Here is a 72089-nt window from a genome sequence, read left to right as displayed (position 1 = left end):
AGACGCTGTCAGCTTCTCTTGATAATGGATTAATCTAATTTTTAAGTGTATTTCCACTACTAAGATTTTTGTCCTTATCAACGGGTCACCTAAAGGTTTTTTCAAAATATCTAGAGGAATAAGACAAGGGGATCCATTATCCCCATTCTTATATATTATTATGGTTGAAGCTTTTGGGAGAGCTATAATGAAAGCTTAAAAGAATAAAGACATTAAAGGGGTAACTATTACGAGGAATATTCCTAATATCACTCATCAACAATGTGCAGATGATACGATATTGCCAAGAGAAAGGTCACAGAAGGAGGCAACCAATTTAAATTTAATCATTGATGGATATATGAAAGCTTCTAGGCAAAAAGTTAAAGAACCCAAATTGGAAATATTTTTTATCAATATGGATACAAAGATGGAAAATCAAATTTGTCAAATTATGGGGTATAAAAAAGGTCTCTTCCCATGTCAGTATCTTGGTATAGATTTAGATAAGTGTACAAAATTAGGGAAGGTATGGCTTAACACTTTAGAAAAGATGGAAGCTAGGATTGGTAGTTGGAAAGATAAATGGCTCTCAAAAGTAGGTAAGAGCATTAAGATAAGATTGGTTTTATCTACCATCTCGACTTCCCCTCTTTCTTATCTTCCTCTACCTAAACATCTCCTCCCCAAGTTCAAAGCCAAGCTCAGACACTTTCTATGGAATGACTGTGTGGAATCCAAAAAAATGGCTTTAATAAAACGAGATAAGGTTTATAAACCAAAGGAGCTTGGTGGTTTAGGTATTAAGAATTTAATATGACAAAACAAAGCATTAGGGGCCAAATTGATTTGACACCTATACTCGAAAAGAGAGTAGAAATGGGCTAAGATCTTCTTCAATAAGTATCTTAGTGTAGACGACCCATACTCAATTTTTAGAATGAAATCCCTTCCGAAGGGTTCCGAGAGTTGGAATTTCATGGTTAAGTTTTGTCATCTAGTTAGCAAATTTCTACTTTGGGATGTCAGTAAAGGTGATGAAGCTCTTTTTTGTGAAGATTCTTGGGATGGACATCTACCTATTGACAAAAGTCTTGTCCTTGTTAGCCTCAAAGAGAAACTTATTAATTGTTAGGGTAGGAAAATTAGTGATTATAAGATTGAATTCCATACAGATAATCAATCTATTTGGAGCTGAAAATCTTCGGAAAATGTTGATTTGGATCATATGGAGGCTATGGCTTATAAAAAGATCATCTCTACTAGGGATGTCAAACAGATGGTGAGAAATGATAAATTGATTTGGGCAGCATCAAATGATGGCAAATATAGTGTTAAAAATGGCTATAAAGCTTTGATTAATTCCAAAAGATGGGAGGAAGTGGAGATTCCGCTTAACCTGTGTTGGGACTCTATATGTCTACCAAAAGATAGTTTTTTCTTATGGTTAGTGATTCTAAATAGGATTTTGACTATAGATAGGCTCAATAGAATTGGTATGGTAGGTCCATCGAGATGTGTTCTTTGTAAAAATGATTGTGAAAATATTGACCATCTCCTCTATAATTTCCCTTACTCTCATACGTGTTGGGAATGGCTTATACATACATTTGGTTAGTATTCTTTGTTTTCTAAAAGTCTTAAGGATTTTCTTATTGGATGGCCAACTCACATCTGTAAGGGTATCTACGGTAAACTCTAGAATATTAGTCCTTCTATCCTCATATGGGAAATCTAGAAAGAAAGAAATAGGAGGATTTTCTGTGATAAAGAGATGAATACAGAAGAGCTAATGCTTAAAATTGAAGCAAGATTAGTGGAAAATATTAATTCCTATCTTAGGAAATCTAGAATGGAAGAAGGCTCCTTTTCTTTATGGGATGGTTCAATCAAGAAGTTTTGGACCAAGTTGATCAATCCTTCACTTATTTACTCAAAGGAAAATAAGGAGGCTAGGAGAAACTACAAATGGTCCCCCCCCCCCCCCCCCCCCCCTAAAGGGCTATGCTAAGCTTAACTTCAACAGAGCCACTAGAGGCAACCCAAGGGTTGTTGGTACTGGATGTATCATCAATGATGACTCAGGTAAGTGGCTAGCCAAAAAAGCCATGTTCTTCAAACCCACTACTAACAATCTAGCTGAGTTCACAGCCTTGGAAGAAGGTCTGAGTATATGTATTCAGTTAGGTATATCTAAGATTATTATTGAGGGTGACTCTCATATTGTTTTAGATGCAATTAGGAAATCATCAACTCCTAATTTGATCCTAAATTCTAGATTACAAGAAGTTATGCTTTTGCTGGATAAATTTGAGGATATAAGGATTTGCCACATCTACAGAGAAGGTAACTCCAAGGCAAATTCATTAGCAAATGTAGGGGTTGGCAGTGTTAATTTTTTTGATTTTAGGTCTTAGGATACATTTGTGTTGTAATTATAACATTTTTCACCAATTTTAAATTTATATTAGTATTGTATTAGGTTTTGCACTGGCCAATATATCAAATTAATTCTCAGTTTTGGATAGTCTTTGGGGTTATATTATCATAATGTTGAGTGCCTATTAAATTAGAGAGGAATATGTGGGTATTTAGGGTTTCTTATGTGGGACGATACTGCCTTGTTCTGACCTTAAGAGTTTCGAGTACCATCATTAACTAACAAGGTGGATTACTCTGTGAAATAAAGACAGATCATTTACATAGGGTTTAGTGGTCATAATTACCTAAGGAGATGATAGTTTGTCATCTAAATTATGATATGTTGATGGAAAACTCATCTAGCAGTCATGGCTTCTAGGTGCTTCGAGATTTAACATTTTCGGCTCGTTTTCTTTTACTTCTATCTTCGGTCATCATCAGGAAGGGTTTGAAGCAGGTGGATATGGATACTAACATTTGTATATTCCACACGTATGAAGTTTGAACCATGGCATTTATTGGTAGTGTAAAACTAAAAAGGTGGAATAATATTCTCAGGGCAGTGGATGTCATGACAAGGATTGCTATTAGCAGAGTGATCGGAGGAGTGTTCAAATATGATCATTCTTGGAGGACAAATAGTGATGTAATTGGCATTTTTATAGGGTGCATGGCAAGAATTGGTTTCAAGAAGTGGGCCATGATCCATTTATGCCTAAATATCTTCCAATCAACTTGGTGTAAACTTATCGAGAAAGCTATTATGGGTTTAGATGAGGATTTATGCTTACCTCTCTCTAAGATGTACATGGAGCACCCCCCGAGGAGTCTCAACATTGCTAATATACCTAGACATCTAGCCCTAATTATCAGAGATAGGGTGGCCTTTAATTTGTCTTGGCCCCAGATGGAATCCTACTTCCACTTTTTAATGGGTTGGAGGAAGATTGCTCCTGTGATGGGGCACGGGTGGCTGGTTAATTATCTCAAACTGCATAAGGCTTACATTAATCTTGGAGTGACTTTTGATAACCTTGACAAGCTGGACTTTTGTACACCTAACATTGAGAAGACAAGTAGAGAGAAGTCTACTTTCAAGTTTCCTACTTTCTTCAAGGCAAATAATCCAAGCGACATGGCAGAAGTCATTATGATAAATTGGAAGAAGTAAGGGCTAGCTCGGTGAAGTCAATTTTTGTTGTTGTTTTGGTTCTTAGTTCCTACAGTTTATCTTGTAGTATTCTAGGGTGAGATGTATTTTGTTTTTCATCTCAGATGGGGCCGCTATTTTTAAGTTCTAGTTTTTCACTAAATATGTAGTGGTTTGGTTATACTATTCCAAAGTCTATGTGTCATCGATCATGTATATTGTTCATTACAGTATGATTCTACTGTATATTTGGAAATGGATGGTTGCAACATCTTTTTAAACTGTAAATTAAGATAGGATTTAATCTCCCTATAAATAGAGCTAAATCCTATTAAGCTTAATATAAATGGTTTAATATATGATATTTTAGGTATTGGCATGTTGCTGTCATTTCATCTTTTTTGCTTTGTTTCTTGGTTTCCCTGATTTACGCCTTCGAGCTTTATGTTTTAAGTGGGGTGTGGATGGATTTAGCTTATAATTGATATCAAGATGGGATGATTATAGATTTAAAGGCTTTTTCCAATTTTTGATGCTTATGATGGTTACTTTGATTGAATTTGACTTTGTTCTGTGTGCTTATGAGATATTCTGGTTCCAACATGTTAATCTCAATTAGGGTTTTTTTTGCAAATTACCATATCATTCTATCATCCTAAATGCTTTGGTCTAGAGTATGTAAAGGAGCTCTCTATTCCCTGCTAGGGTATGCCTTTTTTATTAACTGATTTTAATATCTTCATTCATTCTCTTTTCTGTATGTAGAATGTGGTTTGTTAGTTTGCATGATTAACTAGAATGATGAATTTATTTGAGGGAGCCCCGAGTCTCCTCTTAGTTTCTATCTTATATCTTTGATCGGATCATTTTGTTAAGATTTTTGAGTGTATAGTGGTATATTGATTATGTATTCTTTTCCTATTCTTTATTGTAGGTCTAATTTTAGTAATATTCTATTATTGGGGATATCTAATCTGTTAGGTGAAGCATTAGGATTTTTATAAAATTGGTAGACATTTATCATTTAATACAGGAAAGTAGAATATCTTGGAGACCTTGGAAGGCTTCCATTATCTTTTTTTGTTTAGAAAATTTGCTAACCATGTTGATTGATAAAGCTTAGAAGGAGGGATGAATGCTCTGTTTGGGAGGTGTGCCAGGACATAGGTGGCACTCGATTCCAGTCCAGGTGGAGCTTGATAAATGTATTGATAAAATGTAAACAAATCTGATGTTAATTGTCAGGGGTATTCCCTTTCTAGGTTGCAATTGGTGACAATGTATTTATTAGACATGATTTGACTGGGGTATGCCCTTTTTAAGATGTAATAATAAAGGACGTTTGTCTCAGGATAGACTGGAGGTTTTCTTCTCCATTCTTTCCTACTAGTGCTCGTTTGAACAGAGTAAAGCTAATGTAATTTATTTATTTGAATTAATAAAATTAATCAAGGCCTTGGTCATTTATCTATAAAAAAAAAACTAGTTAAATTAATAAATATTATATTAAAAACATCACATGATTTAATAAGGGAGAGAAAGCTTTAACTTAATAAAGTTTATTTTAATTAAATTGCATAAAGTGTGTGCATGAAAATTAAAATATAGTAGTTAACGACAAAGGGTTTTTGCATGATTGCATGATCAAAGCCTTGATTTGGGGGAAAAACTTTTTATTTAGGAAATTAGAGCTCATTTTTAGATACACAGGTTTGGAGGAGCCAATTTTTAAAAATAGGGTTTTCAAAGGAAAATGAAGATTCTTGCATGTTTGTGCATTCATTGTTTTAGCATCAAATCCAAGTAGGATCTTGTGAGTTTGTGAGTAGTTGCTCATTCTTTGAATTCTTATCTTCTTCGTGTTTATTATGTTTCTATTTTTAGAAGTTCTCTTAGGGTTGAAACTCTTGTTTGAGAAAATTGATTTCCATTATAGAATTGTCTGTGATTTAATCTAAAAACTTTTAGTAAATATTAAACTTTAGGGTTTTCAAAATCTAATGAATTATGAAATTCACTTTTGTATGTACTTTATGTGACATGTGATTTACTGGTGTTGGGGATTTCGGGGTTGACTTAGCTTTGGGCAATCAGGATGTTTACTAGAGGCTCGGGAGTTCTATTTTGTGATGTCATGATGATGTTTGTATACAATCTTTTGTACTCAACTATGGCAATGTGTCTTGTATGCTCTATGAGGTGTTTTGATCTATTGATTGTTATTGATTTTTAGTGTTCTTGTGTGAAATGAAGGTGAATGGTGTGACCCATCTGATATAACCTTTGAGTCTTCGATTGATTGTATTTGGATTGCTTTCCAGTCCCTTTTTTAGGACTGAGGTGTTTGTGTGATTTGTTCTTGGTGATGTCATGCTATGACATGGATTGGTTTATGTGTACTTGATTTTGGGATCAGTCCTATTAGGATGATCATTTTGGTAGAATCTATTATTATGATTAGTGATTTTCAGTACTCGTTAGTTGCTTGTTTAAGAAATGATGTATGGTGTCTGGTATTTTGTGATCTTTTGATTTTACTGAGCTTAGGGTAGGTTATCTATATGTCATGTCAGGAAGTGGCTTGCAATGGAGGCTCGGGCCCAAAGTGGCTACCAGGGTAACCCATTGTAAGTTGTTTAATAAGTGAAAATATTATACTAAATGGGAATAAAATGAAACTAATAAGAGTCTTTGTATTTCCTTGCCCATGCCTCGAGTGCTAGTATAGACTAGGATGGGAGTAGAGAGAATGCTTGGTTGCAACCATGCATCGTTAGTATGCCTTGTCAATACGAAAGGATACTAGTGCTACATAAAGTCACTAGGGGGTCAGGGCCAAGTTAGACTACCAAGGTAACTCTAGCATTGATTCATGCAATGACACTTGCCCGCTTGCATAGTAGATTTTTTGCGTGTCTGTGTTGCCTTTGGGATTAGTTGATACTTGTGTCTTGGTACCCTTTGAGATAGTTTTCTTTTAGGTGATTCCTTGAACCTAGATGTTGGTTTTTGACTTTTGAGTTTGTTACCCTATTTGGGACTTGAGACTATCTCCTCAACATGGTGGGAGTGGGCCATTTAGGTTCCATGAGGTCAAGTGGTAGTGCTTTTTCTTATACCATTGAGATCCAACAATTAGGTGTCGCTATTGGATGTGTTTGTGCAGATGTTCCTTTCTATTTATTCTTGTATTTCTATGATGGATGGTTATACTATTATATTGTATTTGATTTCATAAGATCTTAAGAGATGATGTAGTTTATTTCATGATGTATATTATTTCAGCTTTTCATACCCTATGACTTATATAGTGGATTATTGTGCATTCTATTCATTGCCAAGTGGCACCATATATAATTGCATATTATTTAAATGGATTCATATTGGTATATTATTATTTGATGTATATTTATTATGTATTAGATTTATTATTAATTAAACTTAAATATGATTCAATATCATGGACCCTTAAGAATTGTAATCTATTTTATGGTATGTGTTTATGTGAATGTTAATTGCTTCCGCTATGTTATAACTGTTGTTGTTAAGCTATTTTCTTTATCTTTGAACAATTTTTTTTTTTTGACAAACTTAGTAAAACTTTAGCTTAACTTCTTTTGGGTCACATGGCGGGGCATTACAGGGGTTTTGTGGAGTCTTTAGGCATTATGATCTAGGTTGGAGAAAAGGATAAAGGATAGATGCGGACTTTGAAGAACTAGTAGTTGTGGCTTGAGAACCAAAGGATTGCTTGTTGGATTTGAGGGTACAAGTATGGATTCTTCTTGGTGTTCTTATCCAGTGGTGGATCTGGACTAGCTGGGATTGGGATTGTAAGTTGGATCTTGTTGGATCTTGTAGAATTGATATTGTAATTGATGTTTGTATTTGGCCCTAACTCGAAAGGCCTTAAAGCTGGGCATGTCCCATGTAATTAGTTATTTGTAGGTGCACTTTCAGTACACCATTTTAAAAACTTTTAAAGTTGCCTCCCATAAAAAATTTCCCAATTAACAAAGTCTCTATGAAAGATTGAATTATTTATGGGTCCAGATATACAAATGTGGAAGCAAATAGAAGTCAAAGTTCATTTTTCCACCATGGAGAAGCACTTTTTGAATTTTCCGCAATCGAGTAGTCAACTTGAGATTTTCCACCAAAGAAAAAATGAAGTGTAGTGGAAAACTCATTTTCCACTGCGACTTTCACAGTCATTTTCAGATTTTCCATTGGAGAAGCAAATGTTTCATTTTCCACCAAAGGAAAAATGTGTAATGGAAAACTCATTTTCTGCTTCGCCTTTCGTAGTCATTTTTTAATTTTCCATTGGAGAAGCAAATATTTCATTTTCCAGCAAAAGGAAAAATGCATAGCGAAAAATTCATTTTTCGCTACGATTTCGCAAGCAAAGTCCAATTTTTCACATGAAAAGAGAAAAGGAAAATCTCAATCCACAATGAAGGTATATGGGGTCTAGCATCAAGATCACTCTAGAAAAATAATTTTTGAATCAATCTACATCAAAATTGTGCCCACTACAAGGAAATGGAAAATTCATTTTTCACTAGACCTTTCGCAGTCAAAGTTCAATTTTCCACAAAAGGGAGAAGACCAAAAATAGATTTCCACTATAAGCATTCTAGAGAATTTCTCCCAAATTTCAGTAGAGAATTAACATTGTAAGCATGCAAGTAGCAGTCATGTAAAGTAGAATTCAAAAATTCATATCTTTTGACTCATTGATTATTTTTTCGATCGCTCTGGTCAAGATAAAGATAACTGAGTTTGGAAGAACATATCCAGAAATGAGCTCGATCCAACGGTGGAATAAATAGATATGCCCCACGAAAAATTATTCATTTTTGCTTGGTAGTAGTATTTATTTTGTTGTTCGCTCAACAAAGGAAAGATTTTGATATTGATTTAACATATTTAAATGTCAATTGTTAAAATATAATTTAAATATGTTAATATATATCATTATTAACTTTAAAAGTTAATAAGCATATCAATTTTCAAAAGGAAAGGATGAGAAGTCAAAGAGACAAGAATTGAAAAGTCACCGAAGGAAACCAAACGGTTGCTGGAGAATGTATTTATTGTAAAACATTTTCATTTGCAAGGGTTCTTCTTTTCTGCAAGAGACAGAGAGCTGGAGTAGGGGGAAGGAACTTAGTTTAATTTTTTGCATTTTCATTATGCATGTTAAGAGTTTGAGTTTTTGTAATAGATTGAGCATAAGTTGTGAGCAAATAAAATCTGAGTATTCTTATTTGTGATGTTCAAAGCAACAGGGGTTTTATTCTATATCAGAGCATTTAGTTATTTTTCCTTTGATTATTATCAATCAGAGTATTGTTATTTTTAGTTTTAGGCATCATTTTCCATCTTGTGTTGAATAATGAATGGGTTGTTGATCAGAGTATTTGCAGACGTTCCTATTCCAAGAATTGAGATTATTTAACACTCTCTTTCATTTTATTTTCCACTGCATTTGCATACATAGAATTCACATTGCATTACCAATGTTGGGGAGTCATAGGAAGTGTGAATTCCTGGGTCTAGCTACGTGTAGATTTGAATTCTCTGCCTGAGTTAGTTCTATCTAGGGCTGGCTTGGTTTTCCTCTTCCGTTCTTGGGTTAAGAACGTACCCAATTAGTTTAGGAACAAACAAATTGATTGAATATCATTGATAAGGGAGTTGTACCTTTCAATTCAGAGGAAATCCATCAATTTCATGATAGATTATCCAACTGTTGGTATCAAATTGTTTCTCATAGGTTCGGGCATGTAAGAGTTACATTGGAAAGAACAATCTATTTACCAACATTATTATGTGATAAAGAGTTGTGATTTGGTATCAAATCTTGCATTATTATTTCTTGTTGTTGTGTTTCCATTGTGCGGTTACTTGCAAGGGGTTTGGACATCTCCTTTGGGGATTCTCTTGCTTTGTACAACATTAGAATTGTATATTTTTGACTTGTTTTCAATCTTTGTTGCATATTTTGCAATGTATTTGAGGGTTGCATCAATTGAAAGGACATGCTAGAAAACTTCATTGGTCATCAAGATGGATAATATTTTTGGGTCAAGTGTAGGTTTAGGTGGTCATCATTATAAAGAGGGTTGTGGATAGGTTGGCCATTCACAGTGGCATAAAGATTTTATTTTTCTAGTGTGCTGCAAAATGCTTTATATAAACATATACATGAAAATGACCTTTCAAAGCTATGTTTGGAGGTACCTTTTTTGTATCATTACATGTAGTTGACTAATTCAATGCGGGTTATATATATATATATATATATATATATATATATATATATATATATTTATATATATTAATCATTATTGTATCCATCAAACATGGGTCATCAAGAAGAGATCAATGTATTTTTTGGTTTCTCAATTGAAGACTTCATGGGTTCTTTGTAGACACATATCTATCAATTAAGTCAAGTGCATGGATTCACTATCATTCTATTATAATTTAGCAAAGTTGGGGGTATGACATAGTCAGATAAAACCATGGATATGTGTAGAGCCTCTATATTGTCATTCATACCTAGGAGTGTTTTTTAAATTTAAATCTTGAAAGTGGGAGGGAAGGAGGGATACCTACACCAATTATCTATTGTATAAAGAAGTTTGTCTTTTAGACCTCCTCACAAAGTTTTGTTCATGTATGGTGCATGCAGAGTGCTGCAAGATGTGGATTTTGAATAATATTTTGTGGCCTTTATCTTATCATTTGGTATTTGCTGCATTAAGAGTAGAAAATAGAGTTGAACAACCAATTATATGACCATGTCATTAAGCTTTCCATACAAAACATATTCAGGGGCCAAGTAGCCATGAGTACTAGTTACTCTTGAAATGAGGTGTGATTTCCCCTATGTAGTTATCTGGGCAAGCCCAAAATCTACAGTACAAGCATTCATTTCATTGTCCAATAGAATATTAGTAGCCTTGATATCTTTGTAATAAATTGTAGGTTGGATCTCGTAATGCAAATAACACAAACCCTTTGTGGTGCTTCTAGAGAAATGTTCTTCCTCTACTCCAAACTCAGAGTTCTACTATTTCCCCCAAAAAATGTGTTCATCTAAACTCTCATTCATCGTGAAATCATAATTCAAGAATCTTTGGAGCCCCTCTTTGTTATGTTGGAAACAAAGAATCCTTTGAGAGCCATCAAATTCTAGTGCCTTATGCTATTGATGATCTCCACCTCATTGATAAATTAAGTTTCCCTTTCTCAATTACAATTTGTGATCTTCTTAACTGTAATTGGGTGATCATTGATGGGGATGCCATTATAAAATATTCTAAAACTACCTTGGTTGACGACATTGGCATCACTGAAATTAGTAGTGTCATTCCTAATTTTTTGAATGTTGAATACTAGAGTTTGTTTTAACGAATTTAAGTTATTTCACACAAAATACATGTGCTTCGCCTTGCCCTTCATTCTGACCCACATGTGGCCACCCTTAAACATAACACACTAAGCAATAAAATAAGCTTGCAAAAATAAGTCAACCTTTGACTATTTAACACTTTTAGCATTGGAATCAAACCTTAGTCTATGATGTTTAAGCCATTTGCCCACATGCACTACCCGAGGTCTAAACCAAAAAGCATGAGGAACCCAATGGTGATGCCTATAAAACCATACAACAGATTTCATTGATTGGAATTCTTCGAAAGAGATCTCAAACATAAGAAGAGCATATTGGTAAATGGAATGTGATTATTTTCTTCATTTAAGAGCATCATTAATTACAAATTATTACTTTTCGATTGAAACCATTCCGACAGAAATATTTTTTTAGCTAAATGTCATTTTAATTGACCTCGTGCATTGACAAATTTATGTTATAAATACTCTATTTTTTAACAGTCAGATAAAGTAAACCCCTCTATCAAACTGGTTGCACAGCTAGAGTTTGAGCCTCTCTCCACCCGCTTCGCTTTAGCTTTACCTCGTTTATTACGACTTTCATCTGGCACCTCTGGAACAACATTCATACAGCCATTGTATTCTGCTCATGAACGTAAGCATATGCATAGCATTAAGCTTCAACTCTCTGAATAAAAACCAAGAGTATGTTCTCAAAACTTTTGTTTCTTTAATGCTCAAATTTTTGTTTCCAAAAACCTGATATTTTAAATCAAAAGAGTACAGGATAGAATCATTTAACTTGTTTCACTACAAATTCAAGTTTTAGAATACGCTTAAGATAACCTCTAGTTCATTGACATTCATTTTTCCTTTGATGTCATGCTGGGAGCAATTTGTCACTTCTTTCATGAGATGGTAAACCAATATTCATCTTGTTATCACATTTTTTTATATAAGATTTTATTGGTGTGGTCTTGCCTTTATTTTAGTTTTTTGATCTATTTTGGTTTAGGTTTTTTTGATTTTTAATTTTAAGTCTGTTTTAGTTTTTTGAATTACCAAACGATCAGAGGAAGAGATAAGCGTGTATCTGTTTTCTGTTTTTGTTTTTTGTTTTTCTTGCTTGTTTTATATTTTAAAACTCTCTTCGCTTTAATTTGTCTATATAAACCCTTCAAACCTATTCAATCTCAATATTATATCTTCTATTCAATTCTCTTTCTGCAAGATGGAGAAAGGAGGACATCAAAATAATGGCAGTCAATCGCTGCATGTGTTAATGTTCCCCTGGTTAGCCCACGGTCACATCTCCGCTTATGCAGAGCTCTCCATCAGGCTCGCACAGCAAGGCGTTCAAGTTTCATTCCTTTCAACTCCGCTAAATATAGCCAAGATCAAGCCCCTCTTTGCAAGCCGCCAGATTCAAAGCATTCAGCTATTGGAGCTACCTCTGCCAAAAGTAGCGGGGCTTCCGCCAGAGATAGAGAGCACCGCAGATCTCCCGATGCATTTGACCCCTCTGTTTATCACAGCGGTAGATGGATTGGAAGCCCCGTTTGAAAAGCTTTTGGCGGAGATTCGTCCGGACTGCGTGATATTCGACTTTGTGCAGTGGTGGGTGGCACGATCTGCCGCCAAATTTGGCGCAGCTTCTGTCGCCTTTTTCACGTTAGTGCCGCTTTTATTAGCTGGGCCATGCATCCCGTTTGGCGGCAGTATGGAAACGGTCTTACGGCGGAGAATATGCTGGAAGAGCCGAGAGACTACCCCTCGCGGGTGGTCATAATGAGGCTTTATGAAGCGGCGGCGGCTTTACTCGTCAATGGGCCCCAACTTTACACCGAGCGCTGCTTGCGTGGAATAGAGGGCTGTGACACCGTGGCTGTCAAAACGTGCGCTGAGCTGGAGGGCAAGTATCTTGACTATTTCGGAAGGTGACTGGGAAACCAATTGTTCCACTTGGCCCTCTCTTGCCACCCCACGTGTCCAAAAAGAGAGCTGATTCAGATATCATGACGTGGCTGGACAAGCACTTGCTAAGGTCGGTAGTCTATGTGTCATTCGGGAGCCAATGCTTTTTAAGCAGCGAAGAGATTGCTGAGGTGGCATTTGGTTTGGAAGCCAGCTGTCAGCCCTTCTTATGGGGCTTACATAGCCCTTCATCTTCGCTCCCAAGGGGATTTGTAGAGAGGGTTGGGAAGAAGGGTATTGTGGTAAGAGGACGGGTCTCACAAAGGGAGGTATTGGCCCACATTGGTGTTGGGAGTTTTATGACTCATTGTGGATGGAACTCTATAATGGAAGGATTGAGCAATGGATTGCCCCTTGTAACTTCACCTATTCAGCTTGATCAGAACCACAATGCACGACTAGTTGTATATGAATTATACGCTGGGATCGAAGTTGGGCGAGGACAGGATGGGGCCTTACAAAGAGAAGAAATTTGCAAAGCTCTTAGGATGGTTACGGGGAAAGAACAGATCGTGATAAGAGCAAATGCAAGTGAGATTGGTCGAATGCTCAAGAACAAAATATTGAAGGATGGAGGATCTCAAGATGAGTATATGACTCAATTTGTTAATCACCTTCACTTTCTCAAAGTTAACGTGAAGTTTCAAAAGGGTAAGGAAATTCAATATTGAGTTTGAAGTGCAATAACTCATAGACAAGCTCAAACTCATTCATATATTAGCAACCCCCTCCTATATCATGTGTATGCCTCATTAGAGCTACAATAAGCACCTCATGTGCTCAAACTGAACTCGTATAAAACACCATGCACATGAGATGGAAATGAATAATAATAGACATGCATTTAAGTCTGTCTTTCCTTGGAAACTTAGCCCATTTATATGTCACTATTATTAGTTCATAGGCACCATCTCTTAGATGCAATTATTATTTTTAAATTGATCAATGTTATATTCAATTATTTTTTCAATGAATAAATTTATTCTATAGTTTGATACTCTTGATAGATTTATTTTTTAACAAGAGCTTTTATTGAGCTAAGTCCTGCTTTTGGAATTGCAGTATCATATTTTAAAATTGAGAAATATGTATATAGAAGTAATCTTATATGTTTGTATATAGTAATTGAAACACCCTATATATGTTTGCATATAGTAATTGAAACATTGAAAACACCTATATATGTTTGTATATAGTAATTGAAACATTGAAACAACCTGTGTAGAAAATGATCTTATCTCTTTAAGTGTTGAATGTTGGAAATTTTTGGTCTATGGTTGTCGATAAGAGATAAAGAGTTGACATAATTATAGACTTTGTTCTTTATAATATGAATATAATTTTTGACACATTTTATTGCAACAACATTTTTCTTTATATTTAATTTATATAGTCTAAGTTTGAATTTTAGTGTTTGTTAATATTTATAAGCATATATAATAAACAAAAGAATTCTATAATTAATATTAATAAAGCTACAAAATTTCTTAAAGTGTAAATAAAATAAATCTTTAATAAATAAGAATAAATATGATTATACAATAAAATGTATTTGTCAAATGAATTAAAAAATCTATAAATAAAATTATTTATTTATTTTCAATCAAAGTAAATAAATATCTTTAGATTAAAAATCATTAATTTATCATTTGTAAAGTTAATTTTTTTTGAAAAAATCTTTAAGTTATTTTTTAGTTATCTCATTTGGTAAGCTTTTTATTTATTTATAGACGAGGACATTAACAAATAATTTAGGATAGTCTATGGGTTAACAAGCCAAGTGCCGAAAAAAATCGCCATTGATGTGATTAGATTTAAAAAAATCTAAAAGTAATTATGTAAGAAAATTTTGACTCAAAGATTATTTAAAAAGTGGTTGTGTAGGAGAGCAATAGACAATTGGCATGTTTAGATTAGTAAAAAAATACAGACAATTCAATAAATTTGTTCTTATCCTTGTAATTTTTTCCCTTATTTTCTAGATTTAGAAAATAAAAATAATTCCTAGCAAAATGCTTTCAGTCAATATATTAGATCAGCCAAACTTTAGACTTATGCATGCTATTTATCATGTCAATTAATTGGAGAGGGTCTAATGAAAACATTAGTTCCCTACCTATAAATAGGCAGAGACTAATACCACTAGATTTAGCATTGTTTTCATTGGCTAAAAGGAATAAAAGCAAGGGGAAAATTAATTTTCCAACAGTTTTAATTTGCTAATATCAACTTTAATAATGATTAAGATAAAATTATTAAATAAAAATAAGATGATCAGATTAAAAAAGTTATAAGCCATATAGAATTCATAAAAAATCTTTGAATCTGGCACATGTGTATTTAATGCAAATATGGAACAATCTATTCACAAGCTTGCCTTATTTTTTGATTTCTAAGTATTCCAATATTATTAACGGTAATCATGCCTTCTGTCAACACATTAAAATAGGTGGGAATCAAGTTTTTTGACTATCAATTTTGTTATTGTATTTGTCGCAGGCTAGTGTAATCAGGTGTATGTAAATAGTTATTAAAATTTTCTATCTCAACCAATTAGATGCAAGTATTTTCATTTTATTTTTTGTAATGTTTATTTATGAGATTTTAAATTTTTAAATTTTTAAAATTTATTTCACTTGAATTTTATTGGCTTATAAATTTGGGTTTATAGGAGCATATTTGAGGAAGCACTACCCAATAATTTAGAATGTAAAAAAAAATTGTTATATAAAACTATTAAATCAATAATATGTTACTATATTGTACAGTTATGTTAATAACATATTTTTCTTTTATAATAACTTGTGATTATATTTTATGAATATTATTTTAGTTTTAATAAAATATTAATACTTTAAGAATCAATATAATTTAATAGTACGATTGCATTTATATTTAATTATAAATTATTTTTAATTATACAATTTTTATTAAAAATATTATTTTTCTAAATTAAAAATTAGATTTTTAACGCAAAAATATAATATAAAAACTTTAAAAATGAATCAAATCTTATAATATTAATTAAATATTAATAAAATTATATCAAATTTTTAACTTTACTACTTTATCTAATTAAGCTATTATCTAATTAAGCTATTATAATTACTACAAATACATGGCACTATGTGCCACTTGTTTAAAAAAATCAGAAAATATATTTAACTTAATTAATTTTTAGTAAAATTAATTATGAGTATATTTAATTTAATTAACTTCTAGTAAATATTTGTATGATCTTTTATAATTTAAAAGGTTTCTGTTATTTTTCATTTTTGTTATGATTTATAATTTAAAAGTTATTTGGATGTTCTTATTTTGTTGTTTAATAATCTTATAATTTAACCTTTTTTACATTAGATTTTTAAATTTAAATTTTATTGTACTAATTTTACTATATTATTTTAATCATGATAATTTATTAAGTGTGAAAGTTGATTCAAAAAATTATAATGCAATAGGACTAGTTTTATACATTCTTTTACATTAACATAGGACCCAAACTCATGAACTTAACAACTCAAACACAAATTGACCTTTACTATGATGCTTTGTGTCTCTTGTTTATATTAACTATATTGTGTGATGAAAGGGAGTATCAGTCAATTTATACTCTTATTTACTTTGAAATTCTTATTGTGTAAAGATCTTTAGTCGATGATAACAAATTGGTACCATCCATTTATAATTTATTTTGTAATTTCTAGAGGTAATATGATCATTTCATAATTTAACAATATATTTAGTTAGTGACATATGGCATTCAATAATCAAATAATAATAACAACTTGAAGCTTTATCATTTATTATTTCTTTGTGATCAAGAATAGAATTTTATTGTAGTGGAACTCTTTCTTGTAAAAGAGTAACTAGGAGTTGCACCTTAGTTTGCAATGGGTATGTTGAAACCGAAGGTGAATGACAAAAACAATTGATTGGTTTTTATAAAAAATAAAATGTGTATATATATTGTGTTGTACATAAGGTCAATTGGTATGTCATGTAAGTACATATGTTATTTGCCAACTATTAGAATTAAACACTACATTCATTATAATATTTTTAATCATTCACTATTTCCTTTTCAAATTAAAATTTTCAAATAGAAGTAAAATTAACAGAATTGATACACATTGAAGTACAATTTATATTTTAAATATTTAATTGATTTAGAAAGAGAAATATAGAAAGCAAGAATGAGAGAAGGATATATATATATATATATATATGGTTGTAATTACTATGTATGTACAACTCTATGTGTACAGTCTAAAAGAGAAAAAATAATCTACTCATGGTTTTTAACTAATAAACCCTAGATGCAAATCAAAGGGAATTCAAGATTCTGGATAAAAAAATTAGGAAAAACCCCACATGAACTGATAACTTTGCTAGCTTTAATTGAGATAAATATGTATAGGTTTTGATGAAATGTTGAACTTAGATTCTGCAATTTCTAAGATAAATTGAAGACCACTGAAATAAAATTATAGCTTACTTACAAGAATTTCACAATGATAAACTATCAGAAAGGCATTTGGGTAAAAGTAAAAAAATTGGTATTAAGTGGTGTGATCGTTCTCTATGTTTCAGCCAATATTTTTCTACTCCTACATTCCTCCAGTGATTTTCTACTTCCAAAACATCTATTCATGTATTCTTTTATCCCTCTTTATTCCCATTTTATTCCTCTTTTCCTAACATATGTCATTCATGGCTTTCATTTAGAATGTAACTCCGAGTTCATTAATGCTACATAATGGTTTTTTCAAAGAGCACTCTTATTCCCTACCGATTTATGGTATCGTGTACTATAGTTTAAGCTTGCCATGAATTTTCAACCCTTGAATTTAAGGTTAAACTTTTTGGGAATTGGGCAAGTAAGGAAGGCAAGATTCCTCTCCATGCAAGGGATAATTTTTGTAAAAGGAAGAGAAAGGGAGAACAATTGAGATATTGGAAAAAGATGAATCATGCTTTAGATGTTAAGTTGGTATGGTGTACTTATTCTTTCCCTAATCAATAATGGGTGAAGATCTTAAGAACAAAATATTTGGATTAAGAAGAAAATCATATAAATTTTTATAATTTGAGATCTTTCTAAGGGCTCTTCAATTTCAAATTCTATTTTAAATCAGAGGTCTACCATTTTTTATCATCTATCTTGACAAAGCGGGAAAGAAAAGCAAGCTAAGTTTTAGGAGGATTCATGGGAAGGACAATCAATCCCAAAGGAGGATATTAACTTGCAATTTTTGAAGGATTATTTTACTCAAAAATGGGGGAAAAACTAAGGGATTATGTAGAGTGTTTCCAAGAACCTTTAGGGATGGAATGGAGTTGGAAATACTTCAATTTTGGAAGATCTTATGAAAGCAGTTCAGGAGAGTGGTGATTACAAGGAATGAAGATAGGGCAGTTTAGTGTAGGGCTATTTCAGGGGAATTTTATTCGATGAAAATTGTTTATCAACTTATAGATGTGAAAATTGATGAATAATCCAAAGCAATGTAATTATGTTGGCATAAGGACTTCTCACCAAAGGTAGGAACCTTTTCTTGGCTAGTTGTGAAAGGGAGAGTTTTAGTAGAGGAGAGAAGAAAAATATTGGGTTTTTCCAGTCCCTCAAGGTGTGTGATGTGTGAAAGGGGTGAGGAGAATGTTGATCATCTTTTAGTGAAGTGCAAAATAGTTTCTCAATGCTGGGGTCATATTTAGAGTAAAGTAGGATGGTTTGGGTCAAGGAAAAACATAGTTTAAAGGAATTTTTGCTAGTTGGTTAAGGATAGGAGGTAAATCTACTTTGTCTAGCATTTGGATAGTGTCCCCTTCAATAGTGATATGTGAGATCTGGATAGAAATAACTAGATGAATCTATATGGATATGATGGAGTCAACATAAGGTTACAATACAAGATTGATTGTATGATTGAAGAAGTTATGGGGGCTTCTACCATAAAAAAATAGAATCTTCTTATTCCTTACACTTTGATTAAAAGTATTATCCAAGTAGAGTGACTGGGAATCAAAATCAAGTCAAGGATGGACTCTTTTCTTGTTAAGAACCAAAAAACTAGGAAGAAGATTGTGGAGTGGCAAAGGCTAGAGCAGGGATGGTTAAAGGTAAATTTTGATAGTGTTGCAAGAGGGGGTATAGGACCCTCTAGGGTTGGAGAAATTATCAAAGATAATGATGGAAATGTTGTGGTAATTGTGGTAAAAAGACTAGAGTAGGGAAAAAATAATTTTGTAGAAGTGGAAGTTGCATTAATGACTATTATTGTTGCTAGAAAGATGGGTACTCAGAGGATTCATGTTGAAGGTGATTCCCTACTAAATTGTTCAAGCTATCTTTAAATTAACAAAAAATGTGCAAAATTTAAAAAATTATGTTTGGGCAATTAATAAGGAGTCGAGGAAGTTTGTGTTAGAAATGCAAGGGTTGTCGTTGCACTAAAAGATTGACCTATTAATGCCTAATGCAACCAATAGTCTTATAGAACCATAGGAGGCAGTTAAGCCATGTTGCAAATCCTTAGAGGGACGCTCCAACACTTTGAAAGTTACAAAAGAACTTGTATTTGTAGGGAAGGAAATGTAGAGGCAAATCAACTTTCTAAATGAACAATTCATTTTAATAATGTGGACGAATACAAGTTGGAGGACTTTAGAAATGATTAGAATAGCAACTTCTATATCGAAAACTATCAATAGTGGGATTAAGTGTTATGATTGTTATTTTTGGACAAATAAATAAATTTGGAACTAAATTAGGGCTATGAATTGTGAAAAATTAATGAGTATAGAGATAGATTTAATTGAAACATGTGTAATGAAAGGTGATCGAGAATAATTAATTCAACAATATAAATAGTATTAGAAGTGGTGGAGTTGCATACTGAAATTGGTTGCCATGAAAAGATGGGTGGAGGCTTATGATTGAGTTGAAGCATTTATGACTTGTGTGGGGGATGGAGTTTGATGGATGGCTTGCACATGTAGATAGACTTTAAGAAGGGCACTAGGAAAAGAATGTAAGTGTAATTTGAAGTTAAATGTGTGGTGAATAAAGATCAATGGTTGTAGAATTTTTTTTGTTTTGGTGAGTGGGGTGGAAAGTGATTGATAGAAGACACTTTCACTTCTCAAAAAAGCTTGCAACAGAAAGGTTTGTTCAACCTGGTGGAGGGCCATAGATTGAAGCTATTCTTGAAATGATTTGTTCAAAAATGCTACTCATAGGTGCAAGTTGAATGTAGAATGTGACCACATGTGATTCTAGAAATGGAAAGGATCTTGTGGTTGTGATATGGGTGATGAACTAGTTGCTTTAAAAAGAATTTATAGTGGTCCATGAACTTTTTATAGTGGATACATCTGGGTTTTGGTTTTGGCTACCAAGAATGTTACGAGGACCAGGAGAATGTTAGAAAATTTGGAGTGGTGTCATTTGTTGGGTGGTCAAAATGGATAAAATAGAAGAATTAGATGACTTGTGTTCAAGATGAATGACATAATTAGAAACAAGTGATTAGAGGCTATCAAGAATTTGGAGGGCATCTATGGCCTTCTGTGTTTGTAATGTTTCCATGAAAGAAGATATCATTTAAGTGAAACGAGTTCATTTACAGTTGTGAAGGAGGTAGTGAAGGAGGTAAAAGGTCTTACAAATTTTATTTTTGGACACAGGTTTTGATGAAATACCTAGGTTTGAAGGAAGGTTTGTTTGTGTGCTAAGTGAGGATGAATCTTTCTTGACATGAAAAATACATCTGACAACAAAGAAGTCTAAACTAGCAAAACTACCAACAATAATGTAATTGTGTAGAAAATAATAAGTCCAATCTCAAGCTAGGTAATAATAACATTTCAAAAATTAACTTCCTTCAAAGTATTTCAAAAAAAAAACATACCATGAGGGTAAGTGCACAAAGTTGTGGTGCCAAAAGGGGGGTATAAGTGGACACCTTTTTCCTGAAATCTGCAAATTTTGAACTTCAACAAGAATTTGAAGATAGTTACGATCAAAATTTTTAGATATGACAAAAAAAAAAGTCGTAGTCCTTTGAATCTAGTTTCTAAACTACTAATTTTTTTCAAAATGGTTTAGTTTTAGGTCCTCAAAAAAGGGGGCCACAAAAAGTGGTACTGTTTATTCCAAAAAAACATAGCATAGTACAAAGTGTGGCCCCCCTAAAGTTTTAACTTTTTTTTTTGAAATTTTTTAATCGCTCTGGTCAAAAGTTACTTAACACTAATGTAGTTTATCCCAAATTTTTTGAGTAATTTTATAATGTCTATTTTTTTTTTTTTACGAATTTTTTAACTAGACACATCCCAAAAACATGAAATATCTGTGTGCTCCCCCTAGAAATAATTGAAAACTAATCTAAAATCAAAACTTTTTTTTTTCCAAAGTGTGTAGAATGGAGTCTAGTTTCTAAAAAACTAAGTTGTTACAAAATTCAATGAACGAGCTAAAATCTATAGCCCAATTAGTACGTGGTGGTTTTTGACAAAAAATGAACATACATTCAAAAGAAATTATAGATGAAAGGCTTGTTCAAATTAAAAATAAATTATTGGTTAGATAGCTAACACAGAGACCTATAATGCTATGTAACCTGATCTTATCGATACCCAACCATGAGAAATCTTGAAGGGGAGCATAGAAGAAAAAAAATCATTTTTAGTATGTTTGCTGGAAAACATGTTTTAGGCCTGTTCATCAAATCAAAACCTTTGGGTTGGATCTCCAAGGCAAAACCAAGCCTTAGGCTTGGGTTTGATTAAGGTTTAAATAGCGCACGTGCCCTATAGCGCGCACGCGCTATTTAAACCTCAGCTCTAAATAGTGCGTGCGCACTATAGGGTGCAAGCACTATTAAGATGTAAGTTGCAAAAGAGAACTAGGTGGGGAGGGATAGGGGAATGGCTATGTGTGTGCATGAAAGAGATAGAGAGAAAGTAGGGGATAGGAGAGGGGAGAGAGTACAGGATGGGAGAGAGAAAGTGAGAAAGAGTAGGGGTGGCAAAGAGAGTATAGGATGAGAGAGAGAGAGTAGGGGTGGCAAAGAGAGGAAGTGTGAGAGAGAGTACGGGTGGAAAAGAGAGAGTGTGGGATGGGGGAAAGATATTTAAAGTAGGGGATGGGAGAGAGAGGAAGTGTGAGAGAGAGTACAGGTTGGGAGAGAGAGATTAAGAGTAGGGGAGGAAGAAATTGAGAGAGAGGAGGATGGAAGTGCATGTGTGTGAAAGAGAGAGAGTATGGAATGGGAGAGGGGGAAGACAAAGTAGCTCAAGAGAGAGTAGGGGATGGAAGAGAGAGTAGGAAATGGGAGAGGGGGGGAATAGAAATGTGTGTGTGTGTGTGTGTGTGTGTGTGTGTGTGTTTGTGTGTGTGTGTGAGTGTGAGAGAGAGAGAGAGAGAGACAAAGACAGAGACAGAGAGAGGAGGGGATAGGAGAGAGTGTGAAAATTTAAGAGAGACTAGAGGGTAGCAAAGAGAGAGAGAGAGAGAGAGAGAGAGAGAGAGAGAGAGAGAGAGAGAGAGTGGAGAGGGAGAGAGTAAGAGTGAGAGTGAGAGAGAGAGTAGGTAGTGGGAGAGGGAGTGGGAGAGGGAGAGCAAGTGAGAGAAAAAGTAGGGGATAGAAGAGGAGAGAGGGGGGATGGGTGTGTGTGTGTCAAAGAGAGAGTCAAGAATGAGAGAGGGGGGAGAGAGATAGAGAGAGTAGGCAATGGTAGAGAGAGAGAGAGAGAGAGAGAGAGAGAGAGAGGGAGAGAGAGTAGGTGGTGGGAGAGGGAGTGGGAAGGAGAGAGAGGTGGAATGGAAGCATTTAAGAGAGATAGAGTAGGGGATGGGAGAGATTAGGTAGTGGGACAAGGACTACAAGAGAGAGAGAGGGGGGGAAATGGGAATGTGTATTTATTTATAAGAGAGATAGAGTAAAGGATGGGAGAGAGTGTGAGAGTTTGAGAGAAAGTAGTAGGGGATGGGAGAGAGAGTGAGAGTAAGGGATGGGAGAGAGAGAGAGAGAGAGAGAGAGAGAGAGAGAGAGAGAGAGAGAGAGAGAGAGAGAGAGAGAGAGAACTTGAGAGAGATAGACAGTAGGCAGTAGGAGAGGGAGTGGGAGAGGGAGAGGGAGAGGGAGAGAAATAGGGGGGATGGGAGAGAAGAAGAAGAGTGGGGGGATAAGAGTGTGTGTATCTATGAAAGTGAGAGAGTAGGGGATGGGAGAGAGTGTGAAAGTGTGAAAGTAGGGGGTGGTAGAGAGAGTACGATGATGGAGGAGAGAAAGTAGGTGATGGGAGAGGAAAAGAGAGAGGGGGGATGGGAGTGTGTGTGTGTAAGAGAGATAGAGCAGGGGATGGGAGAGAGTGTGAGAGTAGGGGGTGGATGAGAGAGAGAGTGCGACGATGGGGGAGAGAAAGTAGGCAGTGGGAGAGGGAAAGAGAGAGGGGGGATGGGGGTGTATGTGTAAGAGAGATAGAGTAGGGGATGGGAGAGAGTGAGAGTGTGAGAGAGTAGGGGATGGGAGAGGAGAGATAGAGTATGGGATGGGGGAGAGTGTGAGAGTGTGAGAGAGTAGGGGATGGGAGACGAGAGAGAGAGCAAGGGATGGGGGAGAGAAAGTAGGCAGTGGGAGAGAGAGTGGGAGAGGCAAAGAGAGCTTGTACAAGATGGGAGAGAGAGAGAGAGAGAGTAGAGAGGGAGAGAGAGAACTTGAGAGAGAGAGATAGTAGGTAGTAGTAGTGTGAGTGTGAGAGAGAGCAGGGGGTGGTAGAGAGAGTACGACGATGGGGGAGAGAAAGTAGGCAATGGGAGAGGGAGAGAGAGGGGGAATGGGAATGTGTGTAAGAGTGACAAATTAGGGGATGGAAGAGAAGAGAGAGAGTAGGGGATGGGGGAGAGAAATTAGGTGGTAGGAGAGGGAGAGAGATAGGGGGGATAAGAGTGTGTGAGAGAGATCTAAAGAGCCGGGGATGGGAGAGGAGAGGGGGTGAGAGAGGTAGAGAGAGTAGGTGGTGGGAGAGGGAGAGTGAGAGAGAGTAAAGGATGGGAGAGAGTAGGAAGAGAGAGGGAGGGGATGGGAGAGAGAGTAGGTAGGATGGGGAGTGATGTGTCTTGAGAAAGTAGGGGGTGGCAGAGAGAGAGAGAGTACGACGACAGGGGAGAGAAAGTAGGCGGTGGGAGAGGAAAAGAGAGAGAGGGGGATGGGAGTGTGTGTGTAAGAGAGACAGAGCAGGGGATGGGACAGAGTGTGAGAGTGTGAGAGTAGGGGGTGGCAGAGAGAGAGAGTATGATGATGGGGGAGAGAAAGTAGGCGATGGGAGAGGGAAAGAGAGAGGGGGTGATGGGGGTGTATGTGTAAGAGAGATAGAGTAGGGGATGGGAGAGAGTGAGAGTGTGAGAGAGTAGGGGATGGGAGAGAGTGAGAGTGTGAGAGAGTAGGGGATGGGAGAGAAGAGAGAGAGTAGGGGATGGGGGAGAGTGTGAGAGTGTGAGAGAGTAGGGGATGGGAGACGAGAGAGAGTAGGGGATGGGGGAGAGAAAGTAGGCGATGGGAGAGAGAGTGGGAGAGGCAGAGAGATCTTGTAAAAGATGGGGGAGAGAGAGTAGAGAGGGAGAGAGAGAACTTGAAAGAGAGAGATAGTAGGTAGTAGTAGTGTGAGAGTGAGAGAGAGTAGGGGGTGGTAGAGAGAGTACGATGATGGGGGAGAGAAAGTAGGTGGCGAGAGAGGGAGAGAGAGGGGGAATGGGAATGTGTGTAAGAGAGACAAAGTAGGGGATGGGAGAGAAGAGAGAGAGTAGGGGATGGGGGAGAGAAATTAGGTGGTAGGAGAGGGAGAGGGAGAGAGATAGGGGGGATAAGAGTGTGTGTGAGAGATCTAAAGAGTCGGGGATAGGAGAGGAGAGGGGGTGAGAGAGGTAGAGAGAGTAGGTGGTGGGAGAGGGAGGGTGAGAGAGAGTAAAGGATGGGAGAGAGTAGGAAGAGAGAGAGGGAGGGGATGGGAGAGAGAGTAGGGAGGATGGGGAGTGATGTGTTTTGAGATAGTGCGTACACACTATAGTGTGTACGCACTTTGTAGTGTGTACGCACTATATCTCAAATCACCAAAAAATGGTCAAAAACCAACCTTGGGGCCCATTTCATCCATTTTTAACTTTTGGTCTATTATGCTCTCTGTTATTCCGACAGAAAACACGGGTTTCAACATCTAGTAAACACTATTTCAACACTTTTGGAAGCTAGCAAACACCAAATTCAATCATTGGATACGTGATTTGAAGAATTTTTGAATATTCTTTTAATAGAAAAGGTTAGTGCAATCCATTTTAAATATTGTTTGTCGATATATAGATACAAATTTGATTATAATTTGATATGTTATGTAATATATAGTGAATTCATTAAAAATTATATGTTTGAATGAAATGTTATTTCGAAATGGTTAGAAATTTGACAAGTCGTTTGATATATATTGTGTATTCATTCAAATAATTATAATTTTTATATGTAATTGAATAATTTGTAATTTACACATTTTAAGTAATTCGGATGTTTGAATAATTTGACATGTAGAAATCATCATCATGCCAAGGAAGAAACCAAAGATTCAAACAAATGCAGATAGGGAGAGAGATTTGACAATTAAAAGAGATAAAATGAAATTACTACGTGAAAAAAGAAAATTGCAAAGAAATGATGAAGAATTAACTTTCAAAGAGGATCAAGAACCACCAGTACAAAGAAACAAGGAGGAAGAATTAGAAAGACAAAGAGAACGAATGAGATTGTTACGCTCAAGGAGACAATTGAATTGTGAAGCTACACCATCCTCCAATGTTGGAGTCATATCGTCCGCTACACCATCTTCGAATGTTGGAGTCATATCATCCACTACACCATCTTCCAATGTTGAAGTCATATCATCCTCTCATGTTGAAGAGACACTGATTTATAGATCCAACGATATACACACTCCATCATGTCCTGTTGAAAGCACAACATCAACACATCAAGTAGGTGATATTCCATCTTTTACATCTTATTGCCAGGGCACATCATCTTCAGTTCAAGGTACACAATACACTCAACCTTATATTGATGTTCAAAATGTTGAGAGAATTGAAAAGATTAGAACACCTTCTAGAATTCGTTTTAGAAAACCAAAATATTTGATTGATATTGATACTAACATTTTGAAATCAATGCCTGACAAGATTAGCAAGCGTACTTGTCAAAAAAAAGTTAATCATATGTGGAGATTATTTTTTGAAAAATTAAATATTACAAGTCAATGCCAATTATTTGTTGAAATGATGAGGAATTTGAAATTTAGGCCTATCATGAAGATTCTTGGGCTAAGAACGATGGATGATTCAAATGAAAGAAATATTGTAAAGAATCTAATGAGTGCTTATGACAAAGTGGGTTCTAAATCACGCACCAAAGATAGTAATATCACAAGACGAGTACTCACATCGACAATAGTAAGTAATCAAATGAAGAAAGCTCGACTCATGAGAAAGACAAGCAAAACATTAAAAATTGGTAGAGGTACCTTAAAGAGAGCCATGCTAAGGCGTGAGAGATTAGAAGATCAACCAAAAATGAGTTATGGATATTTAGCGGTAGACTATCGCAAAAGGATAAAGAAATTAGTGAAGCCTTGAAATCATTGATCGAAGATTTTTGGAAAAATAACACACGTGTTTCTCCTAATCAAAGAGATGTTGTAAGAAGGAGGATTGGTAGCCAAAATCGCGAGCCACATGCGAAACATTTTTTGGACTCAACTCAGACACAATTTTTTGCAAAATTTATTGGTATGTATCCTCAAATTCGAATAAGTCAAAGATTTTTTGAGATGGGTAAACCTTTTTATGTGAAAATAAATCACACACACACAACTTGTTGTTGTAGGATACATATTGAATTTTCTAACCATTTTGATGTTTTTAGGCACATATGCGTAGTTTTGCATTCTCAGTTTGTTTTGCAGGATTGTGACATAAAAGAGCCACCAAGATCTTGAAGGGAATTCATATCCAACATTTTATGTGAAATAGGGGATGGCCAACAATTTTACAAGACATCATGCTTGGATGGTACATGCTTATTTTGTGGTTCTTTGCAACTTTTATCAACTTGTCAACATATGGATAGTACACATGCAATTGGAAATGAAATAGTAGATTACGAAAAATTCAAGACAGTGACATATGCTCTAAAAGATGGGAAGCATGGTAAAAGATGTGATCTAGTTATTGAAAAGATTCCAATGTATGAGTTCATGAGGATTTTTTTTGAAAAGATTATGTACGAGTATGCAAGGCATACCCATAGAGCTCGATGGTTGGATTTGCAATTCAAGTTGTGCAAGGATACGTTTTCATTGGATACCATTGTTTCAATTGTAGATTTTGCAGAGAACTACACACTACAACCACAAAATGAGGTGCAAGCAAAGTATTATACATCTCAATAGGTTTCTATATTTGTTCACATAACATTCATGCATTCACCTACAAGTACAGAGGATGACAAGAAGATTTTGAAGGAGTACCATTTTTACATCAACGATGATCGATCACATTCTACGGAGTTTGTACATGGTTTTTTTCAACTATTTTATGGAGATTTGGCTAACAGGGGCATATCATATTGTCAACACATTATTTGGTCAGACAATTGTGCATCTCAATTCAAGAATGCACGAATGTTCTATTGGTTGAATAGGATGCACAGGTTGTGTAGAATTCAATATATGTGGAATTTCACAAAGGCTGGTCATAATAAGGGAGAGCACGATGGTGCAGGCGCATGCATTAAAAGAGCCTTGGCTTGTGAAGAACTAAAGTACAAAGATGGAGCAATATTGATAGATGCAAAATCCATCGTCCAATGGTGTAACGCTACAATGGGTCCAGGTAAGGAAGGTGATTCTACAGCTCGTAGATTTTTTTGGTTGATAGATAATACTAACATTGCACCATATCAAGATTGTTACACACTAACAGGATCTAGTGAGTTACACTCTTTTAGAAGCTCTGATGCAGGTTCATGGAGTATCCACACACGAAAAATGGCATGCTATTGTCCATCATGTGCAGAGAAAAATTGGGATGATTGTGAGTCAACTGAATGGGTGGATAAATGGGATATATGGGTTTTGGACCCAATTGATACCTATCGTCCCTCACAAGCACTGGAAATGGTAGAGATGGATTCATCTACTGACTTTGACTGCTTTTCACATTTAGTGCAACCTGGTTATATATATATATATATATATATATATATATATATATATATATATATATATATATATATATATATATATATATATATATATATCTTTGTAATTTCAATATGTAACTTTATAACTTTTACCCAAGTATTTTCTGAATTAATGATCGCATTTTGTACATTTGTCACTACAGGCCATGTTTTTGCTGTTATTGCACCTAAAGACAATGAAGAAGGGACAAATTATTATTTGTGTTGTTGTGTTGAAGCCAAACAAAAATTGGATCACTCGGTTATAGATGGTGAAGGTTTAGAGTAACATGTCGGTGCGGTGGTTGTAACAAGCACATGGCTTAGACGATATCCTATGAAGAATCCTAACTTGTGGTTATTCGAGGATTGGCAAACAGAAAGGAAGATTCTTCATTATTCAAACCTTGTTGTCGCATCAAATGTCCACTTGATAAAATATGGTGGAAAACCACATAATAAGATTCTTTGGAAAGTTCGCAAGTCAAACCATGAGGCAATACTTGAGACATTAAAATGTCGAGCAGATCCAGTTGGCTCATTAGATTGAATTGGGAGAGAAAGAAAAAGTGATCAATTGGATCCAAATACAATGTTACAACCTCTTCCCCAAGACTATCACATGACTAAGGTGGACCGTATTGTTATGATGTGTAAGTGATGAGATTTAGTTTTGATTTGTTTAGAATATAGATACATTATTTGAATTTATATTAGATTCTTTAATAGGACCCATTTTTTTAATCTTATCTTAGATTTGTTATTGTGCTAATTCTTCATTTGTAGGTCACCAAAGAAGAGGGCTAATAAAGTTGACGCACAAGTGATAAAGGGTGAGATGCCAAAATCATCTGCGAAATGGTATTATCAATTCACATCCTCAATATTTATTAGTGTTCTTTGTTCAAGTACCATTGCATGATAATCATCTTATGCCTAGAATTGCAGAGGTTAAATTATGTCAATACTAAGGTTTGTAGCATCAATACTAAGGTTTTTAGCATCAATTGGTCACGCTAAGTATAGTAGTTGTATCATGAATCCTTCTGAACCAATATGACTAAGATTCTCGGAAGAAGACTAAACCATATCATCTATCTACTCCCTCTTAATATAAGAGTTTGTCAAACAATGAGAATGAAACATTGATTATTACTCCCCCCTCAATGTAAAATTCTCATTGATTGCAGTTTGTAAAGTTTTAAGTCACTATCAACCTCTATATCATTGCATTCTTCTTATCATCAAATTACACAACAATGAGAATATGAACGATGACTTCTTCACATGAACCTGACAATTATAAATGCTACACCTTAATAAATGTTTGGGCTTGGTCTTTACCATTCAAGCTTATAATACAATACATTGGCTTCATTTTTATTTGGAAGTATTTATTATGTTTGTTCCAAAAGTCATTCTTCATTTGCCAATATGAAAATGCGACTATCATGAAAGGCATAGTCTTATAATTTGTAATTTGTATAATGGTATAAAAGCTTGGTTGTGGGTTTGAATCCATTGCCCCCATGACCCTCCTTCTCATGCATTTATTCTATTTATTCTTCTACCTCCTCCTCCGCTTGGCCATTTTGCAACACCATCTGGATGGAACTCTAGCCTTCCTCAAAACCATTATACATGACCTCTCCTTCTTCAAGATATTCTATAAAAAGTTTCTCAACCCTTGAACCTTTCAAAACCCCAATCTCAATGGAAGGCTTCTAGACCAAAGGAACTAGTAGATCCGGTTCTTTAAGAGAAAGAGACAACAAATCCAATTTTCTAGTGACTAGATGGAAAATTGGGGAAATCATTTCAATTAGTTGTAAATCGAAAGGAATTATAAGTAAACTATATCAATATAATAAGTAACTTAGTAATTATATCAATATAATTTAATTACTAAGGAAATGAATTTATTACTCTAACATATAGTACATTATTTTGCAGACAAAGGTGTTGAATTTGATGCTTAACAGATTTACATACATGTGTAATAAATAATCAGTGTTGTAGCTTTGGGATCAACACTATAAAATGAAGGATGTCATACTACATTCACAGAGGTACCAAAATATTTTATTTGATATGGAGACAAAAGAAAATGTGTATTCTTCATAACTGCATTTGAGTCTCATGTATTATCATTTTCACCTATTGACATCAGAGATACCTTTACATCTTCATCATTGTATTGATCAACGAGTCCTTATTGCACTCACTAGTTCTAAGCCAATGACTAAGGTATGAAAGAGTTTACATTAAAATTTCATTAGTACTAAAATTCAATATAAAATTCATAGGCACAATCGAGTGGTAACTTTGATAGTTTTTGTAGGGTCTTATTATTCCTGACCATCAGTGTATCCCTGAGGTGTATATACAGAGGAATTATCAGCTAGCTGTAAGAAAATATTAAGTTTTATGTGTAAATATTTTTTTTTAATATATAAAATAGTTGTTTATTCATATATAATTTTGATTGTAACATGTCGAGTTACAGAAGATTCTAGACTAATGGACTAGTGAGCATGTTAGGAAGACCTCATTATATACACTGGTCATCTCCCACTTGTTGGCAATTAAAGACAATTAGGGATTTATTTTGTTCCCCTAGTTGGAAAGAGTATATATCTAATGATGTACATTTTACACCTATATGGCATTATTGGGCATATGTTTTGTATAATTTTTTCTATGTATGTCATTTTTTACATATATTTCATGTATGACATTATTAGACATATGCTTATGATGTTTCAAATTATTGATAAATGAATTATATGATATTGTTAGACCTTATGGAATCAACTTTGATTTTTTGTTATCACATTGGTTTGATGCTTGTATTCAATCAATCAACATATTTTCCTTTTAATTCTTCCACATTTGGCATATCCATCTAACAATGAACTTATGATACTCCCATCAAGAAGTGCATGATTGCATGGTTTTATGGTGGATGTCCCTCTCTTTTTAAAATTCCTATTTTATTCATCTACATGAGTAAGGGAGATCAATTCCATTTCTTTCAATTGTATTTAAAGGTCATTAAAGTTTTTTCAAACAATGTGATTAAATAAATATTATTCAGCATTTACCTCTATCATCAAGGTTGATTCATTCCTCCTCTTATTTTACCAAATAATTTGGATGAATCACCCATGGCTCCTTACATTTCTTGAAGAAAATTTTCAAAGACTTTGCAACTTGTCTTCTCTTCTTCCATATAGTTCATGTTCATTGAAGACATTTGGTCAAACAATATATATGCTTTGTATATTCTCACAACACCAATAGTCATGGTACAATGCTTACAATATCCATAGTTGAAGAGAAGCTATGTGAAGCTTCTAGAACCATGGACCTATACTTAATTTAGTATTATTGCAACCATGTTACTTATGAAAGTGGAACTTTCACATAGATAAGTAGGGAAACCAAAATTGAAAGCCAAACTTAACATAGAAAAGTAAAGCAAGCCTCAACTATATTCTCATTAAACACTGTGAATTCAAATATCTTTGGCGGAGCATATCTCGGAGCTTGTGCAAGATATGGATGAGGTTCTAGTTCCTACAGGACCATGTTGTAGAGACCTACAATAACCTCTCTCACTTTTTGGAGATCACATTTTGTTTTCATTCTACAACGCCATCTCGGGTGATGTTGAAACTTGCAGTGTTGGCTAGTACAAAGTTGCCAACTACCAAATCTCTCTCATCTTTCCTCGTGGGATCAAAATGTCTGCTCCATTAGCTCTAGGTGGCCGGGTAAACCCTATCCCCAACCTCTTCTTATCCCCTTTAGTGCTCAAACATTCTCAGGCACGTTGAACCGGAATGTCCCTAAGGGTCACTAAATCCCACAGGGCTGCAATCTTTGACAAGGCATATCTCGAAGCTCGTGCAAGATATGGATGAGATTCTAGTTCCTAAAGGACCGTGTTGCAGAGACCTACAATAACCTCTCTCTCTTTTTGGAGATCGCATTCTATTGTCATTCTACAACGCCATCTCGGGTGATGTTGAAACTTGCAGTGTTGGCCAGTACAAAGTTGCCAACTGCCAAATCTCTCTCATCTTTCATCGTGGGATCAAACTATCTACTCCATTAGCTCTGGGTGGCCAGGTAAAACCTATCCCCAACCTCGTCTTGTCCCCTGCAGTGCTCGAACGTTCTCAGGAACGCTGAACCGGAATGTCCCTAAGGGTCACTAAATCCCACAAGGCTGCAATCTTTGGCAGGGCATATCTCAGAGCTCGTGCGAGATATGGATGAGATTCTAGTTCTTACAAGACCGTGTTGTAGAGACCTACAATAACCTCTCTCACTTTTTGGAGATCGCATTCCATTTTCATTCTACAATGCCATCTCGGGTGATGTTGAAACTTGTAGTGTTGGCTAGTACAAAGTTGCCAACTGCCAAATCTCTCTCATCTTTCGTCGTGGGATCAAACTATCTGCTCCATTAGCTTCGAGTGGCCGGGTAAACCCTATCCCCAACCTCGTCTTGTCCCCTTCAGTGCTCGAACGTTCTCAGGCATGCTGAACTGGAATGTCCCTAAGGGTCACTAAATCCCACAGGGCTGCAATCTTTGACAAGGCATATCTCGGAGCTCGTGCAAGATATGGATGAGATTCCAATTCCTACAGGACCATGTTGCAGAGACCTAAAATAACCTCTCTCTCTTTTTGGAGATCGCATTTCATTTTCATTCTAAACGCCATCTTGGGTGATGTTGAAACTTGCAGTGTTGGCCAGTACAAAGTTGCCAACTGCCAAATCTCTCTCATCTTTCATCGTGGGATCAAACTGTCTACTCCATTAGCTTCGATTGGCCGGGTAAACCCTATCCCCAACCTCTTCTTGCCCCCTTCAGTGCTTGAACGTTCTCAGGCACGCTGAACCGGAATGTCCCTAAGGGTCATTAAATCCCACAAGGCTGCAATCTTTGACGGGGCATATCTTGGATTTCGTGCAAGATATGGATGAGATTCCAGTTCCTACAGGACCATGTTGCAGAGACCTAAAATAACCTCTCTCACTTTTTGGAGATCGCATTCCGTTTTCATTCTACAATGCCATCTCGGGTGATGTTGAAACTTGCAGTGTTGGCCAGTACAAAGTTGCCAAGTGCCAAATCTCTCTCATCTTTCATCGTGGGATCAAACTGTCTACTCCATTAGCTCTTGGTGGCCGGGTAAACCTTATCCCCAACCTCGTCTTGTCCCCTTCAGTGCTCGAACGTTCTCAAGCATGCTCAACCGAAATGTCCCTAAGGGTCACTAAATGCCACAGGGCTGCAATCTTTGACGGGGCATATCTCAGAGCTCGTGCGAGATATGGATGAGATTCCAGTTCCTACAGGACCGTGTTGCAGAGACCAGAGATCAGCCAAGGATAAGGATGTCATAGTAAGAAAATGCTTATTTATTTGGTGGATATAATTCTTTTATATAACAAACCATTTATATGCATAGTAAAAGAACTGAATATAGATTTGAGACATATTGATCACCTGCAGTCTGATCATCTTCACAAGTATGCAACTTTTGTTTCACTATTTCATGCAAGTTTATTGAACTTTCTTTATGAGGTCATTTACAGATGGGATGTTCAAAGGTTGAGTTCCTATGGGCCGTCAATACTTTGACTATACTTTAAGCCAACGATTATCAATATGGGAAAAAATGGAACTCGTTATATTTTGAAGTACTGAGAAGATGGCCTTGCCCTTCCCCAGGAGTTTCAGAAATGGGAGACATTAGGTAAGAGAGTGAAAATGTTACTATCGCTTCAACGCACATGACACAATTGGAAATGAAAATTTAATTTCATACATGCACTTATCTAATTTAATGTCATACACAAACATATCTAATTTAACGTCATACATGAACAAACATATAATATAAAATGATAACCAATAATGTAATATACATTAACAAACAGATAATATATTATGATAACCAATAATGTCATATATGAACAAACATATCATATATTAACCAATAATGTCATACATCAAATAAATGTCATACATCAAATATAGAATGTCATATGTACATCAAATGTATGTCAAATATGTCTCTCTGATGCCTATATATATATACATGGGGAAGGAAACAAGTATATATATATGTATCAAATATCTCAACTACATCTTTTCCTTCCCAAGAGGGGAAGGAAACAAGTCTCTCGACATCCTCTGCCGTCGTGTGGAGGGAGACAGTGGAGATGACGGGGCCCTCCTGACACGCTCACTTTACCTCTTGTTGAGGCTCTTCTCCAGGTCCAACTGATACAAAGAAAGTAGATATGAATCAATATTTATTATACGTTGAAATCAAATATATGTACACACAAAATTAATTATTTTCTTACCGCCAACAAATAGTCACTCTATAAGTCCGCCTCAAATGCTCGTGGACGATCAGGTGTGACAAGACCCTACAACAATTCAATAAAGATAATCACTTATAAATAACATTAGAAATTTTAAGATTAACTATTATAAACAACAACTAAAATGAAGAAAATTCTTTCATACCTCTGTCAGTGGCTGTGAGCTAGCCACAGTTGCGGCCACTCCACTATCAATAAACTATCGCAGATGAGGAGGTGTGTCCGACATCATGAGCTGCATGTCATACAATACACGTTATATCTAACATGAAACATGAAATAAATATAATCAAATGAATTAAATTAACATGAAACAACTATACCTGTGTGAAGCTCGTATGATGTCTCTGCTCTGTGTCTATGGTAAAGGTTGAGGGTCCTGTGGAGAACTGATGCACATGCATAATTTTTTTTGTCAATCCTTAATATGATTACGTAATAAATATATGTATTAATTAAAATGATTAAATTGATACATACCTCAGGACTCGTCGAAGGGACAAAAAATGGGCCTGGAGGATCACTGCTAGGCCCAGCAACACTTTGACCCTAAATTTTGAACAATGTCAATAAATGCTAATTAATTAATCATTCACTATACATATGAAATGTGATCAAATTAGTAATTTACCTATGTGTTAATGCCAAATGTCTCATTTAGGAACTCATCGGTGACAAGCCCATCATCCGCAGCATCTCCAACATGAGTGCCAAATGTGTATAGGGATCCGCATGAAGTGCACATGTGACCACAATGCATAGAAGGCTCCCCCTCAACTAATGGGCTCATGGAATGGATGAGGGTCTGCGTCAAAGCATTAATGGTCCCTAGAGTGCTGGCCTCTACATGTTCCTTCACAACTAAAGGAATAATCACATGCTCGTGCTGTGGATGGACCACAGGTGCCCTAACTACATTAGGGTCACGATGTACTCCTGGCCTCTCAAATGATGACCCCCCGCCTCTACCCTAGGAGTCTAACATATCAAAATAATTGGAGATCTCCCCAAGGACAAACTCACAATATAATTTCTTCAAAAAATACATGGGGACCTCGTGATTGTTGCAAGGAGGGGCATCAAAAACCATCCACCATCTATCCCAAAAATTATTTCTAATAGCATCGTGTATACACCAATGGATGGGGAACCATTTAGTACCCTCTCTAACAGTATTTGGCTCACCGGGTTTTCTAAATAATGCACATATACTACCTTTTGATATATATATTTTTTTAACATCTTCATATGACAATTTATTTGCATAAAATATTTTTTCTTCATCCCTCTTAGCCCGCCAAATATCTAACTGACCACTAACTGAGGCTATCTGAGTGTTAATGGATTCGAGGGATGATGCCAATTGATCCCTCATTGGATTGGTTTGTCCAGATTCTTTCAACCTAGCAATGAGTCTTTCTAATTCAGTTTTGCCTCTCTGTATTTCATTTCTTATATTTTCTTGTGTGCCTGGCGGAGGCCTTGCAATTGGTTCGGGTTGTGGAATGTGTTGTTCTTCTTGAGGAGGGTTTTGATTTTGAGGTTCTTGAGGGTTTTGTGGATTTTTCGGTTGATTATGGACATTTCCTGATAAAAAATCAATTGAAATCCAACTAAATAAACAAATCTAAATGAAATTTGTAAAAACCCTACAAAAGAATATCAAAAACCAATAAAACAATATGGAAAACATATTAAACAATGCAAAGTTAAGTTTATATCACTTACCTCGTCGTCGTCGGTGTGCTCGTTGTCTTGGATTTCATCGGTGAGGAGGCATTTTGGCAAATGGTGGTGAATTTTTGCTATCAAACCCGCGTATGCGCTGTTGGAGAGCCAAAAAGCAAAATGAAAATGATAGGTCGCGGGTCTGCAGCCCATCATATAACTTTTTTGATATCAGAATAGCGCGAACATGCTATTGAAAATTAGAAAAAAAAAAACCTTGTCATCTTTTTGGTACCACAACTCGGTGCATATGCCCATGAACTCTTCTTGTAGACATTGAATACACAAAATGCATTTCAAGGCAATACAAATGTCCTTTTATTTTTTATTTCCCAAAAACTAAAAGAGAACATATCAAGAATCAAATTTTATCTTAACATATGCATATAAAATATTTTTATATGATCCACATGAATCATTAAATAACCATCTCCATGATTACAAAAGATTGATTAGTATATTTTCCTCTCTCTCAATGTCTAGTGTATCACTACTTTATAACATTTCATGAATCCTAAAATAATAAAATATTGCTTAATGTGTAGAAGAAGATTCAATTCATCATGCCATAGATATATAATTCCTTATTTCAACCAATATAAAATATATAAATAAATAAAGAAATACAAGTATGTATATATATATATATATATATATATATATATATATATATATATATATATATATATATATATATATATATATATATATATATATATATATATATATATATATATATATATATATATATATATATATATATATATATATATATATATATTAGAGGTCACTTCATTCTAGGGAAAATGAGACATCATTAAGGATAAAAAACAACATTGAAGGCTAACAAAACAACACTATGAAGAGGTCTATGGACACCTTTAATCTTGAAGTTAAACATTGCTAATGTGTGAAATTTAACCCAAAATGAAAAATAATGATATTAGGAGGATAGATGATTTCAACATCTTTAACAAATTATACTAAATCAGACAAGGAATTTTGGGATAAAACTCAACTACCAGTGTGCCTTTGCAATAAAGATTCGCACTCACTAAAGTATATAATATTCTAATGACCTCCTCTATTTCCATACAGGGTGAGTTGCTTGGACTTCCAATTATAAGGTCCTTCATTACAATGTCCATCTTGGCCTACATAATGTAATTTCTACATTGAAATTGTTTATCATTAAATTCAATCTACTAGTAGACCTTTTTTTACATAAAGGGAAGGAATGAAACATTTGCATCTACACTGACTTGTATAACTATATCTACTATAGACTTCAAGCTTCATCAAAGTTGTGATATGGAGACAAAAAGGTCAAATCATGATGTCAATATAGGAGGCATGATATGAAAACATGTGTATAGATATTTCCATTGACTAAAATCTCATGATTATTGAATACATTGTAGACTAAATGCCCTATAATATGTAGTGGTGACTATGTACATGCTATGCATAGTATGAAGGGCCATCCTTAAACATCACACACTAAGGAAGAAATTAAGATTGAAAAAATAAGTCAACTTTGACTATTTAGCGCTTTTAGCTTAGAAATCAAGCCTTAGTGTGTGATGTTTAACCCATCCTAGTATGAAGGGGGGAGGGTGGTTACAAAAGATGCTTTTGTATAAGGTAAAAGAAAACAAATGAGAGCACCTCCAAGGAACATGCATTGTTCAATTTTATCTCTTGAAACAAAACTAAATTATTTGACTACACACCTTAATGAGTTTGGAAATTAGATAATTCCTATTCAATATTCATGCATAACATGGGACTAAGTTTTATAGATGGTATATACCAAAATATAGTTTTAGAATCTTTAAGGATTTCAAAAGAAAAGTAAAAATCCAGATTATCTGCTGAAAACTTATATCTACATGTCTTTATAAAAGAAACTAACCAATATTCTTTTGTATGTCTTTATGTCTATGTCTTTACAGAAGAAATTATTTTCTTGAACCCCATCTGCTGAGGGTTCCACACCTATTATTATTGCATGGCCCACCCCCACTTGCCTTACTGGGGTTGAGTGTTCTATGTCTATCATTTATGTTCCTATTGGTTCATATTTAGGGGGTGTCATTAAGAGTTCCTTTTATGTTTGTCTTGCTTCTGTCATGGCTTGGAAAGGTAGGCTTCGTCCTCCTCCCATTTCTTCGAGGAAGCCTTAGTTTGTTAGTGAGCTTGCGCCTAGGGTTTTAGGGTTTGATGCACTTTGGAGGCACAGGATGGCATTGCTTCATAGGTGACCCCTATGGCTAAAGTAAGTTCTATTACTAATGTCCCCTCAAACAAATTTTCTTATACTATGATGGTTGCTGCTAGTAATGGTCAAATAGTGGCATATCATTTTCCTATTTTTTTCCCTGTCATTGTTGATCTAAATGTGAAAATGATTGATGAGATCAACACTATAGATTTTGACTTGTTTGTAAGGGATATTATTTTTATATTTAGGGGTTTTTGGCCCTCCCTTACTCAGCTTCGTAATTGATTTTTGCTTACTAGAGGCCTCTTGTTTAAGATCCGGTGCACATTTTCTCTTTAGCCAAGGGTTTTTTTTTCTACCAACTTTAAGAATGATTCAAATAGACAAATTTTTTTTTTCAATAATTTCTTCACATAGGAGAATCGATTCCCTTTAATGATGAAGCCATGGCACATGGACTTCAACCCTCATTCAAAAAGCTTTTGCAAGGCTTCTATTTGGGTTTGTCTCCCCTACCTCCCACTTCAACTTTGGATAAATATGGTTCTAGAAGAAATTGGAGATGCCCTTGGTGACTAGTTAATGGTTAATGAAGATTTCTCTGATATGATGCACTCAACTTTTTTGTGTATTCTTGTTGACATGGATGCCTCTAATGAACTTCCCGATGAGATTGAGTTGAATTCTCCAAAGAGCACTTGGATTCACCCCTTGGACAACGAGGGCTTTCCTTTAAAATGTAGAAAGTGTTTCAAGATTGGGTATGTTGCAGCTAATTATGGATTAACAAAATTAAAACCAAAAAAGTCTTCCTAGTGGTTGAAGGATGCTTCTGATGATCATTACATTGTTTGAAAGGAGCACCCTCATTCGGATGTGAATGCTCCAATTTCATCCTAGATTAGTGGTTCTTGTTATGATTCTTATATGGGTTCTTTCTCTTTGGTTTTTTCTTCTACTCCATCAAATGAAGGTGTGATTATTTCTCCTACTAAAAGTAACTTAATTGATTCTACTATTGTTGTTGTCTCTACTTCATCTCCCCCTAGTCTTAAGGCGCCTTCTACCCCAACTATAGTGGGTAACATCGTGCCCTCTACTGGTGTTGGTTCTCTACCCCTTACAGAGTCCACCAAGGGACTAATGCTTTGTTTGTTGTCATGTTCTATCTAACGATGTTACTGAAGGTTCTAGTTTTTCTTCTTATGGCAAGCCTTTCTCTGTTGGTATTGGGTTAGCTTCTTTGGGTAAGCCTATTTTCGTTGGGATGAATATTTCTATGGATTCATTGGCTTGGCATATTGTTGTGACCAAGGTTGAAGAAAGATGGATTACAGTTGAAGGGAAACAATCAAAGAATCCTTCTTCTTTTGACATGGATCTTAGATCCCACAAGTAGGGATCTAAGGGGAAATCATAATTATATTGCTTGTTTTTCTTCTAGGGCAGTCTATTATATGATTACTTATCTTTATGATAGTTAGTTGTGTACTTTTGTGGGATGTCAATTATAACTAGTTCTTTGTATGATCTATCTTTTTTAGATGTTTTTATTCTGTTGACTTTGGACTGTTGGTTTTCTATGGCCCTAGCTTGAGTAGATTTTCTTCTTTGGGGTTCTAGATCCTTATCAAAATCTATTTTTTCAGGGTCTCATTACACCCTCTCTTTTGATTGGCTTTTTGTATCGTTGGTGGCCCTGTTCTATTTAGTTTTGTCTCTTCTTTTGGGCTTAATGGTATAAATATTTAGATCATTTTGTACTGGGTTTTAGGGTCCCTTCAAAACCTTTTTTACTTAATGGAAAACTAACGAAAAGTTTGAAATAATGAAGTAATAAACACTTATAGAGGATTTTAAATAGAAAGACAGAGAACCATAAATCAAATTCAAATAGGATCTTTTAAGATAAAACATGGATAACCACCAAATAGTAATACCTCTGAAATTTGGCATTTTCGTGGAAAGAATTGCACACTTTTGGTTCTAATACATAGGACAAAATATGAGTCCTTGACATGGAAAACAATGTCAATCCAAAGTGGTTATCTATAAGTAATATATGCTATGATATGCAAGACCAAAATAAAGATTTGTACCCACGTATACAAAGTACGATATATATTTCCAACCTCTACCTAAAACTAAACTAGTAAAACTCCACAAATAGTTACATAAACAAATCCATGACACTAAGAACTTCACAAACACAACAATGAATTCATAATATCTTAGTTGAACATAAAACACATGTATGTAACTATGTATAAATCTATGCAAATGATCTATCCACCAAATGGACCTATACGATCCTACCTTAGTTTTTCTATTTTGTTTGGATGTTACGCATCAAAGATGTTGTTCTTCAACTATACAATTTTCTTAACATGTGGAGGCATTTCTCTTTTCCTCCGCGTGTTCTCCATTAACTTGAATTACACCCTTTTCATTGTAATCAAATGCATAGTCCAATAAGGTAATTTTCCCATCCTCTATACCATTCAAATCTTCCAACAAATCTTATAACATTTTTTATTTTTTCATACTTCATCGGGGTCCTTCCCTCCTACCATTGAAGTCACATTCTACCAGTGATTTCGGGTATCCTTATCATAGCTATCCAATAACATGTTGAACGACTTGATCTTCTTGTCACTCCAAGATGCAAAAGCTCTCTATATTAGCTCCAAAGTTTTAGAAACCTTTCTGTGATCGTACTAAATTTAGGAGCGCGGCATTTTTTAAATCTCTCTACTTATTTAGTTTGAAATTCCTATTATGTATAAAGATTGTTCGTTGATGATATTTAATTGATCCTATCATTGCATAGTTTAACAAGAAATTGAGCGACATCTACCATTCAATAATCAATAAATAATAAATAATAAATACTTGAAATTTTATCATTATCATTTTTTGACCAAGAATAGATTTTATTAGTAGTGGAACTCTTTCTTTGGACCAATAAAAGATTGTTATTAGTAGTGGAACTCTTTCTCGTGGAACTGCAATTATATACATGGATCAAAATTCATCATTGAGGAATCACATCCAAACATGACACATATCTTTATGGAGGATTTATTCTCATCTACGATATTTTTTATTTTATTTAATATAATATTAGGATTCTATGTTAATATTTATTTTTATCTCTTTGAATTTTTGTAAGGGCTTCTTACATATCCTTTCAATGATAATTTCTAATTCTATTTTAGTACACAAGAATTCAAATTATGAATTGCATAAAAAAATATAATATCACATAAAAAGAGCATGTTTAGCACAACTAGACTAGCAATAACAAATTTCTAGAGTCCAAAAATATATCTGAAACGTTTCTAGATATGATCATGCTCTTTTCTATCTTCAATAATTTGGATCATACTTCATAGTCCATCATCAAGATGAGAGAGCTCAAGGACACAAAATATGATAGGATGTAGACTAAGACTCCTTCCACCCTTTCTCTTTCTTATTAAAGGGTCTTGGTTTGTATCCTATCATATTTGAATCCTCAAACTCTCTCAAAATATTGATGATAAAAAATGCACACACAATCACATCTAGATACATTTCAACTACATGGTTACTATTAATTAAATATAACTTTGTCAAATATATATATATGTGTGTGTGTGTGTGTGTGTAAAAGTGAACAAAATTCATAGTAAAACTTTCAAACAAACAAAAGATATTTGATGATTAAATAATAATTATTAAATTTGAATCATTTAGTTTTATTTATATACATAAAAGGATCTATATAGAAAGCATGTGCATATAGAGTCGTTGGACTAAATCATGAACATCATACATTTAATTGTCTTTCAAGTCATCTAGATCTTTACATAATTGTATCATATGATATAAGCACACTATATAATGTAGGCATGTTTTATAACATGCTTTTTTACTTATTTAAAATGCACTCTACCTTTAGCTTTAATACATGATTAGGTGATGAATGTAAGGCATTGACATCTATTTTTTCTCCTACAGAAATTTTTCATATTCAATAGCATTTTGAAACATCAACAGAATTAATTTTACATTTCATAACAAAAATTGATCATAATTTCAAAAATAAATTATTCATTTTCTTAACATTCTAATCATAGAATTTTTTAAAAATATTTTTAATTTATTACTCTTTTCTTTTACTAAAGTCTTAATGCTCTTTATATATATGCATCTATAATGGATCTAAAATTGATATCTAAACATCTTAATTTATTTTTCAAAATATTCTTATTTTAATACTGATTAAAATTTTAAACTTTTCAAATTTTATGCTATGGTAATGTTAATGAAACAAATATTGATTTATTAACATTGATAAAAATAATTGTTGAACGTAACTGTATAATAGATTTCATTTTGCTAATTCACTAAATAGTTTCTATTAATTATTTTATTTTATTTTTGTTATAGGAGTTCCTTTTTGGAAAGGTATGTGAATTATTAATAATAATCTCCTATCAAAAAATATATATATATATATATATACTTTTAATGACAAGTACTAGCCACTATGTCACATTTGTTTATACATATAGTATTATTCCTTAATTCAAGAAAGAGCCCTCCATGATAAGAATATGATTAAGATAGAAAATTACAAAATTAGGAGATAATGGTAGAAAAAGCCAAATGACTATACAGCAGACATAATGACTATATTTGAAAATTAATTAATTATTAAAAAATGTAAAATGGTACCATTTTGATTTTAAATTAAATAATTATTTTTTTAAACAAGGCCATTTTGTTGGCTGCATAGACACTTCCTAAAAAGATCATGAAAAGATTGATAGTCGGACAGTTTTAAGTGTACTTTTTTGGTTGCTTCCTCTACTAATGTGTAACACTCATGGAAATTGTTATAATAAAACTAATTGAATGATAAAACTAAATAATCAGATAGATGAAATTCATGCCACAGGTGTAGAAATGGTTGACGTCATTATGAACGAAGCGCTGTGTCATCTCGCTGGAAGAACGACGGAGAAAGTTCCCAAACGAATCATGTATTGCCGACAACAATTAAAATAGTAAAATAAATCTACGAAACGATACCCAATTTGTCTCAAGAGTCCAATAGATATTTTCTCGAAAATACCGGAGATATTTGCTCAACGCTGTAGTCTGCTTGCCAACGCGAAAGAACGGGAAATTTTAAAATTACTTTTCGAAAGTTCGATGTACCTAAACAAATTAACAGGTGTCACAAGTTGTAAATTTGAGTAGAAGAAACTGGACATACGGCCTCGAAATTGAATTGAGATTCTCTTCACTTGATTTGCTATATATACAGAGACACTCTTCAAAGCTACTTAATCTCAATATGGCATTTTGCACTCAATTCTCTTGCTGCACGATGGAGAATGGTGGATATCAAAGTAATGGCAGTCGGCCGCTTCATGTCTTAATGTTCCCCTGGTTAGCCCACGGTCACATCTCCGCTTATGCAGAGCTCTCCATCAGGCTCGCACAGCAAGGCGTTCAAGTTTCCTTCTTTTCAACTCCGCTAAATATAGCCAAGATAGAGCCCCTCTTTACAAGCCGCCATGTCCCACAAGTTCAGCTTTTGGAGCTGCCGCTGCCAAAAGTAGCGGGACTGCCGCCAGAAATAGAGAGCACCGCAGATCTGCCGATGCATTTGACCCCTCTGTTTAACACAGCGGTAGATGGATTGGAAGCCCCGTTTGAGAAGCTTTTGGCGGAGATTTGTCCGGACTGCGTGGTTTTCGACTTTTTCCAGTGGTGGGCGGGGAGAGCCGCCGCCAAATTTGGCGCAGCTTCTATCGTTTTCTCTACATGGGGTGCCGCTTTTACCAGCTGGACTATGCATCCCGTTTGGCGGCAGTACGAGAATAGACTTACGGCGGAGGATTTGGTGGAAGAGCCAAAGGACTACCCCTCGCGGGCGGTCACAATGAGGCTTTACGAGGCGGCGGCGGCTTTAGCAGTCAATAGGCCCCACGAACCAGATACTATCAGTTCCACCGAGCGCTGCTTACGTGGCATAGATGCCTGTGATAGCGTGGCTGTCAAAACGTGCGCTGAGCTGGAGGGCAGGTATGTTGAGTATCTTGGGAAAGTGACCGGCAAACCCGCCGTTCCAGTTGGCCCTCTCTTGCCACCACACGTGTCTGAAGGGAAGGCTGACTCGAATGTGATGACATGGCTGGACAAGCAGTTGCCAAGGTCTGTAGTCTACGTGTCGTTCGGGAGCCAATGTTTTTTAAGTAGCAAAGAGAGTGCTGAGGTGGCATTTGCGTTGGAAGCCAGCTGTCAACCCTTCTTGTGGGCCCTACATAGCCTTTCAGCTTGGCTTCCGGAGGGGTTTGAAGAGAGGGTTGCAAAGAGGGGTCTTGTGGTGAGAGGATGGGTCCCACAGCGGGAGGTGTTAGCCCATTTTAGTGTTGGGAGTTTTATGACTCATTGTGGATGGAACTCTATAATGGAAGGATTGAGCAATGGGTTGCCTCTTATAGCTTCGCCCATGCAATTTGATCAAAGTCATAATGCACGGTTGGTTGCAAATGAATTAAGTGTTGGGATTGAAGTTGGGCGAGGAAAGGATGGGGCCTTTCAAAGAGAAGAAATTTGCAAAGTTGTGAGGCTGGTTATGGGGGGAGAAGGGGAAGAGCTAAGAGCCAAGGCAAGGGAAATGGGTCAAATGTTCAAGAACAAAATATTGAAGGATGGAGGATCTCAAGATGATTATATGACTCAGTTTGTCAACCACTTACACTTCCTCAAAGCCAATGTTAGCTTTCAAAAAGTTGAGGAAAATCATCATTAAAGTTGCACTAGAAGAAAGTGGAGAAGCTCTCTTAATCATGTATTAGCATCTTCCCTCAATGTAAATAATAGACTACACTAGAGCTAAACATACACACCTCGTATGCTCAAACTCAACTTGAAAGCGAATGATAAAATGTTAGGCATGCATTTAAGGTTATGCCTCACTTAGGTCATTAGCCCATTTATATGTTGCAATTATTTAGTTTACTTGTAATGAAAGGGAGTGTGACATTGTCTTAAAGTTCATTACTACTACTGTTTAGTTTGACATTCCTATAATGTGTTAACGCATTAAGTTGATGGTTTTAAATTGGCAGTCCACTCTATAGATTACTTTATTGATCCAAGAGGTAATGTGATGATTGCATATTTAGCAAGTGATATCTACCTTTCAATAATCAACAAATAATAAACACTCGAAATGTTATCCTTTATCAAATTGAACTTGATACACCTAAACATTATTCTTATATAATCAAATATCTTTTTAATGAAGATTTATATGCCAATTTTTTTTATATATACAATGAGATGTTTTTAAACTTTAAACATTTCCAACTTAATTGAAATATAAATTTACTATAATGGAATTTTATGTTCAAAGTAAATAAATATATTAGAAGGGAAAAAAACTACTATAGATAAGCAAATCTTATCTTTGTGAATTTAGAGCTACTATAATTATTTGGGAACTAGGGCTTTAATGCTTAGCTAAGCTAGGGTGGGGAGTGGAGGAACTTTAAAGAAACTTGCTTTCTATAATGCTTCAAAAACTTAAGGAGCATGATTTTAAAAAATATTTTTAAAAAATCAATTCAATATGGTGTGACATGCATGCCTATATGCATACATTGTAACTTTTTCCAAGACAATATACATGTAGAGTCAAGTTGATTTCACCATATTGTGTTTCTCTATATCTAGCTTATATTGTTCAATCTATTGATAAGATGATCATGCATATTTATTACCTTATCACTACTTTCTTATGAAATTAGAATAATTCACATGGAAATGTGGATCGTCACATGATTTAGGATTAACAACTACATAATATTTTCTAATTTCTAGACATTTATCAAAGTAAATTGTTAGGGTTTGATAGCTCCGAAACAATATAAGAATAAACAATTATATGCAAAGACTAAAGGAGAAAACAAAATGAACATAGATAACACACAGATTTAATGTGGTTCACCCCAAAACCTAGGCTACATCCACCTACACAGCCTTCAACCTTTCTATTATCCAGCAAAAACATACAAGAACATTACAATGCATTATCCATCTTAGCCGCTTATAACAATGTTTTAGGGAAACCTCTAAAATCAAACATTTTAGGGTTTTACAATGTTGTCGATTTTCTTTTCCTTAAAAAGCACAACAAAATTTTGACATTGCAGACCAGCTGAAGGTTCTGAACTACCGCCCCTCACCTCTAACAACTACTAGAGAAGTGCCACAACATCAACACCCACTACATGATCAATTGCCACAATATCAACAATCTCCCACTTCGAGACTAATCAGGCTCCACACCCCAACATAAATGTCAAAAATAATACACTTGAATAAGGGTAACAAAGTTAGGGGCATATGTAGGATCTTGGTATACTAAATAGTGGTGACGTTAAAAACCTCCTCTTTTCACTCTTCAAAAAGCACTTTAGAAAGTTTCTTGACTTTTTAATAGGCTTGGGTGTCAGCACACTTGGCCAAAGTAATACTCAAACCTCTGTAGCTAGGTAGAGTCAATGCTTGGTACAAACACACACCTGTATCATAGGCCAACAACATATTCACAACATACATGTATATACATTTATAAACAATAGTAACAAGAAAGAAAGTAGGAGTGTGACATCATGCTGAAACATCGCAAGCATGGCTACGACTTCCTCCCCTCATTCAAAACACATACTAAATATAATACATAAGTATGATAGGTTAATTGGGTAAGCTCAGATTCTAATCATAATCAAATAAATGCAGTAGTCCATGAACTGATCTTATCAACAAGAATGTATATATTTACTAATACAAATTTTATCCTTTGAAAAATAAAGAGGTACTAACTACATATATTTATTCATCTTATTAATTCCTTCTCATATGAATCCAAACCACATTGTCTCAATTGTGCCCCACCTAAAAGGTATCAGACAACATTAGAGCCCTTACAACATTTCCTAATTTCTCTAAAATACTTATTAGGATTAGAGGGGTATTATAAATTGCATATTGAAGGCCCATTGTAATTGAAATTCTAATAATAGGAAGGTTGATCTTTCATATCTTTCAATTGTTTCTTATCATTTCCATTGTTTGAGGTCTCGTCAATAGTGATTGCACTAATGTGAGCTCTATAAATTATATCATGTACATGTATTTTTGAGGTTACTCATAGCTTGGACATGAATCTTTAGATGTGTTGTTATATACTAGATGTAACGCCCTGCCAAGGGATCCAAAAGAATTAACCTAAAGTTTTACTAAGTTTGCTAAACATTTTTTTTTTTTTTTTAAAGTAAGAAAGTATAGCATACACATCAAACACATAGTAGCAGAAGCAATAACATGTAATCATTAACAAACATACATAACAGGTTGCATTCCTTAAGGATCCCAAGGCGTTGAGTCACATTTAAATTTAATCAATTCTAAGTCTAACAACTACCACATCCACATGAAAGAATAATAAGAAAGTCCAATGTCCATAATATACATTTGTTCTGAATGCCTCTTGGCAAATTAATTCGGAATGCTCAATCATCCACTGTACATGTCACAAGGTATGAAAGGCTTAAAAGAATATATATATATATATATGTGTGTGTGTGTGTGTGTGTGTGTGTGTGTGTGTGTGTGTAAAAATAGAAATGCATCAACCTCCACGAATCCATGATACAAAGTATAGTAAAATAAATGAAACTAATAACATACATGGTACATCCATCCATCATAAAAGATATAAAAATCTAACATACTAGAATAAAGCATACGTAAACAACATCATCTAAATATGATAAACAAGCATACCAAGAAGCTCTAGCCATGGTGACTACAGACGGATCTCAATGGTAAGAGTGAAAAAGCACTACCACCCGAACACGTGGAACCTAAATGGTCCACTCCCACCACGCTAAGGAGATAGTCTCAAGTCCCAAACAGGATATCAAATCACATAGCACAAGTACTCTCTAAGTTCAGGAATCCTAAAAGTATACTAACTCAAAGGTTCCAACACAAAGATCGACATCTAGACCCAGAGGCACCACAAAGACACGTAGGAAACCTACTATGCAAGCAGGAAAGTGTCATCACAAAAGTCACGTAGAAGCTACCCAACCAATCCCTTATGAATCTCGGGTCCCTAGTGATCCCTGTGGCCACTAGTATCCTCTCGAACTGATGAGGCATACTACGGAATGCAAGGTCGCAACCAAGCGTTCTCTCTACCCCATCCTAGTCTGTACTAGCACTCAAGGAATAGGAGAGAACATACAATTATCTTGTTAGGTTCATTTTTCTCTCATTTAGTGTAAATGTTTTCACTTATTAAAACAACTTACAATGGGTTTACATTAGCAGCCTCTTAGGGCCCCAGCCCCCATTGCAAGCCACTTCTCGACACTACACATAGATAACCTACCCTATGCTCATGAAATCACAAATCAAAAAATCATAATAAAATCACCTTAGCCCTATACAAGTGACTGGAAAGCATCAAATGTTAATCATAATAATCACAACAGTTCTCTATCAGCAACTGAAGACATCAATGATCAATCACAATATCCAATCGTTCTCCAACGAGCAACTGACAAGTATCCCAATAATAGATCACAATACTGATTGAAGAATCCAAAAAGGTCAAGTCAAATATGTCACAACATGACATCATTAAGAGCATAGCAAAACACTTCAGTCCCATCAAGATGACTAGAAAACAACCCAAGTATAATTGATCGATGACTCAAAAATGGTTAAGTCAAGTAACTCAAGTACATACACCTCAGTTTCACACAAGGAAATTGGAAAGCAATAATAAATAGTAAAAACATCCATCATAGAGCATACCATCACATTACCATGGTTGGGTAAAAAGATCGAGATCAAATCATCATATCATCACAATTGCATAATCCCCTGAGCCTCTGGTAACAACCTAAACTGGTCAACACTAGAACAATCCCCAAAAATCCCAAAACATAAACAACATATATAAAATAGAACGTAGGTATCAAGTTTTGGTTTAATTGAAAACATGTTAATCAATGAGGTTTCAATTTTGTTCCATATATGTTTCAAGTTTTCGCAACCAACCCTTACAATTAACCCATTTCTATAGTTAAATGATTGTACAATTGCCCTATAAGTCTCCAGGGTTAATCTTTTATTTTAATAAGTTATAAAAAAAAACTCCTTAATGATTTTGAATAAAACAATTACAACTTTATTAAAATCATTAATTATAATTTTTTAACATCATTAATTAAACCCTCATTAATAGCTTCCATTAAATTAGTAATCTAATTTTACAATTTTATCAAATAATATCCATTATTAATTAACTTTAATTAAACTAATTTTAATTAAATTAATAAATAGTTATTGATCTAAATACTTATATTAGTATCTTCATCAATTATCAATTTATTAATATTTAACCAAACTATTAATAAATTATTAATTACGAAAACTATATTAAAATGCATTAATATTTAGATTGACAAATAATAATAAAATCTATCAATAAATATTATTAAATAATAATAAGTTTACATTATAAAACTTATTAATAAAATATTATTAATTAATAATAAATTTAATATTAAAATTTATTAATGAAAATTATTAAATAATAATAAAATCTATTTATAAAACATATTAACAAAATGTTATCAAATAGTAACAAACTTCATAATATATAACTTTATTAACAAGGGGCGCTTGCGCCAGAGTTCCTGCCTTTGAAAACTGTAGTGTTATAGTAGCAAGCTAACTTTAAATAGCAAATTAAAATTAAAGAACATGAAGAAAATTTACCATACATTTATTATAACAAAGATATTTATTGACTACATTCAATTAGAATGATATATTTAATTACAAGGTGGCTGTTTTTCAGATGCAAGATACTTGTTGACATGTATACAACAAGTCTTTCTTTTAAAATGATACATTTAATTACAAGCTGAATATTCAGGAACATAAAAATTGCAGGTAGCAAAGAGCTATGGGACTAGTTATAGGGGAATGAACTAAAAACTGTTAACCTGAAGCAATCATATGCAACATTCTTTGTTGGATAGTTTCTATATTCTTGATGCTGATGCTTATGTTGGCCGGAAAAAGTGCTGGTGTTCATGAATGGTACGGGTACTGCTGTTATGTTCATGAAGTGCTGCAATCATTGATAAATGGACTCCACATGATAATCAAGACTTGTTAATTTCAAAGTGACAGATGCTGATGCTTATGTTGGCCAGAAAAGGTGTTGGTGTTTATAAATGGTACGGGTACTGCTGTTGTGTTCATGAGGTGCTACAATCATTAATAAATGGACTCCACATGATAATCAAGACTTTTTAATTTCAAAGTGACAAATTTGCATAGTTCTCTAGAGCAGTTTTCAACCAATCAATCAAGAAAACATATGCATCTTCAGTTGCAATCACAAAAACCAAAAGCACAATTCAATAAACAATTATTTTTCTCTTATAAGAATTTTTCAGTTTGTATGTATGCTGAACTTATCCATGATTTACACAAACATTTGTTCATGCTCCAACTTGTGGAAAATATTTTCTTTTCAGCTAAATAACATTACATGATAATCAAGACTTTTTAATTTGAAAGTGACAGATTTGCATAATTCTCTACAACAATTTTCAGCCAATTAATCAAAGAAGACATATGCATCTTCAGCTGCAATGTCCTTGTATGTTATCATTTTCTACAGGCTCATAAAATGTGGAATAAAGTTTCCAAAGCTATTGTTACATAACTTGTTCTATATAGCATAGTTCTTTCAAGTCTTGGTTTGTTGTGGAGCTCATGTAAATCAACAATGCAAGTGTCCAACAAGAGGACTAAATGCAACACACATTGCTTTGCTAAAAAGTTAATTAAAACCAAAAAGTTAAACAGTATATACAGAACAGGGATTCTCTATTGTAAACAAATAAATTGACCTTCAAGCTTGTATTTCTCTGTTTTCTCCATAGCTTTAAGAACAACTTTTGTAACCTCTCCATGTCTCCCAAAAAGATCTTTTAATTGCCTCTTTGTCATATCATCTGGCAGATTGCGGACATACACAGAGTTGACCTAGTATATGAATAAATAACACAAGTGATATAAAACAATAAATAAATAGTCATTTGCTATTCAAAATTTACAACCACAAAAGCACACCCAATAAACAACATTACTTCAACTAAAGGCAAATAAAACATATATACAAGCTTACTGATAATTTAAACACATGCTAAACCTTGAATAGACAAGACAAATACCAATCATTTACTTCTTCAGTTGAAAGATCCTCTTCTTTCACATTTGATGGAATATTAGCCAAAAAGAGCGTATTTTTTGGTTGAGATTCTAAAGCCCTAAGTTTCTTCTCCTGAAATTGAAAAAATGCATTTAAAAACAAAGCATCATGCAAGATTCTCATTTAATGAAAAAGATGACTCAAATAGGTTTCTAATAAAAGTTAGCAATACCTTGTACTCTAAACCACACTACTCGCAAAGGCTTGTCAAATCTTCCTTAGTAATTTCTCATAATTGAAGACGTTGGACAATATTCTTAAGGCTTGTCAATTCAATAAGCAATAACAGTTTTAGGAAAGAGTCTAACATAGAGGTAAATTGTAAGCTTCTTATCTGGTAAGCCTTGGGTTTGAGTGTTGAAATATACCTATTCTGTTATCTCCTTGAGTATGTGGATTTGATGAAGTGTTAGTATAAGAAAAGCCGACTGTTGCTGGTGATTTCAAGAACAATCTGTTGACTTATGAAAAAAAAGCAGCTTAGTAAGCATGATTAGAAACATGGTCTTGACACCTAAAAAAGTATAACTATTTATGATGTTTGAAAGAAATGTGCTAAACAAAGATTTTTAAAAAATTACCATTCAAGTCTACATTGCAAATGGTAGTCATGTTTTTAGCTGGTAACCTTAAAAACTCCACTAGTGGCATTGGGATATGAGGTCTGTTATTCATGCTGCAGAAGACTAATAAATGGAGTGTGGGAGGCAAGATATGTGCAAGACGCATTGTGTTTATTTAATAGATTAAGAGGCAGCTAAAATATTGCTTGCTTGCATCAAATACATAAATATGACTTAGGTAGGCAATCAATATGGACATTTACATTTCTGAATTGAAGAAAACAATATCAGTTAAGTTACATGGCAGTTAAAATCAAGCTAAAACAATTAACATTGGTGCAGTTAAAATCATTGGTACTGAAGATTAAACATAGAATCTAGCTCAACTGAAACATGCCATATTGAAGTTAATATTTATATTATGCATGGTATAATTTTTACATATAACATAAGAGGTATGCATGAACAACATTTAGTATGTGCTATTTTTCTTGAATGTTGCTAGTGACTGTTCAAAATGACATAGGCAACATATATGTACTAGTGACTATTCAAAATAGAAAAGATAACATATATGTTTTATAGCAGATTTGATACAATTGTTATTTGAAACCAAAACTTTGTAATAGCTGCAATATGAGAAAAGTATTCGATGTAATTGGAGCCTTGTACAATTATGCAATTGTATGAGTCAAGTGAGTGCTACATAAGAAAAATAATTTAATATGAAATCAAAAAAAATGAAAAGCATTGTTAATGTGTATACCTTAGTAAAGACATTGTGTGGCCTAATGTTCAAGTGCAATAACATCAGTTATTTGATTGCTTTGATTTAGATTGAACTTTCCTCTTAGCTGAAAGTCCCGGAACATAAATATAGTGGCTGGTTTGTCAGCAACATATGTTTCATATGTCATGTTTTGTAAGGAAGGCCAGATTTTCTCAGCAATATTCTTCTCTGCAAAGCAGTGGATAGTTTGATTGTTGTTGTTAGTAATGATTGCTTTAACATGCAGGCAATATATGTAGTTGACTTCCTCTTTACATTTGGCACAATATGCTTTGTTGTCATTTAGTGCGGTGTAGCTATCAAATTTGTAGTAGCATTTAGGACAAAATACATGAAATGGATTTGAATATGCACTTGCAGGTGTCAACAGCCCAACAACCTGTAAAAAGGTTCAAGAATATTAGCAAAAATTTGGATCTTATTGTAGGAAATGATAAGTACAAGGTAGTCAAAATGGTTACCTCAAATGTGGTGTGCAAGAGTGCATGGAGTCCTTTCAATGTTCTTTTGTCGTTTAGGCTACAAATATATGTTGATGGAGTTGTACGAAGAGCGTGCTTCTGATCTTGCTTTTTTGCAATGTTTTTAAAAAGGAAGATTGGAATTTCACCTTTTTGTAACTGTTCTTCCATTTGATAGAAGAGTTGAGAGAAAGATGGATGCACGTAGAGCTGTGTTGAAAATATAATAATGAGTATTTTGTAAAAATGGATCAAAATTGTAAAAAAAATGTCTTGAAAAGAATGAAAACATAATGAAGAAGCTTACTGATGCTTTATCCATATCTGTATGGCCATCTTTGATATCAATGATATGTTGTTTTCCTTTTGTGTTTGCTGCTACAGCAAGGGCACGTATTGTTCCATAAGCATATTCTTTTGTACTAGATGTAAGCTATTTTATGATTGTGCCTGGGATGAAATTGTATTCATTTTGAAGTGGTGAAATACTGTCAATTTCACTAGAATCCTTTAAAAGTAAGATGTAATCAGAATCTCCGCAGTTCGAGATCTAATTTTGGTGCAATCTCAAATTCTTTTATTGCTATTGCAGTCCCTGGTATTATCTTATGCTCAAACTTGTGTAGTAGATGGCTACCAACAGTTAGTGTGATTATCATTTCACCCTTATAATCTGTCAAATCAGCTTGTAAGACTTCACGCATTCCTATGCCTTTGTCAAGGATAACTTTGTAGGTCACAAGTATAGTGCCTTGAAAAGTGTTGCCAACTTTTCTAGCATTTAAAACTTCAATTGTTACTGGTCTTTTAGAAGTTAGTTTTGGCCTATTAGAAAACAAGAAAGATGATGTTAAGTTGCATGATTTGGAAAAATGTGGAAGATGCAAAGAGGACTATAGAAGATGTAAACAACAATGCATGTTGATACCTTTTTGGGTTTTTTTGCTTATTTGTATCTGCTTCAGTTGTTGGGTTTGTTGGCTCCATTATGATTGGTTTGTTATAAAGCAAAGGACATAATGTTAATGTTAGTCATTGGAAGAATGTAACTGTTTGTTTTTGTAATATCATGTTATAGAATGAATGTTTATGAAAGTTGAAAGGTGATCTGTCCAATATGCTTCTGTTTTATAGGTGGAACATATACTTCTAATTGAATTAGTTCATATATGTGGTCAATTAGTGGTCTATGTGCAATCTACGTTTTGTTGAGAACAAATTTTGTCTTGTATTGGTTCATATGTTGTATGAGTTTTCTTGTGGTTTTATTCTCCTTACACATGTCTACATTGAAATCCCCTACAATAAATACAAGACTTTGTTGAATTGGGTAATTGAAGATGTTACTCATTGTCGTTAGGATCTCATCTATAGCAGTATTGGGTCATATGTAAACATTTGAAACAATGAATTCAATGGCATCATGACGTAAGTGTAGTGTTATGGCTTCAGTATTTTGTGTTTTATGTTCTCTTGTATTTAACACTAACAGATTGTTTGTTGTAAAAGTTGTTATGCCATGTATATGATATACTGTATGGCTATTGTATTTGTGGAGAAAATTTGTATGGGATGGAGGCAAGTGGACCTCTTGAAGACATAAAATATTAGAGTCCATGATGTCATAGTCATTGACAATATCATTTGTATGGGCTTGTAAACTACGAGTGTTTAGTGTGCATAGAAGTAGATGTGAATTTGGCATTGAGCAAGTTGCCTAATTTTCAAGTTGCCATTTTGCATGTGTTTGAAGGCGAGACATTTCAGAATAAATATTTCGTTTGACCTTTAAGTGCTTTGATTCTAGAGGTTTGAGTAAAAATAGTGATTGAATTGTTTTTGTTCTTGAAAGTGTTGTATATGTTAAGCCATGTTGTGTAATACCAGTTGGGTCAAAAGTGAGACCTTGCAATGTTAGCCCTTGAGATCAGTGTATTGTTCGAGCACATGCTACTTGTATTGGAAATTGTTTTCTAATCTTTACTTCTCCACTATTAAGTATTTTTGGAATTGGCCTTGTTATTCTATGTATGGGAACCCAATCTCTTTGAATTTCTGCTATATAGTATCGCGCTAGTTTATTTCGTTGCTGATAGCCTATTTTTAGATCATTAAATTGGATCCAAATTATGTCAATGTCCTATTCACTTGTGTATGTTTTGAATATTCCATCCAATCCATTGACAAGGCCATCTTCTGTGTTATAGTTTCCTCCAATAATTTCAACAAGGATGTTTGGTTTTAAGATTATTTGACTTGGTAATATTGCTGAATGGTTTTAGGTTCGTGTTGTAGTGTAGTTTTGGTCTACAAGGTCGATTGCAACTAAGATGATGTTGTTACCAGAAAGTATGGATAACATATTTTTGTTATGTGTGTCAACATCTTGTCTTTTCAAAAAAAGGTATGGGAATGTTGGATCAAGTGGTGCTGGGCGTAGGCAAACATGATTGAGATACTGTATATCGTCATTTGTATGTGATCCCAAGCGTATCCTATTAAGAATAGCAATGAATTGGCTATCATTTTGCCGCATTGTTGTGTTTAGGGAATAACACTTTACTTTATCTTTCCAAAAATTGTAAGGCATTAGTTCTGTTGGAGATGGTTCATTGCTAAATACATCTGAGTCTAGTACTGGGAGAGCTTGGTAGAGATCACCAAAAAAAATTGTATCAATGTTACCAAAGTATTTAGTAGGCAATTGCATAATATCACGTAATCTTTTATCAAGGTATCGCAAAAATGTGGACCCTACTAAAGAGATCTCATCTATGAGAAGTAGATGCAATTGGCTATAGATCTTTGACATTGTATCTAATTTCTCTGTGCTGAGGGGGACAAATTCTGATTTATTGAAAGGTATGTGGAAGGCTGAATGCAATGTTGTTCCACTAATGTTGTATGCCACTTTTCTTGTATATGCAGTCATCAAGCCTTTTGGTTTGTCAGGATCACTATGAATTGTATTGTTATATAATCGAATGAGAGCTTGATAAATAGTTGTTGTAGTAAATGTCTTTCCTGTTCCTGCTCCTCCTGTTAGAAACAAGTGTATTGGATTATTAGGTTCCTTTAACTTTTTCATGATAATGTCTTTAACAATCGCTTGTTTCTTTCTGTTTAAAGTTCTTCTTAGTCTATAATATTCATTATTGTCCATGATCTGTGGATGTCTTGCAATTTCAAATGTCCTTGGGACTAGGTTATTGGTGCTTTTACGAAGTGTGGCTTGAATATCATGTTCTATGTTATATTTTTCTTCTTGTGTGGGTTTTCTTTCTATAAATCTAATGTCATCGATGTTGACATCATTACCTTTGACTTCAACAATAGCTTTGTCAATGTCACCCCATCCAGAATTAGTGGTGTAGCAAAATTGTGCACGATTTATTTGGATAATTGTTTCATTTTGCAAATATGCATTTTCCCAAGTGTTACAGTTTTCTTTTAACGTATTTTCATTTAGTATGAATGGCTTGTACAATATTAATTGATCCCTACAATAGCTTTCTATGTCAACATGCTTGTTGAAGTTTATGGATTGAATTACTTTTGGCTTCGTCTTATGATGAAGCCTAGTGCCATCTTTTTTATATTTGGAAACAAATTTTGCAAGGCAAATGTTTGAAATAGCTAGCGGGCGTTGTAAATAATAGTCCATTATTGATTTGCACATTACATTTACTGATTCATCATCCTCTTTGTTTAATGCTTTCACTGATTTCAATATAAATGTTCGATCATTTTCAAGTCTTGTATCAATGAAGATGCATTTTCTAGAACTATAATTCAATGGCAATGAAAGAGCAAGATGTGCTGCTTGTTGAGATGACATTTGGTGAAGGTTTAGTAAAGCATTTCCTAATATTGATATCATTTTTATCGCATCTATATTCTCTTGTTGATGGTCTTTACGAATTTTCTTGAATGCAGTTGTCATTGACTTATCCACTTTTGCCATATAAGAACTGCAATACATTGAGGATGTATTGGGCATCTGTATTTGCTCTCCAAAGCTCTGGTATTTTTTTGGAAAAGCTATTGTTCCATATTTGCGAAGGTTCCCTTTGAAGATAAAGGGTCGGTTTAGTGATTCTAGATCTCAAGGCCATTATGTAGTCATCTTCATTGACACCTATTTCCTCTAAAAAAATTATGAATGTAAATGTGTTGTTGTAAGTTATTTTTTCAATTTTGTTGTATATGTTTTTAGAAATTGTATGTAAATATTCATTTGCATCTTCTAAGGGTTCAAGTATTGTTGTATTCCTAATTGGTGGAAATGGAAAACCATATCTGCAACGTGCATTTGTGGATTTTCTGCATCATTTTGTATGGTGGTGTATATGCAATACCGCTATATTTTGGTCTAAGTCTTTTGTGTCACATGTAATGTGTTTATCAGTAAATTCTATAATGCTTGTGTTGCTATGCTTTCCATATACCGGTGCATTTTGAACCCATATGAGGAAGTGGTCATGTTCATTTTCACGATTTTGGAATTCAGTTACTAAAAAATAGTCTAATACATTTCCAAAGAAAGACTGATCTGTAAAGATCAATGTTTTTAATGCATTTATCCTATGCCTATAGTATCGCGCACAGGTTATTGGGTCTCTTTTGATTAGTTCGTAGACATTTATGTCATTTTCTGTAATGAAGTCTTGTCTATTTGTTGAATAATGGTTTGCATGTAGTTCTTGTAATGTTATTTGCAGTTCAGACCAGTTTTGTTCGGCACTGGTGAATGTGAGGAAGAAAGTAGGTGGTCCTAGTTGTTGTATCATTGGAAAGACATTCTTTTTAAGGTGTTCTGTGTAATCGGGAGATATGCGTATTTTTTTTAAGTCAACATAACCTATATCTGAATTTAATATTTTTTCTAGATTTGGTTTATGCTTGACTTTTTTTGCTAGTAGCTTTCTTCCTTTTAGTTGGCCCTTCCGAATTCTTATCCACATTGTGAACATCACTTGTTGTATAAGTATTTTAATTGTTTTAAAGAAGAGGTTAGTTGTATGGTACACAAATCACCTTTGCGAATGTGTCAATTCCCATAGCACTATTTTTTGGTAACTAAAATTTTTAGTGATATCATTATCATGTGGGTTACCAAAGAACAAAGTTGGAAAATTCATTTTTTCAGCATATTTGTCTTGGAATATTCCAATAGGATATTGGTCTTGGGCAAGTGCAACTTCAATCAACTTGTCTTGCATTTTATGTATGTTGATAGATTCAGTGAAGCCATGCACCAAAGTTTGACATGGTCCTTGTTCACTGTCACTATCTGACTCAAAGTCAATTGTGGATGGTTCATTTTGGTTAATAGTTTCAGTATCTGTTTCAATAGCTTGTTTCCAATTGCCATTGAGTTTTACATTTTGCATTTTATATAATGTTGTTTTTGTCAATTCTTGAAGAGCTTGCATGATAATTGTTGGACGTACCATGCCTTTTTGGAAGGCATTTTTATATTGTAAACATCTTTTCAAGGAAACTGCAACTGTTGTTGTATTAGTTGTAGATACAGGCAAAGCTGTTTGAACAATGTTTGTGTCAATAGGAACATTAATGATGGAACCAGTTAGGCCAAATTGAGATCTTTTGTATCCAAGCTCCCATATTTGTGCAAAAGCAATTCATAGTGAAACAAGACGCTCTTCCAATGGTGTTAACATTTTAACATATTGCATTGTATCACTCATTCTAATATTATGTGGTGTAGCATATGTAGGAAGAGTTGATTGTTTTAATGCAAGATTGCATTTGTGACAAATGTAATTTGTTAGCATATTGATAGGTGGTTGGACTAGTTTATGGTACGTTAGTTTTTGTTCACTTTGAAATGCTCTAATGTCTTTTTTGAAACACAAGAATTGACAAATACTACATGAGTATTTTGGTGTGTCTTGAATTTTTTTTTTGAACAGTTGTATTGGTGATAATGTTTTTTTCCTTTGTTGAGGCGAATGTTTCCTTTTTTTGTAGTTTGGGGAAATTTTTGTTTGATTTTTTAATGCATTGGAAAATTTGTTTTCATCAATTTGATTATTGTCTCTAATCAATTTTTTTGTAGTACGAAGTGATATTCTTTCAGTAGTATTGTTCTTTTGAATTGTTGGTAATTGTATTTGGCAAAGTTTTGTGGTTTGTTTATCTTTTGATATATTCTTGAACTGTTCTTCTACTTGGTCATTGCTATAATTGAATTTGCAATTCAGAAGAGGCTCAAAGTGTCCATGGATTGGATTAGTATCATTGAAAAGTAATGAATATGGTTCTGTATGTGATATGCTATTGAAGTGCAAGTACTTCTTTCATTTGGTTAGTGACCAGACACATACTTGTATATTTAGCCATTTGATAACCAATGAATGCAGAAGACATCGCCCCATAGTCCAATTTCAGTATTGCCTACAGCTGGATTCGTAGACAATTGCATTCTATGCAAATATGATGCAACATATATAACTTTATGTAGTTCATATAATGTTTGCGCATTCAATTCAAGGTTGTATGAGTCAATAGCGTCATTTTCACCTCTTTGTAAACAAGCAATAAAGTATTCAATGGTTCCTTTTCGTAGTTGAATTGATGTATACTTGTTACCAAGCAGGTATTGGAAGGAGTCGAATAAACAATCTCCAACTATGTATTTGAATGAATTTACTCTGCATAATCCTTCTTTTTCTAGAACAGTGTCAATGTCAAATTCTGGAACTTCTGTTCGGGTTTCATAGTTTTTTACATTTATAATTTTTGAAATGTTTTCTATTGGTTCGTTTGTATGGCCATAACTTCTAACATGTTTGCAATCTGCCATTTTATCCACATACGAACATATAATGCAGTATTACCTATAGATGTTGTATTCAAATTGATTCACAAATAACCCCTAGCAATAATGGAAAATAATTCCAATAAGCTCCTATTATTTCTATGCATAAAGTGTTTGCAAGCTACATGATTGAAACATCATTTGTTTGATTGAATTAAATACTAGGTACATGTATCATACATCTCCTTTTGATTATGATTAGTAATCTAATTTAGATTAAAATATAAATCATCATTTTTTTATATTACATTGTTATATTTTGAAGACTAATTTTAGCAAGATTCAAATGAATGAGAGTTCTACTAAAAAGGTAAAATCATTTCTTACTTTATAGTGCTTACTTTGATATAGAAAACATAGAAACATTTATAGAAGCAATGACAAACTATAGAATGAAAATAGATAGTTGCATACCTATCACATACTATTTATCTTAATATTTTTTGAAAGAAGCCTTTAGAGTTGAACGATATTGCTTAACCTGTGCATGTATAAATGAAACAATTATTACTAATAAAGAAAACAGAGAAACATTTATAGGAGGAATGACAAACTATCAAATGAAAATAGATACTTGCATACCTATCACACACTATTTATCGTAGTATTTTTTGAATGAAGCCTTTAGAGTTGAATGATATTGCTTAACCTGTGCATGTATAAATGAAACAATTATTACTAATAAAGAAAACAGAGAAATATAATACAAAGCTAGATTACAAATACAAATACAATAAGAAGTAATTTCAAATGAGTGATATTGTTATTGCTCAAAGTTGAAGAGTGAAAAAATAACTAAATATTTAAATCATGAAATTTGAATTTATATTATATTAATATCAGCTAAGTATTCTATTATTTCTTTTTCTAAAATAATTTAGTCCTTTATAGAAATCGCTATTTTATTTAACTTTTTAAAAAAATCTCTTTTTAATATAGAAATTGTGTAGTAAAAAATAGATTTTTATAGACAAAGAATATCTTTAGAAAGTCTTGTACAGACTCTATTTGTTAATATATGATATTCATATGCAAATGTTAAAAATTATATAATACAATAAAATTAAAGAGCTTATAAAAATCGGGAGTTTTTTTAATTCAATTTTTTTTCTTTTAGAATAAAATAAATATAAATTTTATATGTAAAAATGAAGAAAGAGGAAATTGAAGCTTGAGTTATATATAGAAATATAGATGAAGGTCTTGAGAAGAAATATAGATTTGTTAGATGACAATAAATTAGTGATATAAATATATAGTAATAAACATTACTACAATTGAATTTTTCAATTTAATATATATGATTTATTTATTCTTTTTTATATTATGACAATAGATCAATAGGAAGAACCTAAATACAGATAAAAACTTAACACTATTGATATAATAAATATTATAAAACATAATTAATTAATAATCAATACTAAGTTTTTTATATATATTTTTTAATTCATATAATAAAATAAACTATTTTAAAGTAAATAGATAAATAGATACTATAAAATTCACAATCATTTCAAGTAAGCCCTCAAGTTTGCTGAGGGGGAACAGCTTTGCAAAAACTGGAATTTCTTCACATGCTATACAATTGTCTATACAAGCTTCAATTTTCTCTTTCTTCATTTTTACATATAAAATTTAGATCTATTTTATTCTAAAAGCAAAAGAATCGAATTTTAAAAAAATTTGATTTTTATAATCCCTTTAATTATATTGTATTATATTATTTTTTAACATTTACATATAAATATTATATATTAACTAATGGAATCTCTACAAGACTTTCTAAAGATATTTTTTCTCTACAAAAATCTATTTTTTACTATACAATTTCTATATAAAAAATAGATTATTTTAAAAAGTTAAATAAAATAGCAATTTCTATAAAGGACTAAATTATTTTAGAAAGAGAAATAATATAATAGTTAGTTGATATAAATATATAATCCTTGCCAATAATGAAACAAAATTCCAATCAGGTGCTAATGTTTGTATGTATATAGGGATATTTTTGTTTTTCTAATATTAGCTCTAGATATTTTTATGAAATGAATTAACATTTATCTAAGTTAACTCATATAAAACAAGAACTTTTCATTTCTTTTCAATATCTTCATCTATATTTCTATATATAAGTTAAGGTTCAATTTTCTCTTCATTTCTTGATAATTTTGTCATTATTAACATAGATGATATTTTAATCTTAGTAAGACACTGGAGGAGCATATCATTAATTTTTATTGTTGGCTTTTTAGTTTTTAAAAATATACACTTGAGTTCATTAATTTTTTAAATCATATAGATTAATTTATTACGATTGGAATAGCTAATATATTTGGGACTTATAGGAGCAAGTTTCTAGGAAACATGACCCTATTGTTAGCCAATATTCTAGGATGCATATTTAGATAGTTGTGTTGAGTAACTAACTCTTTCAATATTTCATATAGAAATACATGTATTAAAACAATTATCTAGTGCAAATCAAACTCCATTCTTTATAACAATATTACAATTTAAAGTATAGATTTTTTAAAGGACAATAAATTAGTGATATAAATATGTAATCAATAAGAAGAACCTAAATACAAATAAAAACTTAATACTTTTGATATAATAAATATTATAAAACATAATTAATTAATAATCAAGAATAAGTTTTTTATATTATTTTTAAAATTCATTTAATAAAATAAACTATTTTAAACTTCATATTAAAATACGTTAAAAAGTTAATATTAATATTTTAAACAACACACATAAATACATACTACAAAATAAAATACTAAATATTATTTATTTATAATAATTTGTTGAAAAAAGATCACATGAAAAACAATCGAAAAAAAATCATGTACAATCAAAGTGAATAAATGATCATTTAAAACCATCAAATCTGAAGCTGGCTACCAGTAGTTCCACCATCATTAGCTATGGGCCCCACGCTTTCTTATTGGCTCTGCTAAATAATAATAACAAGAAGCCCAAGCTAAGTTTAGCTCTAGTTTTAGTGGTGCAACTACCCCCCAACAAACTAGGTGATTTGGAGTCTATAAATCTCATCACGCTGGATTAAACGGAATTGAGAATATTTTGGCATCCGTAGCCTGCATCTTCGAAAATCTATACTGCTAGAACATAGAGTTAGTAGCCATCGTTGGTCATGGGAATGGAGGAAGTTAGCCATCCCAAGGGCTCTCTCAAAATTTGACTAAGGGCAAATAGTTGTTTTAACCCCAACGATGGGATTCTGGCACATTTATCATATAAACTTGATTTTGCTTTCAAATCTCAAGAGGAAATTGCTTTTAAAAGATAATGAAATCTCTTCCCAACACCTACGAGGAAATTGTAATTTGGTATTTCTTAGTTGCAGATATTTAAACCCCTACATTCTCATTTCCTGCAAAGGAAATCTAGAACTTAGAAAGAATCTAATTAAAAAAATCTATGCAGTTTGCGCTTCATTCAAGGATGGTCGCTAAATCTATTGTATAGAATTGAAATTTGGGTTCTTTTTGCGACAGATAAATATTAGGCATTCATGAAATGAATATATGTTGCCAACAAATTGTCTAATTGGCTTTGTGGACATAAATCTTAGGAAAGATTTGATGTACAATTACTACAACCTTATATATCAGGCTTAAACGATAATGACATATTTACGCATCTTTTCGACTAAAAGGACTTTAAAAAACCATGAAATAACAACAGATGGGTTTGGCGTTATGGGCCAAGCCAAGAAAAATTGCATAAATCTCAGAAAACAATATGAGATAAAATTACAAACTGACCTGGATCGCACTTCTGGTAAAAATCTGAAACCTCTGCAGGGGCAAACCAGAACAGAAGCAAAGAAACAAAACAAAACGCTTCTTCGCTAGCCTCCTTTTACTTGTGTCAGTCGTCAACAAGAGAAATGCAGAGTCTGAGATTAAAGCGTGTAGTAAAAAAAATGGGGAAAGAAGACCTGTAATAGAGACGATGAGAACGATGCCGACAACAACAATTAGAAGACAACATACATTTAATAACTTTTGCAGAATATAAAATTGCAATTAATGGAGATGTGAGGATAATGATTTTTTTTAAAAAAGTTTATACACCTGTCACAGGTGTATAGAAGATAAAATTGCAATTAATGCAGTTGTTGGGAGAATTATTTGAGTTTTTGTTGAAGAAAATTAGAAATTTTCATTGCCTTTTTCATCCACAGCCAATAGAATTTATGAAAAATGTATTTTTCAATCCCAAAAAAACATGCAAATGAGTAAATTTTTTGCAAACATTAGTTTATCAATGAAATTTTTAGATTTTATAACTAATATGGAACTTGGTGATTCCATTAGTTTCCTGCCAAAGGTAGGAACTAATAACATTAATAACAATAGTAATAACTTTATTAAAATTTTAATTTTAATTAAAATAAATAAATTATAACAACTTCCCCCGCATATAACAAGTACTGGCGCTGTTATTACAGCTACCGAATTAATATAATGCAGGCGCTGTATAAGAACAGACACCACCAGTTAAGGTAGCCGTGCGATTAAAAATCGCAGCGGCTCCACACTTTATACGTATGGCTTTAAGGGTGGGGTTAGGGTAAAAATCCCATCAATAGTTAATATTAATATTATTATTTTTTAATATAAACATTTGTATATATAAACCTTTTGAAATTTAATAAATTTATTTATTTATTTATTTATTATCTTAAGAACTTTATTTGTAAATTGCTTTATTTAAATTAAATCAATTTTCAATTCAATCACGGTTTTTTCATATATATATATATATATATATTTAATTTTGATTTTCTCATTACTCTAATAGAGGGAATATTATTAACCATCTAAATTTTAATTTAGGATTCTATTTTTAAATTCGAACCCTCCCCAAATTAAATCCTAATTTCTTTAATCTTGTATACAGAAGTTAATTGACAAGCATCTAATAATTCACAATATTGAAATGTTTAAGTTTTCATCATAGAGAATTCAGATTTACAATCCACAGACACGAAGAAGACAAGGAAGAGAAAATTTTTCGTAATTAATTAGTGATCAAAACACAAGACCCTACCTGAACTTGATACTAACATGCAATCCTCCAAAAACTGTGAGAGAATCCGCTCCTCTTCAAGAACTTTTCTCTAAAAACCTTTCTTAGAATTCTCCTTATGAAATTCGCTTCCAAAATTTTTGTGTCTCCAAAATTCCCGGTCCCCCAAAAATGAACCCCCAAAGCTGTGATAAGGAGTTTTCTCCTCAAACCAGGGCACTAATTGTGCGTCACCCGAGAGGACTCCTTGCTCACAAGACTCAAACTCCAAATTAACTTTTATTAATCTTTGCTTTATCCTTTAATGCACATTAAATGAATTATTAAATAACTTAATTTAATTTTCCACTTGAATTCTATTTTTAATTAATTTATTACTTTTAATCCCATTCGCACTTTATGAAATTAAATAACATTATTATTTTCACTTATTTTATCTTTTAATTAATTTCTCATATTTAAACTCATGCTTAGATCATGTGATCTAGAATCCTTTAATAATTTAATATCTTTTCCACTTTTAATTAATTTTAGAAACTTTAATTGATAAAATATTTAATTAACTTAAATAACAATAATATTTAGCATTTATTTAAAAATGAACTCTAAATATATTATTATTAAATTAAATAAATATTATCACATTCTAAATTTATCCTTAAACTCTTATCTCCAAATTTAATTCTTTTATTTAATTAATTTCTCAATTAATTAAATATTAAAAATATCATATTAATTTTCCATTAAATTAAATCATTAATTAATCTTTTTAATTAGAAATAATTAATAGAAAATACACCAAGGACTCATAAAACAACATACAAAAAACCATCATAGAAAAACACATACTAAATCAAACAAAAGGGTTATAATCACAAATTAACGTCATCTGACGCATTCAGAGGGTACACGACTCCGATACTTGTCCTAATTGTGAATTAGGACAAATGGCTTAACGGTTTAGGATTTGGACTTAAGATTGATCTCCCCTCTCTTACCACTGAGATAATGAGATAGGGTACGCTCATCCAGACAATTCAAGGAAGTTGATACCTGGTACCTGCAACCTGCATAAAATCCACGCATGTACAGACACAATATTCTAAGCTAAACAATCAATGGCAGGAAGTGGTGCATCGTGTAGATCCTGACTAGCAGGTGAATACGACTCCCTTCCTTAACCACATCAAAAATGCCATACATAAAGAAAATAAACACGTACACCATACACATGCAATATGGGGTAAATATCCATAAGAAAACACATGTGATAATAAACCATCTAACTAATCATCATCGATAACTAAAAACACTAAATAATCATCATACATACATGGAATATAGAGTACCAAGTAATCTCATCATATAATAAACTAAATGTAAAACAATATCTAATAATCTCCAAAATAATAATACTAATCATCAAACATAAGACTGGCCTAAAAGAGTTTGGCAATGAAAGCAAAATGCAAACTAGGGGCAGGCACTACACTAGATGATCTAATTTTTGATATTTTTAAATTATTAGAATTTATATTGGTAGAAATTTGTGAATCTCCTTATGCAACCCTTTTCATCTCATCAATTAAAGATTAAAAAGTTATTAGTTTACGATAGGAAAAGGGAAGCATACAAACCACACATTAAAGGAGGGGGAAGACCAAGATCCACCTCTTTTGATTAGATTAGATTGATACAAGGAGAAGTACCAATCTAAACCCAATACAAAAAGGAAATGAATAACTAATGTTTAGTTCCCCCTCACCCCCACCTTAAGAGGATTTAATAAAAAGGGCAAATAAAGCATCATTGTAATGGAAATGCAAAGGAGAAGATGATATAATTTCTAGAATACAAACATGAAAATGTGTTGTTGAATGATGTTAGAAGCAATTGTAATTTAGGATCTAGGCTGAAATTTGTGAGGTGGACAAATCCCAAAATTTGTTTGGAGATTAGTCATGTGTCAACTAGATCATTAGGGGTGCATTGTGATCCTGAATGATTGTGTGCAACATAGATTCTAATTTCATAGTTTTGTAGAGAGATGAAAAGTGTATCCCAATCCGTAATTTATCAATCCCACATCCAAAGCCTACAAGATAAAGAGATTGTTTGTTTGTCATTAGTGGGTGGGGGGTTGCCTTGGTCAAACCCTAGTTTAGGATTTTTTGAATTAAAATAAAGATTGTATACTAGTTGTAGTGATAGATCTAGCATGAATCAATATAAATCTATGAATATGCTTTTGAATTTGGAATGTAATCAAGTATGTAGATGTTTTAGCTTTGACTCAACTTTAAAACCCTAAAAAGGACATCAAAGTAAAACAAAAAACCTTCATAAATATATGTGCTTGAAATATTCTTTATGAATATGGATCTTGGAAGGATGGATGTAGATGATGCAACGATGGATCTTGAATGTATTAAGGGACATCTTGACTATTGAAAAATTATGAGAAGGTTTAGCATAAAATCATTCAATAGATTGAATGCATAAATCCTTGGTCTTCAATGGAGAAATAACTTGAATGCCTTAAATGCCTTAGATGCTTAAGAATTAGAAAGCTTGAGTGTGTGAATTCTTGAACACTTAAGAATGAGATGAGATATGATAAAATGGAGAAAATTGAAGGTTATATATAGATCTCATAATTAACTAACTCTCATTGACTGACCTACTTAGGATTTAACACCTTGAAGGTATCCTGACATGAAATCCGAAGATGTGACCTAATATATGTAGTGTCTGCCCCTAGTTTACATTTTTTGAGCTACATTTATGATATGATTGCCAAACTCTTTTAGGCCAATTTATGTTTGATGAGTAGTATTATTATTTTAGAGATTATCAGATGATGTTTACACTCAGTTTATTATATGATGAGATTACTTGGTACTCTATATTTCATGCATGTATGATGATTATTCAATGGTTTTAGTTATCGATGATGATTAGTTAGATGGTTCATTATTCCATGTGTTTCTTATGGATACTTGCCCCATACTGCATGTGTATGGTGTGCGTGCTATTTTATTTATGTATGGTGTTTCTGATATGGTTAAGGAAGGGAGTCGTAGTCACCTGCTAGTCGGGATCTACACGATGCACCACTTCCTGCCATTGCCTATTTAGCTTAGAATATTGTGTTTGTACATGCGTAGATTTTATGCAGGTTGCAAGTACCGGGTATCAACTTCCCTGAATTGTCAGGATGAGCGTACCCTATCGCATTGTCTCAATGGTAAGAGAGGGGAGATAAACTCTTAAGTCCAAATCCTAAACCCTTTAGCCAATTGTCCTAATTGATAATTAGGACAAGTATCTGAGTTAAGTACCCTCCGAATGCATCAAATGATGTAATTTTGTGATTATAACCCTTTTGTTTGATTTGGTATGTATTTTTCTATGATGGGTTTTCGTATGTTGCTTTATGAGTCCTTGGTGTATTTTCTATTAATTAAGTCTAATTAAAAAGACTAATTAATGATTTAATTTAATAAGGAATTATTATGATATCTTTATAGTTAATTAATTAATTAATTAATTAAATAAAAGAATTAAAGTTGGAAATTAAAGTTCAAGATATATTTAGAACAGGATAATATTTATTTAATTTAATAATAATATATTTGGAGTTCATTTTTAAATAAATGCTAAATATTATTGTTATTTAAATTAATTAAATATGTTATCAATTAAGTTCTAAAATAAATTAAAAGTTGAAAGATATTAATTTATTAAGAATTCTAGATCGCATGATCTAAACATGAGTTAAATATAAGAATTAAATTAAAAGATTAAATTATAAAAATTAATAATGTTATTTTTAATTTCTTAAAAGTGCACATAAGATTTAAAATAATAAATTAATTAAGAATTGAAGTCAAGTGAAATTTTAAATAAAGTTATTTAATCATTCAACTTAATGTGCATGAAAGTTGAATGCAAAAGAATTAGAAAAGATAATAAAAGTTAATTTGGAGTTAACTGAGTTGTGAAAAGAGTCTTCTTGGGTAAACGCACAATTAGTGCCCCGAATTGAGGAGAATTTGCTTATCACAACTTTGGGGGTTCATTTTTGTGGGATACGAATTTGGATGGGAATTTTTGGGGAAGACAATTTTTGGAAGCAAATTTCAGAAGGCTGATACGAAGAAAGTCTTGAAGGGGAAGGTTATTGAGAGGAGCGAATTCGCATACAGTTCCTGGAGATTGCATAATAGCATCAGGATCAGGTAGGGTCTTGTGTTTTTTATCCATTAAATATGCAATTATCCCTTCCTGCCTTCTTCGTGTCTGGGGTTTGTAGATCTGAATTCTCTGTGATGAAAGTTTTAAGCTTTCAATATTGTGAATTTATTAATTATTCGTCAATAATTTCTGTATCCATGGAGACTGGATGAATTAATTAGAACCATTGTTTTCTTGATTTAGAAATTAAGATCTAATTTGATAAGGGTTTTGTTTTAATGAAATTGAAAAGTTCTAGATAAATAAATAAATATATATATATATATATATATATAAATATATATATTTATATTTTACATATTTATCCTTTGGAAGAAATTTTTTTTATTAAAAAGATTAAACAAAATTAATTTTGTTAAAATAAAACTTATTTTATTGTTATTAAAATAAAAAATATATATATATATATATATTAATATAATATAGTGGGGGGGGGGGGGGGAGGGAATCACCCCGTACCCGCCCCCCACTGTCGGCAGGCCGACAGTACCTGTGTCGCAGGTACTGCAACGGCAGGTACAGAGTACCTGCTGCCGCAGGCCCTGCGACCACAGGCCTGCGGCCAAAGCCGACGGGCTATAAACGTGGGTGAACTTTGTATTCGTTTTTTTTATTTTTATTTTTTTTATAATTTTTTTTAAATTATTAAAAATGAATTTTATTTATTTAAAAAATTTAAAATAATAAAATTATAATATATTCAATTTTTATAATAGATTAAACTTTTTAAATATTTAATAAATAAATATTAATTGCATAGATATAGTTGTAAATTTTAATTTATTAATAATTTTGCTTAAATATTAATAAATTAACAATTATTAGTGGGATTAAAATAAGTAATTAGATCTAATGAATATTGATTAATTTAATTAAAATTAGTTTAATTAAGTTAATTAATAATGAATGTTATTTGACTAAATTATAAATTTGGATATTGATTTAATGAAAGTTATTATAGAAATGGGTTATTCGAAAAAGGGTAGTTGTGAAAACTTTGTTACTTGAATTCGACATTAAACTAAAACACAAACCTTACCTTAACTTAAATAATATACTTTCAGATCCAATCTCTGAGACTTTGATGTTGTCTTTGTACTTTGAATGTTTTGGGGTTGGTTTAGCGTTGACCAGTTCAGGTTGTTACCAGAGGCTCGGGGTTGTGAATGTGATGTCTTGATGATTTGGTCTCGATCTTTCTTAACCTGACCATGGTAATGTGATGAAGTGCTCTATGACATGATTGTGTTTACTGTTTGTTATTGCTTTCCAGTTTCCTTGTGTGAAGCTGAGGTGTATGTATTTGAGAATACCTAACTTAACCATTTTTGAGTCTCGATCAGTTATATTTGATAACCATTTCTGAGTCTCGATCAGTTATACTTGTATTACTTTCTGGTTGCATTAGAGAACCATTGGATTTTTGTGACTTATTATTGATGCCTTCAGTTGCTGATAGAGAACTGTCGTGATTACATGATTACTATTTGATGTTATCTGTTGCTCATGAAGAACTGATATATTTTGTGGATTATCTTTTTTATGATATTTTCAGTTGCTCATATAGGACTGAGATGGTTTTATTATGATTCTTTGATTACGAGTTCATGAGCTAGGGTAGGTTATCTATGTGTAGAGTCGGGAAGTGGCTTGCAATGGGGGTCGGAGCCCTAAGAGGCTGCCTTGAGAAACCCATTGTAAGTCATTTTTAATAAGTGAAAACATTTACACTAAATGAGAGAAAATGAACCTAACAAGATAATTGTATGTTCTCTCCCATGCCATGAGTGCTAGTACAAACTAGGATGGGGTAGAGAGGACGCTTGGTTACGACCTTGCATTCCATAGTATGCCTCGTCAGTACGAGAGGATACTAGTGGCCGCAGGATCAGTAGGGACCCGGGATTCCTAAGGGATTGCTCAGGTAACTTCTACATGACTTTTGCGATGACACTTTCCCGCTTGCATATTAGGTTTCCTACGTGTCTTGTGGTACCTCTGGGATTTAGATGTCGATCTTTTTTAGAAACCCTTGAGTTAGCATACTTATAGGATTTCCTGGACTTAGAGAGTATTTATGATTATAGGTTTTGTTATCCTATTTGGGACTTAAGACTATCTCCTCAGCGTGGTGGGAGTGGACCATTTAGGTTCCA

The 72089-nt window shown here is 33.4% G+C and overlaps 1 protein-coding gene and 1 pseudogene across 1 annotated transcript; both read left to right on the top strand.

Moving 5' to 3' along the window:
* The first annotated feature begins 12188 nt into the window (after positions 1 to 12188).
* Positions 12189 to 13602, top strand: LOC149560285 (cyanidin-3-O-glucoside 2-O-glucuronosyltransferase-like; annotated as a pseudogene).
* A 30154-nt stretch (positions 13603 to 43756) lies between these two features.
* Positions 43757 to 45638, top strand: LOC149560284 (mogroside IIIx synthase-like). The gene has a single exon (XM_089824584.1). It carries the CDS (start codon positions 43927 to 43929, stop codon positions 45388 to 45390), a length of 1464 nt encoding a protein of 487 aa, XP_089680710.1. The 5' UTR covers positions 43757 to 43926; the 3' UTR covers positions 45391 to 45638.
* Positions 45639 to 72089: the final 26451 nt, after the last annotated feature.

Source organism: Cupressus sempervirens, chromosome 4 (assembly GCF_028749045.1).
Source record: "Cupressus sempervirens isolate cs-2001-9-10 chromosome 4, ASM2874904v1, whole genome shotgun sequence".
Classification (NCBI taxonomy): Eukaryota; Viridiplantae; Streptophyta; class Pinopsida; order Cupressales; family Cupressaceae; genus Cupressus; species Cupressus sempervirens.
This window is presented reverse-complemented; position numbering and strand designations above follow the sequence as displayed.

What these genes read in the sequence shown, in the direction of transcription:
- LOC149560284 (XM_089824584.1), top strand. Translation starts at nt 43,927, where the DNA reads ATGGCATTTTGCACTCAATTCTCTTGCTGCACGATGGAGAATGGTGGA.